At 40.2% G+C, this 57,775-nt stretch overlaps 1 protein-coding gene across 2 annotated transcripts; it reads left to right on the plus strand.

Moving 5' to 3' along the window:
* Positions 1–8,356: 8,356 nt before the first annotated feature.
* On the plus strand, positions 8,357–26,850 carry TUBA8 (tubulin alpha 8). Of its 2 annotated transcripts, XM_035028598.1 has the most exons (5): positions 8,357–8,532; positions 18,631–18,853; positions 20,381–20,529; positions 21,971–22,651; positions 26,042–26,850. In XM_035028598.1, exons 1-5 carry the CDS (start codon positions 8,530–8,532, stop codon positions 26,333–26,335), a joined length of 1,350 nt encoding a protein of 449 aa, XP_034884489.1. In that variant the 5' UTR covers positions 8,357–8,529; the 3' UTR covers positions 26,336–26,850. The 2 variants fall into 2 exon arrangements, with proteins under 2 accessions (XP_034884489.1, XP_034884488.1); XM_035028597.1 differs by lacking the exon at positions 18,631–18,853 and having other exon boundaries at positions 8,379–8,532.
* The last annotated feature ends 30,925 nt before the right edge of the window (positions 26,851–57,775 follow it).

The raw sequence follows: 57,775 nt of genomic DNA on the forward strand, positions 1-57,775 counted from the left end.
TATGTATTTCCATTTTTTTTAATTGAAGTATAGGTGACACACAATGTTATATGAGTTTCAGGTGTACAACATAGTGATTTGACAGCTTATGCTATGGTTATGCTGTGCTCACCACAAATGTAGTTACCATCTGTCACCACACAATGCTATTCAATACCATTGACTATATTCCCTATGCTGTACTTTTTATTCCCATGACTTATTCCATAACTGAAAACCTATATCTCCCACTCCCCTTCATCTATTTTGCCCCTCTCCTCACTCCCCTTCCCTTTGGCAACCATCAGTTTGTCCTCTGTATTTATGGGTCTGTTTCTGCTTTTTGTTTATTCATTTGTTTTGTTTTTTAGATTCCACATATAAATGAAATCACTCTAGGTCTATCCATGTTGTCACAAATGGCAAGATCTCATTCTTTTTTATGGCTGAGTAATATTCCATTGCATTATGTATGTATGTATGTATGTATGTATATATACCACATCTTCTTTTATCATTCACCTATTGTTGGATACTTGGGTTGTTTCCATTATCTTGGCTATTATAAATAATGCTGCAATAAACATAGGGGTATGTACATCTTTTTCAAATTAGTGTTTTCTTTTTTTTTAATTTTTTTTAAAGATTTTATTTATTTATTTGAGAGAGAGAGAATGAGAGACAGAGAGCATGAGAGGGAGGAGGGTCAGAGGGAGAAGCAGACTCCCTGCCGAGCAGGGAGCCCGATGCAGGACTTGATCCAGGGACTCCAGGATCATGACCTGAGCCGAAGGCAGTCGCTTAACCAACTGAGCCACCCAGGCACCCCAAATTAGTATTTTCATTTGTTTGGGTAAATACCCAGTAGTAGAATTACTGGATCACATGGTAATTCTGTTTTTAATTTTTTGAGGAACCTCCATACTATTTTCCATAGTGGCTGCACCAGTTTATGTTCCCACCAACAGTGCACAAGGGTTCCTTTTGTGAGAGAATATTTTGTTTGGCTAAAGACAAAGGCTGGGGCATCTGGACCAAGAGGGGTAAATCTACTTTATCTTTATAAACAAGAGTCCATGACAGGGAAGCAGGTACAGGTGGATAAGGTTTTGGTGGGTACTTGAGTTTTAAAAATGGATTCACGAGGCAATATTGCTGGGGTCAAAAACCAAAAATCAAATTGACTGGAGTGAAAAATAGCCTGGGTCCTAACCTGGCTCTGGTGCTACATGGAATGGACTTAATTTTTAGGTTTGTTTTTTTTTTTAAGATTTTATTTATTTATTTGACAGAGAGGGACATAGTGAAAGAGGGAACACAAGCAGGGGGAGATGCAGATGGAGAGGGAGAAGCAGGCTTCCCAACGAGCAGGGAGCCCAATGCGGGGCTCGATCCCAGGACCCTGGGACCATGACTTGAGCTGAAGGCAGACGCTTAACGACTGAGCCACCCAGGTGCTCCTAACAGTCCGTATTACTTATTATATTTTTAACATATCAAATATTTTCTATTTATTCAAACAACTTTACTAAAAAATACCCATGAAAATTAGTCTAAATCCTCTCTGTGATATACATTCATATTTGTTTATCATAAGCACATACGGACTACTTTGAGTTCTGCAGCTTTTTCATTTAATATTATCATCTACTCAGTTTCCAACATTATCTACTTCCTTTCCATCTGTGTTTGTTCCCTAGGGTGGCTGTCACAGATTACCACAAACTGGGTAGCTTAAAATAACAGAACTTTATTCTCTCATAGCTCTGGAGACCAGGAGTCCAAAATTAAGGCGTCTCTGTCTCTGAAAGCTGTAGGAGAGAATCCTTTCTTGCCTTTTTCAGGTCTGAGTGGCTCCTCACATGGAGAGGGAGGAAGATGGTGGAGGAGTAGGGGACCTTAGTTTTGTCTGGCCTCTGGAATTCGGCTAGATAGCTATCAAATCATTCTGAACACCTGTGAATTTAACCGGAGCTCTAAGATAATTGCTGCAATTCTACAAATAGAAAAGGGACCACTTTCTGTAAGAATGACAAGATTGAAAAACTCGCCCCAAAAAAGAGAACAAGAGGCAGTACTGACTGCCAGGGACCTAATTAGTATGGATATAAGTAAGATGTCGGAACTAGAGTTCAGAATAATGATTATAAAGATACTACCTGGGCTTGAAAAAAGCATAGACAACACTAGAGAATCCCTTTCTGGAGAAATGAGTGGCTCCTCATATTCACTGCTTTGGGGCAGCATAACTCCCATCTCTGCCTCCATTTTCATTTGGCCTTCTGTGTTTCTATCTTCTTTTCTGATGCTTATAAGGGAACTTGTCATTGAATTTAGGACCCACCCTAATCCAGATGATCGCGTCTTGATACATCTTAATTGCATCTAAAAAGACTGGTATCCCAAATAACAGTGTGAGGTTCCAAGTGGACATGTCTTTTGGGGACCACAATTCAATCCACTGCTGTACATTAGTAGCCATATAGTATTCCTTCCTATTTTTTTTTTTAAGATTTTATTTATTTACTTGAGAGAGAGAGAGAGAGAGCAAGCACAGAGGGAGAGGGAGAAGCAGACCCCTGCTGAGCAAGGAGCCCGACACGGGGCTTGATCCCAGGACTCTGGGATCACGACCTGAGCTGAAGGCAGACGCTTCACCGACTGAGCCACCCAGGTGCCCCGTATTCCTTCCTATTAATATGTTGGCCATTTCAGTTCTTTCTGACTTTTTTGCTAATATGAATAGCTCTAAACGGATGCATATGAAAATGCCACGTGACAGTACTATTATTTTCCTTGTCTGTCATTTTCTTGGGATAATTTTCCAAAGTCAATTTATAACGTCAGTGGTGAGAACAGGTTTCCAGCTCTTTTAACATACTGCCAGGGTGTGGTCCAGAGAGATTGGATCACTTTGCAATATTCAGGGCAATATGTGAAATAACTGGACAAAAAAAAAAGAGATAACTAATTGTTTCAGTGTCCAACAGGAGGCAAATATCTAACAAGTAAAGAATTAACTATAGACAGAATAGTCTAGAGTTAAGACTCAAGAAGGTAATGACTCAACTGCCTTATCTTTCCTATGGTGCCACTTTATCCCACACAGATCTGTTGATGCTTTTTTAGGGGCTGGCAGCTGAAGAAAGTGGTTACCTGATCTGTAACAGAACCTTAGCTGCAATGAGGGTAAGGGCTTCCACATTGGCCTCTAATCAGCTTGAACCCACTTGTGAGGGAAATTAGTTTTTCTTAGTTTCCCAACCTCAGTGTTCTTTCCAATTTGCTAGTCTGTCTTTGACCCCCAGGCCTAAGTGCCCACTGCCTCACATTCTCACTGCCTCATCTTTCTGCTGAATTCTATGTGGCTGGCTGATGTTAGCCTAAAAGGCTGCCCACTCCCAGGAGAGCTAAGTTTAACAGGGATTAAAAGCTAAAGTTATGGAGATGATGCACTGAAAGGTGCTATTTCTGGCATCAACCAGTTGGGAGAAGTGTGAGCAGGGGAAGAATCAGGGCCAAGAGGAAAATACTGCCTTCCCCAGCTTAAAACAAAACAACCCAGACTCTAAGGTTGATTTTGAAAGGAGACTTGCCCGGGAGAAGGTAAGCTGGATTGTGTGACTCCAAATTTATCCTGAGACTCACCTTCTTGATGGTCTCTTGATGATTATGGTGGCTGCAACCATGCAGACCTCAAAGGGACCCACTTCATCTGTGATTACTGTGGCCAAAGATTCCCATCCTTCTTTTAGTACCAGGCAGCAGAGGAGAAACGGCTTGGGCTATTAATATGTATGTGCAAGTGTACTTAAGGCTAGAGGATAACCAAAGTTAAGTAAATATGGTGAATACCTAAATTTAGATAATCTGATGATAAAATCTAATCTTCTCTCTGGAATTTGTAATCTCACATCAGTGTAGGTGCCTGGAAATTAACAGATCTTTTTTTATATCTCTTCCTCTGGGTTCCCAGTCTTCCTCCACATGGGAACTCCATCTTTAATACATAACCCCTGGGAGCACCAACCTAGATATGTGGACTCTCAAAGTCTAAGCTAAGAGAATGAGGAGAAGTCCTCTCTACCTGCAGTTTGCCCTTCCAATTCCAGTTTATAGGTATTGATGGAACATTTGAGTTTAGCCTTTAGTACCAGACTCCCTGAGTACAAACCCCAGCTCTACCTCTTAACAGTTGTGATCAGGATTCAGTTAACATTTCTTTTTATTATTATTATTAATTTATTTATTTGAGGGGGGAGGGGCAGAAAGAGAGAGAGAATCTCAAGCAGACTCCCAATGAGCAAAGAGCCCAACGCGGGGCTCAATCCCACGAACCTGAGTTCATGACCTGAGCTGAAATCAAAAGTCCGATGCTTTAGCGACTGAGCCACCCAGGCACCCCACGATTGACATTAACATTTCTAAGTCAGATTCTTCATCTGTAAAATGGGATAATAAAATTTTTAATTTCAGAAGTTTGTGGTAAGGAATAAAAGAGATAAGTCCTTAGCATAGTGTTCGGCACATAGAAAGTGCTCAGTGTTCAGCAAATATTAGATGTAAGCGTAAATAAATATTATATAAATAATAAATATATAAATATCATGAAGACTAACTCTTCTCTTGGGTGACTGATAGAAATTACCTTACCTCCTACTCATATTGATGTGGCTCAACTTTTTAGGCTATCACAATAATGATTATATTTGAGAATGTGACTTCACAGCCCAAAAATTCATACAAGAAATACACTTATATGTAGTAACTGGGATGTGGAGTAATTTCTTTGAGGCCTAAATTACACTGAATAGGAACTTGTTTTCTCATAAATATAAATATAATCACTAGTATTTTTGTTATCATTTTTATCGAGAGGGAGAGAGAGAGAAAAGTATTTACTTAAGGAATTGGCTCACAAGATTATGTGAGCTGACAGGTCCCAAGATCTGCAGTCAGCAAGCTGGAGAGCCAGGAGAGCTGATGGTATAGTTCTAGTCCAAAGGCAAGAGACTAATGTCCTGGCCCAGCAGTCAGGTAGGCAGATGTTCTCTCTTACTTAGCTTTCTGTTCTCTTCAAGTCTTCATTTGATTGGGTGAAACCCACCACATTATCAAGGGCAGTCTGCTTTACTCAGTCTACTGATTCATATGTTAATCTCATCCAGAAATACCCTCACAGACACACCCATAATAATTTTCTGACCAAATATCTGGGAATCCTATGACCCAGTAAAGTTGAGACATAATAATCATCACAGGGACTGAAAAAACATGTCCTTCCTCCTTTCCAAACTTCTACTTAGGGATAAAAGGCATAGAGTGGAAGTGGGATGGGGATTTATCAATAAGATCTGGGTTACCACAAGTGAAATAATTTTAAGACCGAGGACTTAAAAACTAAAAGGAAACAAGCTTTTTTTTTTTTTATTCCAAAGACTCAAGGCCACAGTCTTAGTCTTAGTCTGCTCCAGCTGCCATAATAAAATATCACACACTGGGTAGCTTAAAGAGAAATGAATTTTCTCACAGCTCTGGAGCCTGGACTAACATCTAGCAGGGTCAGTTTCTGGTGAGACCTCTCTTTCTGACTTATATACAGCCTCCTTTTCATGTCCTCACATGGCCTTCCTCTGTGCATGTGCACTCCTGGTGTCACTTCATCTTCCTACAAGGACACCAGACTATTGGATTAGGGCCCCACTCTTAGTGACTTCATTTAACCTTAATTACCTCCCTAATGGCCTTGTCTCCAAATAGTCACAGTGGGGATTAGGGCTTCAACATAGGAATGGGGGGGGCACAATCCAGCATTTATGGGGTAGTCATGGCTCCCTCCAGCCCAAACCCCGTAAAGGGAAGGATGACAAATTTCAAAGGACATCATCATAATCACTAGTATTGTCATAATGAGACATTAAGAACCTGGTTCTTAATTTAGTGGTTCACAAAGAGAACTCAAAAATCATTTTATTCAACAATGTTTATTGAGCATCTTTGATACACTCAACTAGCTACTTTTTTTTTGTCTGATGCATTTATTTCTATATCCCCCACCTAGACAGTATCTGACACATTGTAGATACTCAATAATTATCAGTGAAATTGATTGAAAGGGTAAGTGCTCAGGAGCTTTGAGAGATCCGGATCTCCCAGACAGCTCTCTCCCACCCCCAGCCTCTGCTATGTCCGTGCCTGGCTCATGGACACTGACCCTTGGGCAGCTCATCATGGGCTTGTTGATCTAACAACCACTCAACTTTGCTCCCTGCATTCTGTCTTGGCCTCTGTCCCAGGATTTCCAGGAAATCCAAACCCAGCTGTTCTCAGTCTTGTCTTTGCTATTCCTTACTGATCTCTGTAACTTGTGGGGCTCTTGCTCCTCTGTGTGGCAGATACATGAACGGCCAGTCATATTGGGTCTGTTGTCAATCCTATGGCCACATAGCAAGTCTTTTTTTAATGTAAATTTTAATTAGTGAACATATAGTGCAATATTGATTTCTGGAATAGAATTCAGTGATTCATCACTTACATACAACACCAATGCTCATCACAGCAAGTACCCTCTTTAATACACATCACTTGTCTAGCCCATGCCCCACCCGCCTCCCTCCATCAACCCTCAGTTTGTTCTCTGTTAAGTGTCTCTGGTTTGTTTCCCTCTCTCCCTTTTTTCCTTTCCCCCTTCCCATATGTTCATCTATTTTGTTTCTTAAATTCCACATATGAGTGAGATTATATGATATTTGTCTTTCTCTGACTGACTTATTTCAGCATAATACACTCTAGCTCCATCCATGTCATTGCAAATGGCAAGATTTCATTCTTTAGATGATTGAGTAATTTTCCATTGTATATATACACCACATTTTCTTTATTCTTCAGTTGATGGACATTTGGGCTCTCTCCATAGTTTGGCTATTGTTGATAATGTTGCTATAAACATCAAGGTGCATGTACTCCTTCGAATCTGTAATTTTGTATCCTTTGAGTAAATACCTAGGCTCAACTAGCTACTTTTGATGGGGAGGACAACACAACCCTTACCTTTAAGGTGTTCCAATTTTGTAGGAACGTTTAAGCACATGCACACCCACACATATCTAGAATCCAAAGTGGAAAGTAATAAATGTAATGGAAGAAGTAATGGAATATGCTATAGGATTTGGAAGAGAAAGAAATATATAGTTAGTAATAGTCATCCTTTATTGAGCATTTACCATTATATGCTTGGGAGTTAGCTTAATCATGATTCTCAATTTTCAGGATCTTACATTATAAGACAGACAAAAATTCAACTTGTAATCTAATAAGTACTGTATGTATCAGTGAGTAAAGTGTAGTACTTTTGTCAAAGCAGCTCTGTGTAGTAGTATCATGCAGAAAAGCTATTAATTTGCCTGGAGTGACTCGAAGGTTGGTGGTCAGGTGCCTGATAAAAGTGGGATGTGAGACTGGGTTTCATGTTTTAGCAGGGATTGATTGGCCTCTGCTGGGGAAAGTGGATGGAGGTTTAATAATGTTGCCAACATCTGAAGTGTAAAAAGAGGGGCTCTTACCAAGGCCAGACCCAGTTGCCCCAGCCCTCTCCAACTAGAAAGTAGAGGAAATCCCTTGCCCTTCAACATCATTGTGGCTACCAAGAGGAGGTCCTATTATTGGGCAAAGAGGAAGCCAGAACTCTTGTATCATTTAGTACATTCTGGGCTTAAAAGTAGGAAGAGGGAGTGATGATAAATGGATCAAGAAAGAGATTTGAAAATAATGGTGGAGGAGTGATGTACACTGATAGAGCAGTAGAAACAGAAACAGCTTAAGTATCGAGCACCTGCTGTGTACCAGGAGCTTTATGGCTTTATATATGTTATCTCAGTTAACTCTCCAGTGACCACATAGGCTTTGATGGAAGTAGAAACAGGTTACTAGAGCAGAGGCTCAGCAACTTGCTCAAGCACAGGCAGGTAAGAAACAGAGCTGAGCTTGGAAGCCTGCTCCTAGCAGTGAGGCTTGCGCTCTCCTGGGTTTAGGGTGACTGCAGTCAACTAAACCCCAGTCAGGTGGCTAGTGTTTGGCAGCAGGAAGAGAATGAAAGTTTGGGCAGTGATGAACATTTTGTTTAGCAGCACTTTTACATTTCTTTCCTAAGCAGCTTTCCAGCTAATGGCCGATCACACAGAGTGTACAAGTGCGCTTTGCTAATAAATAGGACTGCCTCCCCCACCGAGCCACGGAAGCGCTAGGAACCCAACCGCGCAATTCCCAGCACAACAGCGCCCAAGATGCCTGAGGGTGGACCCAGAGGCGGGGTGGGGCCACCTCTGCTGCCCCGGGATTTGAGCCGGGGGTGGGCAGGGAGGAGCAATTGTGACCTGCCCCGGTCCCTCCCCTCCCTGGGCACTGTGATGCTGCAGGGCAGCTGCTGGCCCAGCATGTCTGTCCCCGGCCCCCTCCCGCCCGGTGTGTCACAACAGCGGAGGCGGCTGTATCTAGAGCAGTTGGGGTGGGCAGGCCCAGCTGGGAGGCAAGCCGGCGAGGAGAGCAGCCGCGATGGTGAGCCTTTCCAGGGCCCGGGGCTGGGGGCCGGAGATCTGGGGCGCGGGGCTGGCACCCAGAGGAGAGCCATATCTACGCGGGGGCTAATGGATCCATCGCTTTGGATCTGCAGAATTTGAAGTCTCTTGGGGTGTCAGTTCAGGGTCGAGGGGGTCTGTACCCTCGGGCGGAGGACACTCGTGCCAGTACCCTTTATAATATACATGACGTAGAGCCCTGAGGCGAATCGCCCCCCAAAGGGACCTAAGGGAGATTTGCGCACGCAGGTGAGGAGAGGGAGGACTTGGGAAGCCCGCGCTGAAGAGGTGAGATTCTGAGGGATCCCCAGACGGGCAGCTCAGGATCTAGAGTGGGGTAAGTAGGAGACAATCCAGGGATTCCAGATGGGTGAGCTGGCCCCGGCGGCTGGGGGAGTGGGTGCAGTTAGGTCCCCAAATCCAATCAAATGTGAGAGAGCCCCAGAATGTGACAGAGAACTTAGGGCGTCACAGTCTCCCTACGCTTGAGGTTGTTCTCCTTTCTCGGCTCTGAACATTAGCTTGTGTTTGGGGGGGCATTTAAAACTCGAGTGCTCTCAGCCTCCCAGACACCTGGCACCCACTCCAACTCCCCAGTTTTTCCAGCTGTCGAAATGGGAAGGTTTTTGGCACACAGAAGTCTCCCTCCCGAAGGCAAGGGGACCTCAGACTTCTCTTTTTGTTTACTATCATGGTTAAGGCTCAGGGGCGGCTCCTTTCTCCCTCCCCGAAATCTATCTCCTTTTGCAGACGCAGATCTTAACTTGCTGGAGGGGGCCTCTCCAGGCCCTCTAGAATTCCCCCCCCTCCCCCTCCCCCCCGCTCTCCCCCGGGAATGGGTAAAATTGTTCCCGATCCGCTTCCCTGAATGCCTAAAAAACCCAGACTCTCCTTGTTCAGAGCCCTGGTATTTTGGTAGCGGGGAGGTGGGTTGGGAGGGTTCGGTGGAGGAGGGGGACAGAATAAGCAAGTCTTGTAAGCCAAGGTCAGGTTCTCTGGGCACTCTTGCTCTAGGTGTCAGGTGACCGAGCAGGGCAGGAGAGAAGACTCCGCTCCTCCCCCAGCCTCTGCTGTGTTTGGAAAGTGCCCAGGGTCTCTAGCTCTGGCTCCAGCCCTGTTTCTAGCTAGAGGTCTGTCCAGCAGCCTCTCTCTCTGGAGCATGCTGGCAGACCCACCTGGGAGCTTGAAGAACTTGGGGGATATTGGTGATAGTGGCCAAAGGAATCCATTCCTGTCCGAAGTCCCTGATGTGAGGCCATAGAAGAAGCCCAGAGAAGAATTTTGACTCCTGGCTCTGCAGCGAGATTCAAGAAGGTCGATTAACCTCTCTGGACTGGTTTTCTCATCCACAAAATGAAGAGGGGTTATGGTTACAATTTCCAAGGCTCCACCTAGCTTTACTATTTTAAACTTCTTATTGTGGAGAATTTCAAACATATACAAAAGGGGAGAGAATGATATAATGAACCCCAGTATACGCCTTATCCAATTTCAACAACTATCTGCTTAGGACAAGTCTTGCTTCATTTATTCCCCTTTCCCTCACTTCCTATTATTCTGAAGCAAATCCTAGGCAGCATACTCAGAATTTGATATTTAATATTTATAATATCTAGAATGTAGCGCTCTATAATTTTCAAAGTGTTTTCTCTTGCATGTTTTAATTTTGACCTGAATGCCGTAGTGACTCTCAGAGTAGAGCCTAAAGGAGGCTTACAGGGGAGTCAAGGATCGTAATCTAGCCCTCTGAACAAACTTTGATATATATTCAACAGGCAAGTTTCTGAAAATATCTGGTAAATAAAAATTTTTAACAGTAAAACCTTACTTTAAATGTGGCTGTTTAACTGAAAACCTGTGGTTGAATATTTTGAAAAGAGAATATCTTTTATTTATTTTGAAACTGAATTTTGTAAAACAGGTTGTGTTTAAAATATTTAGTTACATGGGCAGCATTGTCTTAATGGGAAAACATTTTTTATTGGCCATTTCCTACTCATAGAACCTCTTTTTAAAAATCTCTTGACCCATTCCTGAAAGGCTAGGATGACACATCTAATAAACGAAGACCCAAAGAATCCTACCCTTGCAGAAAGAACTTTACTTTAACAGATTGTTTCAGGCAGCCACCCTCCAGGATTCCCTTCCCTTGTGGGGGTTGGAGGGAGAAGGCTGCTTCTGTGTGAAGAAGAATTAGATTCAGCATTTCTGTAGGTTCTGAGTAAGAAATGTATAACTAATCCTATAACTGAGCATTCCCATCTGCTCCCAGTGTCCTTCCAGTAAGCAGTTCTTCTGGGAACTGAGACTAGGACACCTTTGGAGAAAGTGGGATGGAGACTCCTGGCCAGGTGTCCCAAGCCAAGCCCATGTCAAAGATACCAGGGCACAGAGAGAGTGTCTGGGTTTATGGGGAGGTGAGAACATCTGCAGCACAGCCTCCTTAACTGCATTCCTTCTGAACCAGGGAGCACTGGTTCAGATGGGGATAGGCATGAAGTGGTAACAAAGAGCCTGTTTCCTCAAAAAAATAGAGGGGAGGGGAGAGTGTCGGGGGAGGGGGCGAGAGGGACACTGCTTCCGTGTCTGCAGTCCTCTGCAAACTGCACCCATGTAGGCAGGTGTGGCTGAGCTCTGCAGGGTCCATACTTATTTTCTGACCTCAGACCACTTCTGGAGTCACTGCTGCATCTGCCCTTCCCATTACTAAGGACAGATTCCCCCAGAGGTTGTGGGGGTACATGCCTCTGAACAGCAGAGGAGCCCTGATGACCAGAACTTCCCTCGGCAGTGGCTAGGGCACAGGTGCTGGCTAAATGAGGAGGAGTTTTCATAGGAAGCTTCCAGGCTCAGGTCAGGCCATGCAGAGCTAGAGGGCCACTGCTGTTGCTGAGTTTCCTTTCTGAGGGACCTTGAGAGGAAGATGAAAAGTTAAAAATAACTTCTGAGGGGGAAATAACTGGTGAATTCAGGACCCATGATGGGGGTGGGTGGACCCAACTGCTCCTTCCTTGGGAGCGGAAGTGGACCAACTGCTCCTTTTCCCTTTGGCCACCAAGGGACCAGTAACGCTATCTGTGGCCATTGTTGACATTTCCCCTGTCTGTGTCTTCCTGTTAGAATTTCTCCCATATAATGAACTGTGGAAGAATGGGAAAATGGAGTAGGTGGTTATGCACCAGATTAAAACTCCTTAACTGTCTCCCACACTTGCCCCTGAGGTCAGCTAAAGCCTAAGGGCCTTCGGACACCAGTGGGTCTCTTAGGCTGGGAGTCTACTTACCACACACCCCTGCCATTCCTAAAGGTGGTCTTATGTCATCCCTATTGCTGCCCTAAATGCAGTGCCTATAATCTGAGCCCCCTCTCTTGAGCTACTTTCACTCACTGATGTTAATTTAGGTCAAGTTTTTGTTCTTGCTGTTTCTGGCTTGCTATCTTTTCTTTGTTCTGAGTGATTACAAATATGCTGTAATTGAAGGGTTTTGAGCAGAGATAATTCAAGCAATCTTTTATGAATCACATTTCTTCTTACTTTAGTTATTCCTCCGTAACACTGTGGATCTACTTTTTATTTGCCATCTTTGACCTAGATCCTAAAATATAGGTAATTTGTTAGCCCAACCTGACAACTAGACATAATTTGGTAATAATATGCTTCCTGAAAGCAACTGTGTGGCATTTGACCACAGGGGATGTGGACTGGTCTCAGGTTTTCACATGGCATATACCACTGGTCTGTGTCAGTTCCTTTCCTAGATAATATGCCAGTTTTATGATACTTCAGAATGATTTTTGAAGCTACAAAGCCTCCTTCTACAGAGGGTCCTAATTAGCTGATCTTAGTCCTCTGAGAGCAAAACAAAAGGGAATGACTAATATTAAGTAGAAATATAAGATTGATATAAGAAAAGGTTTCTTATAGTGGAATTATAAAAGGACTGTAAGGTTCTAGAATTTCTTTTTGATATTCTGCAAAACATAGGGTCCCCTCCCCATGGAAGATGAAGGTCGGTGGCACAGATGTCTCATCTGCTCTGCTTTTCATGAGCCTACACGTCAGGCAAACTGTGCTGTTTGTGGGACTTGCCCTAAATTTTCCTGCCTCTTGTTCACATTGCTCCTAAGCTCAACTAAAATGATCATTTTGGCATGTCTAAATTCGTCAAGGTCACTGCAAATATTCTGTTCCAGGAAACCAAGCCAGAGTTGTTTTTTTCTCCTTTGAACTCCCATTGTGTCTTTGGCACTGGCTATTCTCTTGTTAAATAGATTATAAGACCCCTCAGTGCAGAGTTTTCATTCTAATCATCCCTACATTTATTGAGCACTCACTACATTCAAGCATTGTGCTTGATGCTGGGGATGCACTGAGTAAGCAAGAGTTCCTTGCCCTCATAGAACTTATTCTCTCTGCTAGGAAAGTCAGAAAATTGAACAAGCAGCCATAATATGGTATGATAAATGCAATGATAGGGAAGAAGAGGATTGTGGGAGCACATAATAGGGGCCCTGTGCTGGTTTGTGGTTTTCCAGACTTCCTGTAAGAAGTGACATTTAATGAATAGGATGAGTAGGAGTTAGCCTAGTACCTTTTGATACCTTCTTACACATAATAATACAATAAATATTTGTTGTAGGAATGAACAGAGTGGGTAACTCTTGTAGTTATACCAGCATTAGGTCTGTAAAGATATGTCATACTTTTCTTGAGGAAAGGAAACTCCTTTATTAGGTCTCTCCATCTCCCTCATCTTCACCTTCTGGATTGCTGGGCAGAGAGGTTCAGCAGCACACAGAGGACCCCCTTCACCTCCCAGCATCCCTGGAGCACAGAAGTGGTCTGAGGTCTACAAGCCCAGATTCAAAGTGGAACTGAGAGAGAGAAATAGTGTGAAAGAGAAAACATGAGCTCTGATTGGCTAGAGAGGGGAATCTGAAATCTGAGTTTGGAGCAAATTTAGGACTTAAATATCCCCTGCTGGGTCAGCTGCTTCTATACTTCGGCCCCCTCCCTCTCCTTGTACACACCAGCCCTGAGAAACAGATTCCTGGTTCTATCAGAGAAGGATGACCCATTTTCAAAGAGGCTACCACCATAAGCCATTCTCAGTTTCTCTCTGCGCTGGAGCTTTTTTCTGTTTGGAGTTTTGCTATACAAGCTTGGCCTTGCTATATACACTCTCAGGCTCGCACTGATGTAGATGTGGGCATACCCCAGGGCTCTGGAAGTTCAGAGTGCAAGTGAGGCTGGTGGTTGTGTTGTATAAAGGAAAGAACTCAGGCTGAGGTCAGAAGACCTGGATTCCAGTCTGGGCTCTTGCTGCAGAGCTGTGAAATCTTGAATCTGTCCCTTTACCTTTCTGAGACTCAGATTTTTCATCTGTAAAATGGGGAGGGAATCATATTTGGTGATCCATGAGGCCAGTCTGGTTCTAGTGTCCTAAACATTTACAGTTGACATAACATCCCTGGTTATACCAGATGGATGACCTCTCTTTGGCATGAGGGGTGACCTCACAAGGCCATCAGCACTGGGTCTGCTCTGTGTTTATCTATGTAGAACTTCTAGGGAGGAAGAGGGGGATGGTGATCAGGCAGTGACTGGAGAAGGCTAGCTCAGTGCCCTGACAAATTAGTTCTTAATTTTGTTAGTTGAATAAATGACTAAGTGAAATGGGACAGGAAGAGCCTGGGCCCTGCAGGATAAGGTAATTATGGTGAGTGGAATCTTTACTCCCATTCTTCCTCTAGTTCCTTTCTTTAATTTTTTTCTTTTTAGTATGAAAAATTTTAAATATCTGGAATAGTACTATAATGCCACCCATACATATATGATCTAGATTTAATAATAATAATAATTTTTCTGCCATTTTTACTATACCTGCTGTGTTTATTGAAGTATTTTAAAGTAAAAAACAGACGTCATGGCATTTTGCCCCAAGTGCTTTAGAAGTGACCCTCAAAAACTAATGATGTACTATATGTTGGCTAACTGAACATAATAAAAAAAAAAGTGACCCTAAAAAATAAGGGTATTGTCATACCTAACTATACTTTCATTATCATGCTTAACAAAGTTAATCAATTTCTCTATTTGTCCCCCAAATAATTTTGATTTGTTCAAACCAGAATTCAGGCAAAATGCACATACTACATGTGGATTTATGTTTCTGGAATTTCTTTTGATATGGAACAGTCTCTCCTTTTATCTTTATTTTTTATGAACTAAAAAGATTGTATCAGTTGCCCTGTAGAATGTTTCACCTTCTGGATTTATTTTATTGTTTTCTCAATACGTCACTTATCACTCTGATCCTGGTGTTTTCTGTAATGTGGAAACTAAATTTAAAGTGTTTAATAGATTAAGGATGAGTATTTTTTGTTTTGTTTTGTTTTTGTTTTTTTTAGAAAGAGAGTGAGTGCATGCGCAAGACTGAGTGGGGCGGGGAGGGGCAGAAGGAGAGGGAGAGAGAGAATCCTTGGCAGGCTTCAGGCCCAGTGCAGAGCCTGATGCAGGGCTCGATCTCACAACCCTGAGATCATGACTTGAGCCAAAATCAAGAGTTGGACGCTTAACCAACTGAGCCACCCGGGCATCCCAAGGCTAAGTACAAGAATTCCTCATGGGTGGTGTTGTGTATGTCATGTTGCATCACATAAGGAGGTTCTTAATGTCTGGTTTTCTATCAGTACTGTTAAGATTGATCCCAGTGTTTGGCTAGTAACTGTTGTGGTTACTTTTTCTCCTTGTAACCTGTAAGTAACAGTGATTTTTTGGCGCTATTTGAATATCCATTTCTTTTCCCATCAACCTTTCACTTAATGGTGTTGGCATCTTTGTCCAAATCAGTTATGTAATTAAGAACTGTAAGATGGAGGGCGCCTGGGTGGCTCAGATGGTTAAGCGTCTGCCTTCGGCTCAGGTCATGATCCCAGGGTCCTGGGATCGAGTCCCGCATCGGGCTCCCTGCTTAGTGGGAAGCCTGCTTCTCCCTCTGCTTCTCTCTCTCTCTCTGTGTGTGTCTCTCATGAATAAATAATAAAATCTTAAAAAAAAAAAAAGAACCGTAATATGGCAACATTTCTTAATATATCATTCCTTGTACATTTATTAGCTGACATTCTTCAGTTTAAAAAAAGAGCTTTCCCTCATCAACAGTGCTGTTTGTGGACAAATGAATTTTGTTTTCTTTTCTTAATAACACTAAGGAGTTGTGGATTTTTATATACATCCTGTTGCAATCAAGTACCATTCTTCTTCTTTTTGATGCTCATACTGTCTCATCTTTGGCAGTGGGAGCTTCTTCAAGTTGGTTTCTGAGATCTTTCGACATCATCCCAGTCTGTGTTAGCTTCTGTGCTTTCAGGCACCATAAGATGTTCCAGGCTCATCTTGTATATTCCTTGCCCCACACCTAGAACTCTTCATTTCTCCCAGGAGCCCTGGTTCCTGTTAGTGGGGAATGGTATTGACGGAATCTTCCTTTTCTCTTGATTGGTGTAGTGGCTTTTGGGTTTTGGAAGCATCTATGAACGTATCAGTTATTTCTGAGCCTCTTTTATACTTCCAGTTACTCTAAATTAGTTTAACAGGGAAAATAGCTCTTCCTAAGGGGTGTGTATGTATGTGTGTGTGTGAGAGAGAGAGAGTTTGTGAAGATTGGCATATTTATCAGTATGTGTGAGATTAAAGGGGATATCAAAAGAGGCTGATATCATTAATATCACCATATTGGTAGTTTTCTGGTCCCAAAGAGCCTTTACTCTTCCTCCTATGACCTCTGATCTTTCTGATATATCCCTGCATTCTTGCTGAAAAAGAAAGAGTGTTCCAGGGGTGCCTGGGTGGCTCAGTCGTTAAGCGTCTGCCTTCAGCTCAGGTCATGATCCCAGGGTCCTGGGATCGAGCCCCGCATCGGGCTCCCTGCTCAGCGGGAAGCCTGCTTCTCCCTCTCCCACTCCCCCTGCTTGTGTTCCCTCTCTCGCTGTGTCTCTCTGTCAAATAAATAAAGAAAATCTTTAAAAAAGAAAGAAAGAAAGAGTGTTCTAGAAGGAAGGGCTGACTGGAGCGCAAATAGCACCACAGATAGGCCTGGAGGATAGTTGGGGTGTGGTGGTGGTTGGTGCGGGGGTGCAAGGTTCCAAAGACTGAGGGTCAGGGCCACAGAAGATGCTGTCACCTAGAAGGTGATACATAGGATCAGACTTTTTTTTTTTTTTAGGTCTCTCCAAAGTCCCATCAGCTTTACATACCTCTTCAGGAAGCCATGGCTGCCTGGATGTGAAAGATGTGGACTGATTGATAACACGCTGGTTGTGGGGTGGTTCCTGGGTGTAGGACACTTTTTTAAAGTTTGAATTAAGACCTAAGGTGAAGGCAGAAAATAGACCTCACAGTAAAGGTGAGTAGAATGGGGACCTGGAGTCTCTAACTTTCCACCTGTGTTTCTGGGTGGAGAATAAAGCTACAAGATAGTATCATAATGAAAATGATAATGCTAAAGGCAAAAACAACTATAATCATGGCTAACTTATTATTTTCAGATGAGGCGAAGTTAGTTAACTCAGCCAAGATCACACAGCACAGCAAGTAAATGGAGAAGGCGAGATTTAAACCCTGGGGTGTGGACAGCTTTGTGAGTGAAGCCTTTCTTTGGCCACCAGATTCATGGAAATATAGCTGGGTTGTATTCCCAGATAGGGCTACTTTTCATACTGGCTACCGTGAACACCTGTGCCCTATGCTCCCCAAGGCAAGGGCATAGAGACAGGTGTAGGGTAGGTGCCCAGTTCTAAAACTGAATTAGGGAGTAATGGGTCCTGGCACCTCTGGCTCTTTGAGGTGTTATTCAGGGCAGCTGCCCTGTTCCCATGACCAGAGAACCTCCAAGTTCCCTCTGACTCCGTGTGTTTCAGTGCCTAGCCAAATTCTCTGGAGGCCCTTCTTCTGGCTTGGGTTACCTAGCTGGAAAATGCCAGGTCAGGTCATGGATAAGAATAGAACCCATGGACGAAGCACATGCTTCCCAGCTGGGCTCTAGCAGGCATCACAGGCACAGAGCCACGTGTGCTGGCCACTGCTTCCTCACAGGTGGGTATATGGAGATGATGCGGCCATGCTTTCTGGTAAAACCCCAGCTTCTGTTAATACACACACATTCTCTCTCTCTCTCTCTCTCATGCACACACACACACACACCCATTCTCATCCTCAACTATTAGTATTATGACCAATCAGGTAATTGTGGCTTCATACCAGAGTAACAAAGAGGTGAGGACCCTGTAAAGGTCAGCTTTAATATGTGGCCTGACATAGGCAAAGGAGCAGATTATGGTGGCTACAAAGAAATTTTCCAACTTCAGGAAGAGCCTAATTTATACACTCCCAATTCTCCTTTGCTGATGTAACAATCCTTTCTTCTTCCTACATTTGTGACCAGAATACTAAAGACACCCATGATACCTACTTACAAAGTATTTTCCTTCCATGAGTGTTTATCTCTTCTATGATATTCTGAGTGTGTGAGCATGTGTGTGTGTGTGTGGGTGCGTGCATGCATGAGAGAGAGAGAGAAAGGGAGGGAGTGGAGGGAGGGAAAGAGAGAAAGAAAAGGAGAAAGAGAGATTGAGAGGGGCTGTTGTCTAGGAAGGTCAGTGTTTAGGCATGAATATGAAAGCTGCCACTGTGTATGGTAGTGAATTTATGGACAGTTTCTGCTGTTATCATTGATTCATCCTTTGACCTCCTTCATCAGTACAGGAATTTCATGGTTTGGAATTAGCCCCTTGTTTTATCAGTATAGCTGTCCTCTTTTTCCTTTTCTTGGCACAAAGGATTAACCCTGGGAAACAACCTTTACAGCAAGCCTCAGAGCCAAGTCTCAGTCCAGATGCAGTGGTGCCCAGACACCTGACACCTCAGACACCACTTGGTTTTATATGGCATGGTTGTAGGGACGGATATCCTGCGAGTTGAATGACAGGGAGAAACAAGTCCTCAGATGTGCAGGATATAGCATAAGGGCATGACGAAGGCCTAGGACTCTCTGACCTTGATTCTGCACTCTCCTCACAGCGGGAGTGCATATCAGTCCACGTGGGTCAAGCAGGAGTTCAGATTGGCAATGCCTGCTGGGAGCTCTTCTGTCTGGAGCACGGCATCCAGGCGGATGGCACCTTTAGTGTCCAGGCCAGCAAGGTCAACGACGATGACTCATTCACCACCTTTTTCAGTGAGACTGGCAATGGGAAACATGTGCCTCGGGCTGTCATGGTAGATCTGGAGCCTACTGTAGTAGGTGAGTATGGGCTAGGATCCTTTCCACAGAAAACAACATGAAGCTGCAGAGCCTTTGGTCCATAATAGCTAAGGAAGCAGAATCTCTAATTGGAAGGTGGGGGTGGCTCAGCTAGAACCTCCCCACCCCACCCCACACTTATTTCTGCTAGTTTCTTGAAATCTCCACAGTCTGGGGGAGTCTTACAATAGGAATCACAGATCTCTGTTCCCCCATTATAGCTGTAACCTATGCAGAACAAAATACCCTGTACTTAAACCCCTTAAACCTGCTGAGAAAGATCCAAATTGTCAAGATTCTTAACTATATGCTAAGAGTAAAAAATAAAAATAATTTTAGGAATTATGAGAGGTCTCCAAATAGTCAATTTTCCAAAGTATAGGTTTCTGATTCTATAATAATTGCAGTCTTTTCTCATGGGTCTGGCATAACCTTGCATATCTTACAAAAAATGGAATAATAGCAGACACATTCTCTTACAGCCAGAGGTTGCTGTAGTTCTAGAATGAACCTCTTTGGGATCCTAGAAAACAAGACTTCTGATTTGTGTTGGGACAGGGTTCTTGGTTCTGCACCTTTCCCTTGATTCCCCCTCCCCTCCCCACCAACATCACTTCCCTTGGGTCTGACTCCTGGGTCAATCCTCAGCTCAACATCAGGATTTCCTTAGCTTCAAGGCTAGTTCACCAAGCAAGGGATGGGTAAGTTTCACAGAGATATCTGGGCTAATGTCTGTAATGCCTAAACACTAATTTCTAGGGGCAACAGGTACACAACCCTTGGATACTTTGTACAAATACAAAATGTGCAGATTACCCTCCCAGGCACTATGCAAATGGATGATTTCCCTGGGTGGGGGCGTAGAGGAACTCTGAAGAAAAGAGGGCATGTAGTTGGGCCTTGATACATCTTGATCTGCTATATATCTACTTTGTGTGGACCCTTGGAGGTGAGCTGAATAGCCACCCTCTCTAGGGTTCCTGCTCTTCTAGAATCTGGAGCATAGCTCTGCTTTAAAGTCATTCTAAAATATCTCCAGTGCCTGACATATATTAGGTTAGGGGTGGGACAATTCCTGGGAGAGCAGATCACCTAGAATCTTTCTCTGTATCCCTAGAACATTTTAGTGCAAGTGAAATTGGGTTAAAGTTTTGGGTAACCTTGCAGTATGAAAGAAAAAAAAAAAGGAAGACTTGAGGGGCCAAAGTGGAAGGAAAGAAGGGCAATGAACTTTGGTGTTTGGTGAACTTTGTGAACCTGATGCTTTTAAAAGTTCCTGCCAGCAGAGCAGGAAAGCTTCTCTTTGCCTATTTGAGTCTAAGGCTTCTGGTTCTATCAGTGCCTATGTTACCCTGGAATTCTCTTAACCTTTTGCAGATTTATTATAGGGTTGTCTGGTTTTACCTCAGTGGAGTTTTACAGGTAGAGGAAATGGAGACCCAGAGAAGTATTATATGATATTTAATGAGGGACACATCTCCTCTAGAAACAAGGTAGTAAGACCTGATAGTTTCTGTCTCTTGGTAGATGAAGTTCGGGCAGGAACCTACCGTCAGCTCTTCCATCCAGAGCAGTTGATCACAGGGAAGGAGGATGCAGCTAACAACTATGCCCGGGGCCACTACACAGTGGGCAAGGAGAGCATCGACCTGGTGCTGGACCGCATACGGAAGCTGGTAAGTATTAACAAGGGTAGGGAATTGATGAGTCAGGCTAAAATGGACAGGCCTAAGCCTGAACAGAATTAGTGGAGGCACATGACCCCTGGCTACAGAATAGAGCTCCTAAGATTTGGGAATTTTTGCTTGTGTTGTGTAAGAAGCATTCATAGTGATGATGCCCCTTCCTCCACCTGGACATCATGAACTACCCTACAGGCCAATGCCCTACTAATTCTTATTGATACTCCATGGTAGTATCTGGGGGAAATTCCAGGTATAAGGAAGGCTAGCTCTTTGCTTGTTGGAAGCATACGTTAACACAGAATTTAACTTGGAAGAGAAGAGGAAGAGATTATTGATATATTTGAGCACTTACAAATGCCATTACAATTGTCAATTAGATACGTTCTTCACTTAATTCCCTTAATAATCATCCAGAGAAAGAGAAAGTCATTTCCCTGTACTTTACAGATGAAGAAATTGAGGGCCAGGGTGGCTTAATAATTTAGCCTGGGTCACACAACTAGAAAGTGGCAGAGTTAGGATTTGAATCAGGTTGTTTTGGCTAGAAAGCTCTGAGTTGTAGGGTGGGCCACTTTATCTCTTTGAGCTTTCATTTCCTTATCTTTACAATGGAAATGGTTGGACTTGATCAGCGGTTCTTGGGAGCTAAGGATGCCAAATTTTTGTATATGTTCACTTTTTCTGTTTAGTGGGGGGGTCATAGGGGTTATCTGTCTCAAAGCCATGTATGGGCCCCTAAAGTTCAGAACCAGTATCATAGATGATACCCAATGGGAAAATTTGTGACTGTATGAATTCCTTTAGTTATGATAAGAGAGAGGTAACATTGAGTACTTACTATGTATCAAGTCCTTGCTCAGCATATCATGCTATCTCATTTGATAATCACAATAACCTTGAGAGATGATTATATTTTTTATTGCCCTACTTTAGTCAGGAAGAAACAGAAATCTAGAGAGGTTCAATAACTTGCTCAAGTTTTTACAACTGGGAAATGACAAAATTGATACTAAAGCTCAGGTTTTCTGACTCCATTTATATTTCTGAAATTGGTACCCTGAGCCACCTTTCAAGGCTCCTTTCAGCAGCTCCCACAAAACCAATGACAAGGGCAGGGAAAATGGGCAAGGAGTTGGGGTTCTCAAAGGGCAAAGTTATTAATCATTGTGGTTCTGAAACTCTTATTCCTGGTTCAACCAAGCCACTGGGCTGGAAACTTCCATGTACCTAGTGGCATGTACCTGTGCTGTTTGCCACCCTATATATTTTAGCTAGTCCTCTCAAGATCAACTCAACTCCTTTTATCTTACTTCTTCAAGGCTGTTTTGATTTTACCTACATAAAAATGTTGAGGTTTGCTTGCCTTTGTTGACATGAGGGTATTCTCGTAAACTTGTCTTCATCATTTCTTCTCATGCTCTACTCTCCCCAGACAGATGCCTGCTCTGGCTTGCAGGGCTTTCTGATCTTCCACAGTTTTGGTGGGGGCACTGGCTCTGGCTTCACTTCTCTGCTGATGGAACGGCTCTCCCTGGATTATGGCAAGAAGTCCAAGCTAGAGTTTGCTATCTACCCAGCCCCTCAGGTCTCCACTGCAGTGGTGGAGCCCTACAACTCCATTCTGACCACTCACACCACACTGGAACATTCAGATTGTGCTTTTATGGTGGATAATGAAGCCATCTATGACATCTGCCGCAGGAACCTAGACATCGAGCGCCCCACCTATACCAATCTCAACCGCCTCATCAGCCAGATTGTGTCTTCCATCACTGCCTCTCTCCGCTTTGATGGGGCCCTTAATGTGGACCTCACTGAGTTCCAGACCAATCTGGTACCCTACCCCCGCATCCACTTCCCACTGGTCACTTATGCACCCATTATATCTGCTGAGAAAGCCTATCATGAACAACTCTCCGTGGCTGAGATAACCAGCTCCTGCTTTGAGCCCAACAGTCAGATGGTGAAGTGTGACCCAAGACATGGGAAGTACATGGCCTGCTGCATGCTCTACCGGGGGGACGTGGTGCCTAAGGATGTGAATGTCGCTATTGCTGCCATCAAAACCAAGAGGACTATTCAGTTTGTAGATTGGTGTCCCACAGGCTTTAAGGTGAGAGCTGATGACTTAGGGAGAAGAGAGACAAAGAGAGAAGCAGAGGGAGATTACCAGGGATGGGGGAGGAAGATGTGTAAATTCCAGGGTCTTAGACATACAATTTCATGGGAGCTTCAGGCTTCATGGGATGATATGGGAGGAGGGCTTAAGACAAATATAACCGTAATTTCATTAGTTCATTCATTTTAGGTAAGGAGAGACTTTATTTGAAAGGATTATTGAAAGAAGCAGGAGGAGGACAATTGCAATACTCAGAGGGGCAATACTGCAGTAGGGAGAAGGCTCTTACTGCTCCTGAACCCTAACATCTGCAGGCATCTCAAAGGTCAGGAAGAAAAGGGCTTTTCTCTAGTAAGGAGGACTGAACAGGCTGGAAAGAACCCATGCAGGCAAGTGGGATGAACAGGATGAATGAGTGGAGGTAGATGTAATCTGACAATAGATCAGAGAATGGAGTTAACCAAATTAATTCAAGTTACCAGAGAGATATAATTCCCTCCTTTAACAAAAGATGTGTTCCTCTCCCAATTTATTTTGAAAAGTTAAATATTCATCCTGTAAGTCTTAATTAACTTAGAGTGAGGATAAGAAATTTTATGGTTACTATAGGATTGTGAGTCACTTATTTTGTGAAGCCCTGACATTTTCCATTAACCAGGAGTAAGAAGAAGCTGAGGAAGCCTGTTGTAGATCAGGTGTCCGCACTCTGGAAAATGCCAGACTCTGAGGGTTAGTGGGTAGGTACAATAGCCAGGGAAAACCCATGGATCTCAGGACTAGTGAATGTTGAATGTTAGAAGTCACTCCTTTGAGTTGCACTGACAAGGCATGCAGCTGGCTCTGTGCATGTGAACTGTTTGACCACTTTGTCCTGTGTTCCCATGGTCTTTAATCAGATTCCATTATCAACATTAATTAGTAACCCCCAGCCATGCCTTTAATAGTTCAGAGGTTCACTCAGCACCAGGGGTGGTTATACCAGTTGCTAGATATACAGAGATGAGCATGTCTGTTTTTCCCTGATGGTGCTTACAAAAACAAGGCATCATGTGCCAGTCTCTTGACGGACCTATTTGCATATGAGGCTTTGACCTAGCTGATCTCCTTTTGTAGCATTTTCCCTCACTGCTATACTCCTACCTATATACACAATCTTTCCCTCCTAGACTACACCTATTTTTATGGATCAGTTTTGATCATTCATGTGAAAATTATCAAGATCTTCCAAAATATGGAGTTCTTTTTAAATTTTTAAAATGGAAACAACAAAACAAGCTAGTAGGAAAAAAGAAAAAATGAGATGTGAGGGTGGTGGGGAAGTTAACAAAAAGGAGATGCCCCTCATTCTCTCTCTATTTTAAGCTGAATTTTGGGGATTATGTCCAGAACGATAGGTAGGTCTAGCATCTTTAGCTGCTTTTTGGAAAAGCTTATGTTTGTTGAACTTCATCCTCTCACATCCTCCCCAAGGGAGTTTGTCCCTATTTGACTCAGTTGAAGGGATAATTACTATTTGAGAGAGGAGAGTTGGCTCCAGGCACAAAGTTTTTTTGCTGGTCAGGGTCAGATCTAGCAAAATACGTGATACAACAAAGTTTATATTCATTGCCCATCCCCTTCTCATTTTTGGTCCTTTGCCCCTGTCACAGCCTCACCTCTACCACCAAGATACTACTTTTGTCTAAGAGGAATGATAGATGATTGTGAATTCATTTAATGGGCTACACACTTGGCTATCTAGCCTGCTGTAACTCCTCCCTACATCTCAAGAGAACATGCATTTTAAAGCTATGAAATTAAGAGGCTGACAAATAAGGCATGATGACCTGGGTAGGAGAGGTATTTTTTGGATAGTACTGTGGTTCTGTGTCACATAAATATTATCACAGTTTTACCTTTGACTTCTTCCAGTTTTCTGGGATTGGCTTTGGTTTGGGATATGTGTATGGGGAGAAGGGAGATTTCTCAGTGCCCCTAATATCAGATTGGGTTAGCTTAGAGGACCCTGCCATGCTACTGTATCTTGGGAAGTTGGCTTGTCCAGGCAAGAGTTTTAATTAACTTTCTTTGATTGAAGTCCTTGCTTTTCTTCTAACAAGCCTCACTCCCCTGAGACATGGGGCCAGGTTAACACTAACACCATCTCCAGGACCTTTTGGATTTTTAAATTTATTGCTCCGGATTATCTCCATGATCTTTTTTTTTTTTTAATTTAAATTCAATTAGCCAATGTATAGTACATCATTAGTTGTTTGGTTTTTTTTTTAAGATTTTTTATTTATTTATTTGAGACAGAGAGAATGAGAGAGAGAGAGCACATGAGAGGGGGGAGGGTCAGAGGGAGAAGCAGGCTCCCTGCCGAGCAGGGAGCCCGATGCGGGACTTGATCCAGGGACTCCAGGATCATGACCTGAGCCGAAAGCAGTCGCTTAACCAACTGAGCCACCCAGGCGCCCTAGTTTTTGATATAATGTTCAATGATTCATTAGCTGAATATAACACCCAGTGCTCATCATATCATGTGCCCTCTTTAATTCCCATCATCTAGTTACCCCATCCCCCCACCCACCTCCCTGATCTTTAAACAGCCCTTTGCCCTTGGCAGAGAAATTTCCCTAAATTTGTTGACAGTATAACTAAGAAACTTTAGATGACCATGTGGAAAAGAGTAAACTTCAAGTCTAGAAATTAATTTGCCTATAAAGGGGATCTATTTCCCTTTTCAAGATAAACATATAGTATACACCCCCCCTTAATAATAATCTCATTCATTACCCTCATTTATCTACTTGAATCTCACCCACTAACATTTCTACCTATTACCAGCCCTGTTCTCCTCCTTTTCTTTTCTTAAAAGATTTTATTTATTTGTTGGGGTGGGGGAGAGAGAGAGAGTGTGAGAGCTCATAAGCAGGGGAGTGGCAGGCAGAGGGAGAAGTAGGCTCCCCATTGAGCAAGGAGCCTGCTGTGGGACTCGATCCCAGGACCCCGGGGTCATGACCTGAGCCAAAGGCAGACACTTAACTGAGCCACCCAGGCATCCCTGTTCTCCTCCTTTTCTTTTGCAGTTTTTATTTTTTTCTTCCAAGTTTTTATTTAAATTCCAGCTAGCCTTTTGCAGTCTTTAGATTTTATAACCCTTCCCTTGAATTTGCCTTCACCCAGTTCTACTCACTTTTAATTTCTCTTCAACACTCACTTCTCTCTACCTGTCTGTTTCTCAAACCTTTTGGTTCCTTCTTTTCACATCTAGGCCTGCTCCCATTCCCACTCCATGACTGTGTCTTGACACCATACCATGTTACCAAGATAACCCCATCCTGAGTTATCCTTTGGCTGCTCTGCATTTTCTTTTCTTGCTCCTCTTCTTTCTCTGTTCCTCAGGTGGGCATCAACTATCAGCCACCCACCGTGGTGCCAGGAGGGGACCTGGCCAAAGTCCAGCGGGCTGTTTGCATGCTGAGCAACACTACTGCAATTGCGGAGGCCTGGGCCCGCCTGGACCACAAGTTTGACCTCATGTATGCCAAGCGGGCCTTTGTGCATTGGTATGTTGGAGAGGGAATGGAAGAAGGAGAATTTTCTGAGGCCAGGGAGGACCTGGCTGCTCTGGAGAAGGATTATGAAGAAGTGGGGACTGATTCATTTGAAGAAGAAAATGAAGGGGAGGAGTTTTAAATATAACACTTTCCCCTTGGCTGTGTCTCTTTATTTATGCTTCTCCACTCAAAGCACGTTTAACTATTCCAAGAGTAACAGACTATACTCCTAAGCCCAGACTAATTTCTGTTTTCCATTAGAAGAGGTATCTAACACCAGTGCCTGTGGGTGATTGGGCCAAAAATGAATGCTGAGCTGTTCAGACCCTCCCTTGGGTAAAAGCAGCTTTGTGTCACACACACACACACAAAATGAGAGTCACTGTCTCTAGTTAGGGTGAAGCCAGGTTACATGTTGTGAAGAGACCTAATCAGGATTTTAAATTCTGGATTAGTCTGGGCCCACCCTAAAATGTAGCCTGTTGGCTATGGAAAAATCTGGGCATTGGGAAGATTGAAGTAAGGAAGGGAGTGACACTGTTAGAGAGTGAGAAACAAGACAGACACATTTCCTGCCCTTGTAAAAACACAAATAAAAGAACGAGATAATTCAGGTAGTGTTAACTGATATGAAGTAAAAAAAAAAAAAAAAACCATGATGAGGGAAAGTGTCTGGGGGAATGCTCCTTTAGACTGGGTAGTCAGAAAAAGCCTCATGGAGACCTGAGTGACAGGAGAGAGCCATCATGTGAAGTTCTGGAATTAGAGAATGCTGGACATAGAACAAAACACAGATGTGGGAACAAGCTTATGTCCGAAGAACATAAAGGAGGTCAATGTGCCTAGAGGATGGTGTGAGATGGAGATGAGATCCCAGAGCCAAGCTGGGGCCAGAGCATACAGACCATGGTAAGGAGTTTAGATTTTTCTCTAAGTGAAACAAACTATTTGGAAGGTTTTAAGCAGGATATACCATACTTTATATATGTACATACCTTATCTCTAACCCTCCCAAAAATCTCAAATGGATATTCTGCTCATTTTATAGATGAAGAAACTGGGGTTTACAGAGTTGATATGTTGCATATAGTAAGAAAGCTCAGATAACAGGGACTACCAATTCTATTCTTTTGTCTACCTGCACTGTTTCTATGCCTTGGTATCTGTGCCCAGGTTTCAACTGCTGCTTCATAGAATGATGGATGGAGGAGAAACAAAAGTATATAACATTTACAAAAGAGAGGATGAGTTAATGCATCTCTTCTCTGAAGTTGGCAGCTCTGGTAGGATTTTAGGAAAATCAAAAAGCCGTTCTTATGCAACTACTATTAGTAAGATACCCAGGGTTGGGACCACAGTAGGTCCCTGTGTATTAAATGTACCTTGTTAATTGTTGATTTTCCCTAATTTTTATTGTATATTCCTTGGTAGCCCTGAGAAAAATAGAATAAAATGTTCCAAGAAAAGGAAGGTTAGGTAAGAAGTAATGCTAATCACTTCTAGAGGATTGTCTTCAGAGAAACCATACTTCCTTGCTCTTCTATGAAGGAGATCATGGTAAAAAAAAAAAAAAAAAGGAGGTCCAGTCTGCTGTCCATTGTGAGCTCCCTTATCTGAGGATCATTCCTGCACCAAGTCCCATAGGTATCTGCATAGACAAATTTATTAGAGAATTGTATTAGAGAATTAGGGTCAGGAACTCAGGAAGGGGCATATTCTCTCTTGATGCAAGTTGAGAGACCTACCCATGGGATTTCAGATAAGCCTCAAAACTTCCCAGGTGTGTAACTATGACCTAATTAGGGAGAAAATAACACATCCTCAAGGCCAAGGTTTAGGGCTGTGGTAAATCACTCATGGTGTGTTCCTTTCCTTTAGACTTATGTGAATTATGTGAATTATTAGAATTATGTGAAAGCTAATGCATTCAGATAAGGGAAAATAGAAGAATAATAGTTGGAAATGAAGAAGTAAAACTATTTCTATTTGTAAATGATATGATGGTACATTTGGAAAATCCTATTCTATAAGACTAACTTAAACAAAATATGTCAGTATGGTAGCAGGGTATTAGTAGCTTTGATTTCACAAATACAATAATTGGTTAGTGGAGGAAGAAACTTCTGTTAAGAACAGAAACAAAAAGAGAAATACTTAGAAATAACAATTTAACTAGAAAGGTTTAGAAGCCTTTATGAGAAAACTTTAAACTCAAAGACACAAAAATAGCCTTGAACAAATTTAAAGACATTCCTTATTATTGGATAGTAACTGTCAACAAAATAAATATATTATTCTCCCTAAGGTAATTTATAAATTTGATGTAATCCAATAAAAATGCCCATTTTATTTTTTTTGCCCATTACTTTTTCTTAAAAAACCTTTATTGTGAGATAATTAGGGATTCACAGGAAGTTGCAAAAATGATACAGAGAGGTTTACCCAGTTTCCTCCAACAATTATATTTTACATAACATCAAACTCAGGAAATTGACATTGACACCATTTGTGGGCATATCTCTATGCCATTTTATCACTTGTGTATATTTGTGTAATTACCACTCCAGTCAAGACAAGAAACTGTTCTATCACTACAAAGATCTCTCTCCTGCTACCCCCTTTATTCCTACTCATCCTCTTCCCCCAACCCTTAAACATTGGCCATCACTAATTTTTTTCCCATCTCCATAGTTTTGTTACCTTGAAAATGTTGTACAGGTGGAGTTACATAGTATATAAGTTTACCTGTATTTCTAGTTCTTTAAGAGTTTTAAATCATAAGTAGGAGTTGAATTTTGTTAAATGCCATTTTTGCATCAGTTAATTTTGATCACGTGATTTTCTTCTTTAGCCTGCTGATATGGTGGATTACATTGATTTTTGAATATTGAACTGTCTTTGTATCCTTGGAATAAAACCTTACCTGATCAAGGTGTATAATTCTTTTTATATATTGCTGAATTCTATTTGCTAACATTTTGTGAAGAATTTTCACATCAGTATCCATAAAGAATATTGGTCTGCAGTTTTCTTTCCTTTTTGCACTTTGTCTGATTTTGGTATCAGGGTACTATTACAGGGAAACCAACTGGGCCTGGAGATTTCTTTTTTGAATTGTAAAAATTAAAAGTTCAATTTCTTTAAAACTTATGGAGTTATTCAAACTATCTCATGTTGGTGAGGTATGGTAGTTTGTGCTTTTCAAAGAATTGTTCAGTTCAAATAAGTTGTCAAATTTATGTGTGTATACTTGTTTATAGTATTCTCTTATGCTTTTATATCTGCAGGGTTTATAATAGCATCTCCTTTTAAATTCCTGATATTGGTAATTTGTATTGTCTCTCTTTTTTCTTTTTTTAAATTTAATTTTATTTAAATTCAACTAAATAACATACAGTGTATTATTAGTTTCAGAGGTAGAAGTCAATGATTCTCTCTTTTTTTTCTTTGTCAGTCTTGCTAGAGGTTTGTCAATTTTACTCATCTTTCAAAGATTACATTTTCTATTTCTCTGATTTTTCTACATTTGTTTTCAATTTCATTGATTTATCCTATATTTCTTCCTTCTTTTTGTTTTCGGTTTCTATTGCTCTTTTTTACTAGTTTCTTACAGTGAGAACTTACCTTACTAATTAGCGACTTCTCTTCTCTAACAAAAACATTTAGTGCTATAAATTTCTTTCTTCCTTTTTTTTAAAGATTTTATTCATTTCTTTGACAGAGAGTGGGAGAGAGAGCAAGAGAAAGCACAAGCTGGGGGAGCACTAGAAGGAGAGGGAGAAGCAAGCTCCCCACCGAGCAGGGAGCCCAATGCCAGGCCTGATCCCAGGATCCTGGGATCATGACCCGAGCAGAAAGCAGACGCTTAACCGACTAAGCCACCCAGGAGCCTATATAATTCTTTCTTAGTACTGTTTTAGTTATGACCCATAATTTTAAAAAAAAAATTTATTTAAATTAATTAATTTTTTTAATGGATTAAGAATTAATTTGTTTATTATGTTCAGTTAGCCAACATAGAGTACATTATTAGTGTCTGATGTAGTGTTCAATGATTCATTGGTTGCGTATTATACCCAGTGCTCATCACAACATGTGCCCTTCTTAATACCATCACTCGGTTACCCCTTCCCCCTCCCCCCTTCCCTCTGTAACCTTCAGTTTGGTTCCTGGAGTCCAGAGTCTCTCATGGTTCCTCTCCCTCTCTGATTTCTTCCCATTCAGCTTTCCCTCCCTTGTCCTGTTGTCCTCTGTGCTATTCCTTATGTTCCATATATGAGTGAAAGCATATGATAATTGCTTTTCTCTACTTGACTTATTTCACTTAGCATAATCCCCTCCAGTTCCATCCATGTCGATGCAAATGGTAGGTATTCATCTTGATGGCTGAATAATATTCCATTGTATATATGAACCACATCTTTATCCATTCATTTGTTGAAGGACATCATGGCTCCTTCCACAGTTTAGCATGAACATTGGGGTGCATGTGCCCCTTCTTTTCACTACATCTGTATCTCTGGGGTAAATACCCAGGAGTGCAATTGCTGGGTTGTAGGGTAGCTCTATTTTGAACATCTTGAGGAACCCCCATACTGTTTTCCAGAGTGGCTGTACCAGCTTGTATTCCCACCAACAGCGTAGGAGGGTTCCCCCTTCTCCGCATCCTCACCAACATTTGTTGTTTCCTGTCTTGTTAATTTTGGCCATTCTAAATGGTGTAAGGTGGTATCTCATTATGGTTTTGATTTGTATTTCCCTGATGGCTAGTGATGCTGAACATTTTTTCATGTGTCTATTGGCCATTTGTATGTCTTCTTTGGAGAAGGGTTTGTTCAGGTCTTCTGCCCATTTTTTGACTGAATTATTTGTTTTTTGGATGTTGAGTTTGAGAATTTCTTTATAGATCTTGGATACCAGCCCTTTACCTGATAAGACATGTGCAAATATCTTCTCCCATTCTGTGGGTTGCCTCTTAGCTTTGTTGACTGTTTCCTTTGCTGTGCAGAAGCTTTTTATCTTGATGAAGTCCCAAAAGTTCATTTTTGCCTTTGTTTCCCTTGCCTTTGAAGACGTGTCTAGCAAGAAGTTGCTGTGGTTGAGGTCAAAGAGGTTACTGCCTATGTTCTCCTCTAAGACTTTGATGAATTCCTGTCTCACATTTAGGTCTTTCATCCATTTTGAATTTATTTTTGTGTATGGTGTAAGAAAGTGGTCCAGTTTCATTCTTCTGCATGTGGCTATCCAATTTTCCCACCACCATTTGTTGGAGAGACTGTCTTCTTGAGGTTGGATATTCTTTCCTGCTTTGTCATTCTGGTTCCATACAAAATTTAGGATTGTTTGGTCCAGCTCTATGAAAAATGTCGATGGTATTTTGATAGGGATTGCACTGAATGTGTAGATTGCTCTGGGCAGCATGGACATTTTCACAATGTTTATTCTTCCAATCCATGAACATGGAATGTTTTTCCATCTCTTTGTGCCTTCTTCAATTTCTTTCATAAGTGTTCTGTAGTTTCTAGAGTATAGATCCTTTACCTCTTTGGTTAGGTTTATTCCTAGGTAACTTATGGTTTTGGGGGCTATTGTAAATGGAATCGATTCCTTAATCTCTTCCTTCAGTCACATTGTTAGTGTATAGAAATGCAACTGATTTTTGTGCATTGATTTTATATCCTGCCACTTTACTGAATTCCTGTGTGAGTTCTAGCAATTTTGTGGTGGAGTTTTTTGGGTTTTCTACATAGAGTATCATGTCATCAGCCAAGAGTGAAAATTTGACTTCTTTGACAATTTGGATGCCTTTTATTTCTTTTTGTTGCCTGATTGCTGAGGCTAGGACTACCAGTACTATGTTTAACAACAGTGACAGTGGGCATCCCTGTCATGATCCTGACCTTAGGGGAAAAGCTCTCAGTTTTTCCCTGTTGAGGATGATATTCACTGTCGGTTTTTCTTATATGGCTTTTATGATATTGTGGTATGTTCCCTCTATCCCTGCACTGCAGAGAGTTTTTTATCAAAAACAGATGCTGTAGTTTGTCAAATGCTTGTTCTGCATCTATTCAGAGGATCATATGGTTCTTGTCCTTTCCTTTATTAATATAGTATATCACATTGATTGATTTGTGGATGTTGAACCATCCTTGCATCCCAGGAATAAATCCCACTTGGTCCTGGTGAATGAATAATCCTTTGAATGTACTGTTGGATCCTATTAGCTAGTATCTTGGTGAGAATTTTTGCATCCATGTTCATCAGGGATACTGGTCTGTAATTCTCCTTTTTGATGGGGTCTTTGTCTGGTTTGGGGATAAGGGTAATGCTGGCCTCATAGAATGACTTTGGCAGTTATCCTTCCATTTCTATTTTTTGAACCAGCTTCAGAAAAATAGGTATTAATTCTTTAAATGATTGGTAGAATTCTCCTGGGAAGCCATCCAGCTCTGGATTCTTGTTTTTTGGGAGATTTTTGATTACTGTGTCAATTTCCTTGCTGGTTATGGATCTGTTCAGGTTTTCTATTTCTTCCTTGTTCAGTTTTGGTAGTTTATATGTTTCTAGGAATGCATCCATTTCATCCAGATTGCCTAATTTGTTGGCATATTGTTGCTCATAATATGTTCTTATAATTGTATTTCTTTGGGGTTGGTTGTGATCTCTCCTCTTTCATTCATGATTTTGTTAATTTGGGGCTTTCCTCTTTTCTTTTTGATAAGTCTGGCTAGGGGTTTATCGATCTTAATTCTTTCTAAGAACCAGCTCCTAGTTTCATTGATCTGTTCTACTGATCTGTTCAACTGATCTGTTGTTGTTGTTGTTTTAGTTTCTATGTCATTGATTTCTGCTCTCATCTTTATTAATTCTCTTCTCCTGCTGGATTTAGGCTTTATTTGCTGTTCTTTCTCCAACTCCTTTAGGTGTAAGGTTAGGTTGTGTATTTGAGACTTTTCTTGTTTCTTGAGGAAGGCCTATATTGCTATATACTACCCTGCTAGGACCATCTTTGCTGCATCCCAAAAGTTCTGAACTGTCATGTTTTCATTTTCATTTACTTCCATGTATTTTTTTTTTTAATTCTTCTTCAGTTTCCTGGCTGACCCATTCATTCTTTACTAGGATGCTCTTTAACTTCCATGTATTTGTGGTCTTTCCAAATGTTTTCTTGTAGTTGACTTCAAGTTTTAAAGCATTGTGGTCTGAAAATATGCATGGAATAATCTCGATCTTTTGGTACTGGTTGACACTTGACTTGTGACCCAGTATGTAATCTATTCTGGAGAATATGCACTTGGAGTGTACTTGAGAAGAAAGTGTATTCTGCTGTTTTAGGATGAAATGCTCTGAATATATCTGTGAAATCCATCTGGTCCAGTGTGTCATTCAAAGCCCTTGTTTCCTTGCTGATCTTTTTTGTAGATGATCTGTGTATTGCTGTGAGGTGTTAAAGTCCCCTACTATTATTGTATTATTATCAATGTATTTCTTTAATTTTGTTATTAATTAATTTATATAATTGGCTGCTTCCAAGTTAGGGGCATAAATATTTACAACTGCTAGATCTTCTTGTTGGATAGGCCCTTTTATTATGATAGAGTGTCCTTCTTCATCTCTTATTACAGTCTTTGGTTTAAAATCTAGTTTGATATAAGGATGGCTACTTTAGCTGTCTTTGGATGTCCATTGGCATGATAAATGGTTCCCCACCCCCCTCACTTTCTTTTTTTTTAAAGATTTTATTTATTTATTTGACAGAGAGAGACACAGTGAGAGAGGGACACAAGCAGGGGGAGTGGGAGAGGGTGAAGCAGGCTCCCCACTGAGCAGGCAGCCTGATGCAGGGCTCAATCCCAGGACCCTGGGATCATGACCTGAGCCGAAGGCAGACACTTAATGAGAGAGCCACCCAGGCGCCCCATCCACCCCCTCACTTTCAATCTGGAGGTGTCTTTGGGTCTAAAATAAGTCTCTTATAGACAGCATATCAATGGGTCTTGTGTTTTTATCCTTTCTGATACCCTGTGTCTTTTGATTGGAGCATTTAGTCTATTTACATTCAGAGTGATTATTGAAAGATATGAAGTGAGTGCCATTGTATTACCTGTAAAGTCATTGTTTCTCTAGATTATCTCTGTTCCTTTCTGTTCTTTGTTACTTTGGGACTCTCTCTTTGCTCAAAGGATCCCCTTTAATAATTCTTGCAGGGCTGGTTTAGTATTCAGAAATTCCTTTAGTTTTTGTTTGTCGTGGAAACTCTTTATCTCTCCTTCTATTCTGAATGACAGCCTTGCTGGATAAAGTATTCTTGGCCTCATATTTTTCCCCTTTAGCATGTTGAATATATATAATGCCAGTCCTTTCTGGCCTGCCAGGTCTCTATGGACAGGTCTGCTGCCAGCCTTATGTTTCTACCCTTGTAGGTTAAGGACCTATTGTCCTGAGCTGCTTTTAGGGTTTTCTCTTTATCTTTGAAATTTGCAAGCTTCAGTATTATATGTTGAGGTATTGACCTATTTTTGTTGATTTTGAGGGGGGTTCTCTGGGCCTCCTGCACTTGAATGCCTGTTTCCTTCCACAGATTTGGGAAGTTCTCAGCTATAATTTGTTCAAATAAACCTTCTGCTGCTCTCTCTCCTCCTCCTCCTCCTCTTCTGGAACCCCTATTATTTGAATATTATTTTGCTTTATCGAATCATTGAGTTCTCGAATTCTTCCCTCATGATCCAGTAGTTGTTTTTCTTGCTTTTCCACAGCTTCCTTATTCTCCATCATTTTGTCTTCTATATCACTGACTCTGCCTCATTTATCCTAGCAGTTGGAGCCTCCATTTGGGACTGTATCTCAGTAATAGCATTTTTAATTTTGGCCTGATTAGATTCCTTTATTTCTTTTATTTTTATTTTTTTAAAAGATTTTACTTATTTATTTGACAGAGAGAGACACAGCAAGAGAAGGAACACAAGCAGGGGGAGTGGGAGAGGGAGAAGCAGGCTTCCCACTGAGCAGGAAGACCAATGCGGGACTCTATCCCAGGACCCTGGGATCATGACTTGAGCCGAAGGCAGATGCTTAACGACTGAGCTACCCAGGTGCCCCTAGATTCTTTTATTTCTACAGTGAAGGATTCTTTACTCTTTTCTATGTTTTCTCAAGCCCAGCTAGTATCTTTATAATCATTGTTTTGAATTCTAGTTCTGACATCTTAGTTATATCCATATTGATTAAATCCCTGGCAGTGAGTACTACTTCTTGTTCTTTCTTTTGGGGTGAGTTTCTCCATCTCATCATTTTGTCCAGAAAAGAATAGAAGAAAGAAAGAGAAAAGACAACAATAACAACCACAACAACAGAAAAAGAACAAAACAAACCAGAAAAAAACACAAAAATAGACTCAAAATGGTTGGAAGACCTAAATGTGAGACAGGAATCCATCAAAATCCTACAAGAGAACATAGACAACAACCTCTTTGACCTTGGCCCCAGCAACTTCTTGCTAGACAAGTCTTCAAAGGCTAGGCAAACAAAGGCAAAAATGAACTTTTGGGACTTCATCAAGATAAAAAGCTTCTGCACAGCAAAGGAAACAGTCGACTAAATTGAAAGACAACATACAGAGTGGGAGAAGATATTTGCACATGTCTTATCAGATAAAGGGCTGGTATCCAAGATCTATAAAGAAATTCTCAAACTCAACATCCAAAAAACAAATAATTCAGTCAAGAAATGGGCAGAAGACCTGAACAAACCCTTCTCCAAAGAAGACATACAAATGGCCAATAGACACATGAAAAAATGCTCCACATCACTCGGCATCAGGGAAATACAGCAAAACCACAATGAGATACCACCTCACAGTTGGTCAGAATGGCAAAAATGAACAACTCAAGAAACAACAGATGTTGGCAAGGATGCAGAGAAAGGGGAACCCTCTTACACTGTTGGTGGGAATGCAAACTGGTACAGCCACTCTGGAAAACAGTGTGGAGGTTCCTTAAAAAGTTAAAAATAGAGCTACCCTATGACCCAGCAATTGCACTACTAAGTATTTATCCAAAGGATACGAACATAGAGATTTGAAGGGGTACCTGCACCCCAATGTTTATAGCAGGAATGTCCACAATGGCCAAACAATGGAAAGACCTGAGATGTCCTTGACATGGGTAAAGAAGTTGTGTACACACACACACACACACACACAGGAATATTACTCAGCCATCAAAAAGAATGAAATCTTGCCATTTGCAAGGACGTGGATAGAACTAGAGGGTGTTATGCTAAGCGAAATAAGTCAGTCAGGGAAAGACAAATACCATATGATTGCATTCATATGTGGAATTTAAGAAACAGAACAGATGAACATAGCGGAAGGGAAGGAAAAATAAAATAAGATAAAAGCAGAGAGGGAGGCAAACTGTAAGAGACTCAACTCTAGGGAACAAACTGAGTGTTGCTGGAGGGGAGGTGGATGGGGGAATGGGATAACTCGGTAATGGGCATTTAGGAGCACACTTAAAGTAATGAGCACTGGGTGTTGTATACAACTGATGAATCACTGAATTCTCCCTCTGAATCCTATAAAAAAACTGGAAATAATCCAGATATTCTTCAACAAATGAATTGTTAAACTGTGGTGCAATGTGATACTACTGAGCAATAAAAAGGAGCAAACTATTGATATATTCAACAATCTGGATAAATCTCAAGAGAATTATACCACATGGAAAAAAAGAAAAAACTTTTCCCAAGGTTTATACACTGTGTGATTACAAATACATAACATTTTTGAAATGACAAATTAGTGAAAAGGAGAACAGATGAGTAATGTCAGATGAGGAGGGAGCAGGGCTGGAAGGAAGTAAGTGTGGGTATAATAGTGCAACATGAAGGATTCTTGTGGTGATGGGAATGTCCTGCATTGACAGTGACTACATCGGTGTCAATATCCTGGTTGTGACGTGTGCTATCGTTTCACAGGTTAGGAAAACTGTGATTTCTCTGTTGTATTTGTTACAACTGCATGTGACCCTACAATTATCTCAAAATAAAATATTTAATAATAAAAAAACCCAAATGAATAATATTACAGCTTGGATTCTGTGTTGGTAAAAAAGAGTTAATATAAAGGACAAGTTGGGATAATTGTCAACATTTAAATATTTACTGTATGTGTTAGAAAATTGTATTTTATCAATATTAAATTTCCTGATTTTGACAATTGCCCTCACTTTATGTAAGAAAATTTCTTTGGTTTTAGGAGATGCATTGGATTATTATGGGTGGTGAATCTTGATATGCAATTTCCTCTCAAGTAGTTCAGCAACAAACAAAAGAACACTGACTTAAAATATATACATACAGGGTTTGTGTGTGTGTGTGTGTGTACACAAGAGAAAAAAGTAATAAAGCAACTGTGCCACAATGTTAACAGTGAGTAAAGAGTATATGGGGTCATTGTAATATTTTTGTAACTTCTCTGTATGTTTAAATTTATTTTCCAAAAATAAAATATTTAATTAAAAAAAGTCCTCCATTAAGGCAACAAATTGCCAGAGGATAGAGAATAATTTAGGAAAGGTAACAGATGCCAATTCATAATCTGTTTTAGTTCTACCCTGAAATCCATGCCAGGAAATTGAAACTTAAGAGTTCTGTTTGCTTCAATTTATCTCCACTCACTCCTTAAAAAATTGTGTTTGCCCAAAGGAGTTCTATGGGAGAGATTCAATCTACACACCTAAAAAGAAAACTTGTAATTTATTTTTGGAACCATACAAAATAAAATAAAGTTTAAAAATAAAAAAAGCATATCTTGATAAAATGCAGAGGAAAATAGACAAGGGAAAGAGTTGTGGAGGAGAACGAGCAAACAAGTCACATGAAACCAGAAGTGTTTGTGGAGAAATGAGCTATGTGAAGAAGTACTAATATATATTTTATTAGTCATTGATTTTTCCCCCTTTTTCTTAAAACACCACTTGCCCTTATCCCATGCAACAAAGCCTGTCCTTTTCCTAGAACAAAAATTAGCATCAGGTTCTATAAATTGTTCCTCAACTTGTACAAAGAACTTTTCTCTAAAAGTAGCTTTCCACAGTAAAGGAGAACTAGATAATCCCATAAAGTCAGCCAAACGTCTTCCTCTATGACTAAATTTTTAAGCAGAATTTTCAAGTGAGGCAGTTAGGTATGGCTTCTCGTCTGGCACTTCAAATTAAAAAGGAAAAAGAGAAGGAAATCCATCTTCAATTTTCAGCGAAACCATGCAAGCTACAGAAAATGCTTCTTAGGGCACAAACTTTTTCTTTCTTTCTTCCTTTCTTTCTTTCTCTTTCTTTTTTTTTCTTTCTTTCTCTTTTTCTTCCTTCCTTCCTCTTTTTTAAGATTTCATTTATTTATTTGAGAGAGAGTGAGAGAGAGCACAAGCTGGGGAGGGGCAGAGTGAGAGGGAGAACCAGGCTCCTCGCTGAGCAGGGAGCCGGCTGCAGGACTTGATCCCAGGACTCCAGGATCATGACTCCAGCCAAAGGCAGACGCTTAAGGGACTTTCTTTTGAAGCAACTATTACGCAGTTTCAATTTAAACTCTTACTTGCCTCGTTTTGAGAAATGTCAACCAATGCTTTCAGAGAGCACCATCTTGTTAGATCTTCCCATCTTAAGTTCTGAGGCATAAACAGTTTACTTTCTTTACCCTTTGTGCACCCCTATTCACCATGTCTGTCCTCTTCTGCTGGCTCCGCAGAACAGCAGCAGAACAAAGGAATAAGGACTTTATACCTGTGTGCCACATTTCATTGAATCTACAAGTCATCGATTTTAAGATACACAATTTCAGAAATTACGAAAGACAAAATGTTATGTATACTATGAAACACCAAACAACTGTAAGCCATATCCTTTTTTTAATATTTAAATTCTCTTAGCCCACTTACAGTACATCATTAGTTTCACGTGTAGTGTTCAATAATTTATCAGTTTCTGTAACACTCAGTGCTCATCACATTACATGCCCTCCTCAATGATGCATGATCATAAAAAGCCAGATAAAAAGACCCATGTATTCTTGGAATCGTAGGCAAAGGGCAAGTACCAGAAGCATAGCATATATCTTTAAAAGCCAAAATCCCCCGCGGCTCGCTGGGTCTCCCGAGCTCCCGGGTGGGGGCGTGCATCGCTCCTCCTCCCCGCGCCGAGGTAGCGGCGCAGCCCGCCTCTCGCTGAGTTTCACTTTCCATTCAGTGGGAAACGAAAGCTGGGCGGCCGCGGTGGGTGGGCGGGGCCTGAGCCAACCGGGGAGGAGCGGCCTGCGATCTAGCGCTAGGCCAGATGACTTGAGGACCCCGCCGCAGCTCCGCGGCCCTTGTGCATTCTCCGCCGAGCTCGGTGCCAGCAAGGTTAGAGAAGCTTTTTCTGAGTTTCCCTAACATCGAACTTCGCAGAGGAGGTTTGACGCTTCCGTGGAAATTGAGGCAAGTTTGGTGTTAATTTTGGAAGCTTTCTTTCCAGGGAAGACATCCAAGGGGGCTTTGCTCAGATGCCACCTGGGCAATCAAGGAATTTATTTGGATTTTGCAAATTATAATAATGGTCTATATTCATTACATACATATATTGGACCCATGATTTTTTTGCAACCTGATATATTTATTTGGACTTCTTGCGTTTTGTTTTTAATTTAAAAAGAAATTCCAAAAGTGTTGCAACCTTGTAAAAAATTTTGAAAAAAATGCAGACAGATGAGTAGAGTAGAAACCGAAATTTCTCTTACTCCTCAATTCAGTATCATTTTTCTGTATACTTTACCAGAAATTTTCATCCATACAAGTCATTAAAATTATTTTGTAATTTGCCTTTTCCCACTTAACAGTATATGATGGACCTCTTTTCATTGCAAAACATATAGATATGTCAACCTCATTTTTAAAAAACTGATGTATAATATGGCAAGTACATCATTCATTTAAATAATTCGTAAGCATTTATGTTGTTTCTAGTTTTTACTGGTATAGATGCAGCACTACACGTTTATGTACACATTCATGTGAATATATTGTGAAAAATTCCTAGAAGTGGAATTGCTGGGTCAGTGAGCATATATATTGAGAAATTTGAAAGATTTTGTCAAATTGTGCAAATCAGAGTGTTTTAGTCTTAATCCCCCTCCAACCTCCTCTCCTTTTTTTTCCTGGAAGAAAGCTAAGTTTAGATGTTTAAACATAAAACTTCATTCTATGACTCTTGAAAATCTGGGTTCAAAGTGTTTGAAAATTAAAACAGTGGCTGTAACTGCATGTTTTATAGCATTGAGGTAGTTATACTTTGAAATTGTTTCAGAAAACAAGGCAAATTATTTGTATTTTATTTATTTTTATTTTATTTTTATAACTTTTATTTATTTATTTATTTATTTATTTATTTATTTATTTATTTATTTATTTATTTAGAGAGGGGAGAAGGCCACCAGAAGAGAGAGAATCTCAAGCAGGCTCCATGCTCAGCGCAGAGCCTGACCTGGGGCTCAATCTCAGGACCCTGCAATCATGACTTGAGCCAAAATCAAGAGTCGGATACTTAACCAACTGAGCCACCCAGGCGCCCCTTAAACAAGGCAAATGTTTTAAAACATTTAAAAACATTTCTTTATAGTGTTATGTAGTGGCAGAGTGAGGTGGGAGGAGGGTGTTTAAATCTAGATATCTAGGCTATCTAACGTGTTCATAGGAACAAAATGGGTAGAATAACATAGGTATATAGTTCCATCTTTATTTATGGAGCACTATCAAAGAACTAAAAAAAAAGTTTTTTGTTTTGTTTTTCCTTTTTCACTATTAAAAATGTGGTTTTGGCACTTCTATTTTGTTTTAATTTTTTAAATTTTTAATTTTTTATTATTATGTTCAGTTAGCCAACATATAGTATGTCATTAGTTTTTGATGTAGTGTTCAAGGATTCATTAGTTGCGTATTATACCCAGTGCTTATCACAACACGTGCTTCTGGCACTTTTACACAATGATGGGCTTGCAAAGGGGAAATACTTAACATGTACACAGCCTCAGAAGGTAAGTCCTAATGCCTTCCACATGGGCTGTTTCTTTTAGAGAGAGTAGTCCCAAGATTCATTCCCTCTTATTTGGGGTTTCGTCTGGTATGTTCTAATCCGTGTACAGAGCACATTACCATTACTCAAGAAACATACAACAAATGATTAAAGATGAAGTCTAAATTTGTTGTTGCCTTGATGGGTTGGATTTGAAAGACTGTGCTGCGAGGTGGTTTGTATCATGTTCTATGCATGTTAATTTTGTTCCTCTTAGGGCATTTAAAGACAGTCAGTTTTCTTTATGGAGAGTCCAGTTGTGGGTAAAGAGCTCAGTTAGCGACCCAGGCCACCCAGGTTTCCTGCATCACATTTTTTGCTCTTTCTTGGAAGACCCTGATTGATTCTGTTGCTACAGTGATGGTGGACTTAGACCTGCTTCTATCATTCACATCTACTTATTTTAAGGTTAAAAATTTGGGGAAGGTTGGGAGCTAGGTTGGTTTAGTTCTTTGGAACCAAAAAGCATTTAAAAAATAATAGACTATTTTTTAGAGCAGTTTTAGGTTTACAGCAAATTTGAGTGGGAAGTACAGAGTTCCCATATACCCTGTCTCTCCCCCCACCTTCATCTCAACCATTATCAATATCTGGCACCAGAGTGGTAGATTTGCTGCAGTTGATGAGCCTATACTGATAAATCATTATCATCAAAAGTTCATACTTTACAATGGGGTTCACTCTTGGTGTTGTACATTATATGAGTTTTGACAAATGTATAATGACGTGTATCCACCATTATAGTATCATACAGAAGAATTTCAGTGCCCTAAAAATCCTCTTTGGGGGCCAGTTTTTTGAGTCAAGGCTTGAGTTTGGAAATTCAGCTTCCTTGGAATAAAACTATCCTTTTTTCTTTGGTGTGTGCCTATCACCACCTGCTTAGCTCAACTGCATGTTCTCTGCCAACTCCGTCTTTCTCCATCCTTAGATCTCTAGGTTTCATTTCTTTTTTTTAATTTTAAAGATTTTATTTATTTATTTGAGAGAGAATGAGAGAGAGCATGAGAAGGTGAGGGTCAGAGGAAGAAGCAGACTCCCCGCTGAGCAGGGAGCCCGATGCGGGACTCCATCCCAGGACTCCAGGATCATGACCTGAGCCGAAGGCAGGGGCCTAACCAACTGAGCCACCCAGGCACCCTAGGTTTCATTTTCCTTCCTTTTGTAGCCACACCTACCTGTTTCCCCTTTGTGATCAGCTCTGAAGATTTTCCGTTTGGAATCTGGCCTGCCAGCCTACCCAAATGATACTCTCCACTGGGTTTTACTGCTGCTATATTTGGCTGACATAAGTAGTTTTGAGTTTTTTTTTTTTAAGATTTTATTTATTTGCCAGAGAGAGCACGAGAGAGAGTGAGAGCACAAGCCGGCAGAACTGCAGGCAGAGGGAGAGGGAGAAGCAGGCTTCCCGCTGAGCAGGGAGCCGGATGCGGGGCTTGATCCCAGGACCGTGGGATCATGGCATAAGCTGAAGGCAGACAGACGCTTAACCAACTGAGCCACCCAGGCATCCCAGTTTTGAGTCTTGATAGAGTACAGAACAATGTATCTGGAAAACACAGGCTGGTCCTTTTCTACTCTGTTTCATCAGATTTCCCTCAGTGTCGTCTTAAAATCCTATTTCTTGCTCATGGAATTACCAACTGCCATCATTTCTCTCTTAGTTTAACCTTTCAGGCTGAGCCTCATAAGACTATGAGATTGTTTTTATTTATTTATTTAATTTATTAAGAGACTATTAAGACTGTTTATGACTACTGAAAATAAATACTAAGTAAAAGAGGTTATTATCTGAGTCATTTAACATGATTTATTAATATATGCCATTTATATACTTAGGTGTTTCCCAACTTCCAATTTTCACCTTTGCTTCATATCTTATAAAAGAATTAAAAAGAAATTTGAACAGTTCTTCTCATCCCTAATTTGTTAATTTTTTGGATCTTGAAATAGGAACACTATTGCCAGCAAAGGTTCCCTTAAGAGATATTAAATCTATCCCCTACATGAATTACTGCTTATTTAAAAATTGCATATTAGTTAATAACAAGAAGTTTGGAAATTAAGAGAAATAATAAAAAAATGAAAAGAGTGATTTATAATCCCACTAATGAGAGTTACTTTTTAATGACATTTTTGGTATATTTCATCCCAGTCTTTCTTCTCTCTCTCTCTCTCTCTGTAGTTATATTTATGTTTTAAAAAATTAGGTTCATACCATATGATTTTTTTATAATTTCTTTTTTTATTCAATGAAATGTTATAGTCATTTCCCCATCTTTCTTAGTCTAAAATGATTGTAATGTCACCGTAGTATTTCATTTTATGAGTGTGTCATAATTTACTTATCTTTTATTGTTGCATTTCCTTTTTTTTTTTTTTTGCCATTGTAAATAGTGCTTCAGCTCTTGAATTTGAAAGCATCCTTTTATTTTTTGGCAGTTGACAACAACAAAAAAATCCCCCTTTGAAAAATCATCTAGTGTTAATTAAGGAGGAACAAAAAGATATTTAAAAGAATAGACAAAATGGTAATGGAATGATTTCACCCCATTTTCCTAAATGCTGCACTTTTCCTCATCAGTATTTCATTTTATTTGTAAAACACTTAAGGAAAAGAGGCCATAAAAGTGCAACTCTTACATAGAGCTTTATATGTATCTCTGATTATTTTTTATTTATTAAGTTTTAATTTTAATTCCAGTATAGTTAACATACAGTGTTTTATATTAATTTTAGGTGTACAGTATAGTGATTCAATCATTCCATACATAATCCAGTGCTCATCATGACGAGTGCACTCCTTAATCCCCATCACCTATTTCACCCATTATTTTCTTAATTTAGTATTAATTGGTACTCTTTCAGCTACAAGTGACAGAAAGCCTTTTCAAACTAATTTTAAAAACAGCAGAGGAGGGGCATCTGGGTGGCTCAGTTGGTTAAGTGTCTCCCTTCAGCTCAGGTCATGGTCTCAGGGTCCTGGGATAGTATCAGAGTATGAAAATGGAGATAGTTTTTTTTTTTAATTATTATATTCAATTAGCCAACATATGGTACATCGTTAGTTTTTGATGGAGTGTTCAACAATTCATTAGTTTTTAAAAGGAAAATGTGATTCTGCTACCAAAAGGAGGGGCAGTGGGCTGGCATAAATGACAGATGTTCACTATGATCATTGTTGAGGTCGTGATAAATGTTGCCAAATTTGTGTCAAGGCTGGCTATAGCAGCTTTTACTCCCAATGCCAGAGTATGGAATGCTTGTGCAGTGGAAGTATGGAAAGCTGGTTGGTGCTGCTAGACCTGGACCAAGAGTGTTCTATCTTCCATATCTCCATAAATAAGCAACATAAGGTTTTCACTAATGACTTCCTTAAATGCAAATAAAGCAACCAGGAAATCGTGCACTTTTAGGGAAACTAATACAGAAGATTCTTCATGAAACTAATTAAAGGTTGTTGTCTTGTGTTGAAACCTGTATGTCACTGGTCAACCCTTGACATCCTAAGCTTCTTTAGTACTTGTTGTCTAGAACATCTTCTCAAACTTTAATGCATATATAGATAGCCAGGAATCTTGTGAAAATGCAGATTTAATTCAGTAGGTCTGCAGTGGGGCCTAATATTCTGTCTTTTTAATAGACTTCCAGGTGATGCTGATGCTGCTGGCCCAGAGACCTGCTTTTCTTTTCTTTTTTTAAAGTTTTTAATTTAAATTTGATTTAGTTAACATATAGTATATTATTAGTTTCAATATATAGTATATTATTATTTTCAGGTAGTTATTCATCAGTTGCATATGACACCCAGTGCTCATTACATCAAGTGCCTTCCTTAATGCTCATCACCCAGTCACTGCATCTTCCCCCGCCACCTCCCCTCCAGCACCCTCAATTTGTGCCCTAGAGTTAAGAGTCTCTTATGGTTTGCCTCCCTCTCTGTTTTTATCTTATTTTATTTTTCCTTCCCTTCCCCTATGTTCATCTGTTCTGTTTCTTAAATTCCGTATATTAGTGAAATCATATGGTATGTCTCTTTTTCTGACTGACTTATTTTGCTTAGTATAACACTAATTCCATCCACGTTGATGGAAGTAAATGGTAAGTATTTTTTTTTTTGATGGTTGAGTAATATTCCATTGTATATATATACTACTTCTTTATCCATTCATCTGTCGATGGACATCTCGGCTCTTGCCATTGTTTGGCTACTGTGGACATTGCTGCTATAAACATTGGGGTGTATGTGCCCTTTCGAATCACTATGTTTGTATCCTTTGGATAAATACCTAGTAGTGTAATTGCTGGGTCATAGGGTATCTCTATTTTTAACTTTTTAAGGAACCTCCACACTGTTTTCCAGAGTGGCTGTATCAGTTTGCATTCCCACCAACAGTGTAAGAGGGTTCCCCTTTCTCCACATCCTCACCAACATCTGTTGTTTCTTGAGTTGTTCATTTTAGCCATTCTGACCACTGTTATGTGGTATCTCATTGTGGTTTTGATCTATATTTTCTTGATGCCGAGTGATGTGGAGCATCTTTTCATGTGTCTGTTGGCCATTTGGGATGTCTTCTTTGGAGAAATGTTCATGTCTTCTGCCCATTACTTGACTGGATTATTTGTTCTTTGGGTGTTGAGCTTGAAAAGTTCTTTATAGATTTTGGATACTAGCCCTTTATCTGATTTGCCATTTGCAAATATCTTCTCCCATTCTCTATGTTGTCTTTCAGTTTAGTGGACTGTTTCCTTCGCTGTGCAAGAGCTTTTTATCTTGATGAAGTCCCAAAAGTTCATTTTTGCTTTTGTTTCCCTTGCCTTTGGAGACTTGTCTAGCAAGAAGTTACTGGGGCCGAGGTAAAAGAATTTGCTGCCTGTGCTCTCCTCTAGGATTTTGATGGACTCCTGCAGAGACCTGCTTTTCTAAGTAGCAAGATTTAAGACCAGTGGTTCCCAATATTTTAACAAAACAAAAAATCAGGACCCACCCCCTCAAAATAATAATTGGTCTTTTAGTATCCATTATTTGAGAAAACACATTGAAAATTACTATACATCCAGAAAAACTTTTACATGAGGTTGTGTTTTTGTAGTCATGACAGCATCTGCCTACATTTTGGCACCTTTTGGCAGAACACTAAAGAGCTGAGTTAAAATCAATATTTGGTTACAGTTGAGCCATCTGCCCCTCATCGTTACTTAAATGTGCACCAATTTCAGTATCTTCATTGGAATAGAAGGACGGGAGGACCTTATAGCAGGTATCAATGAGAAATATTTGTATTCTCAAGAGGACTTTTAGTTTGGTTATTTCAGTAGTTTTCAGTGAACAAACTGAAGGCACTAAGTTCTGTAAACTATAGCATTAGGCTTTTTTTGTGTGATTAGAGTAGCCTTCTAAGCACATAATGTCTACCGTTCCATAGTGTTTGAACATCTCATGTGAGTCCAACAGAACAATTCCAAAATCTCTTTGGTATCAAGTAGTGTGCTCTTGACTGATGAAGAACTGCTGTCTTTCTCCTTTGGTCAGAATTTCTGTTACATTCTTCTGTGCTATAATTACTTTCTGAACACATACTGAAGGATATGAGCAAATCACTGTATGCGGGAGAGACTACATAACTTGCCAGTCCTGTGGTAAAGTAAAAATGTGGGGCTCCTTGTTAAAAATTATTAAGAATTTCAAGTCTATAACAAGGCAAGCATTAAACCAAGCCTGGGCTCTCCTGAGCACAGGTCTCTGCAACTACACAGTTTGCACACTCATGAAGCTGGTCCTGACTGTATGTTTGTGATTCCTAAACCATTCATAGCCTTCACCTTGTTTGTTCCACTGTTTCTGGCATTGACATTTTAAAAACTGTTTTTTCAGTCCATAAATATTTTTTCAATCAGATTTGCAAGGAGAGAATCCTGGCTGAATTCACCATTAATCCATCATGCTCTTAAATTTAAAAAAGACTCTGGTTGTTTCTGCCTGTTCAGATAGATACCTGATGTACATGATATAGAAATGGCACATTTAAAATTGCCAGTTTTTTTGTGTGTGGCCAGCAGAATGTAATTCAGGAAAATTATTTTTAGGGGAATGTTTTCTTTATTTAAATTAACATATAATGTATTATTTATTTCAGGGATACAGGTCTGTGATTCATCAGTCTTATACCATTCACAGCGCTCACCATAGCACATACCCTCCCCAGTGTCCATCACCCAGCCACCCCATCCCTCCCACCCCCCTCCACTCCAGCAACCCTCAGTTTGTTTCCTGAGAGTAAGAGTCTCTTATGGTCAGTGTTTTGTAGTATATTTAGAGTTGTACAACCATCTCCTCATAGTTAGCACATTCTCTTCACCCACAAAAGAAACTTTATACATAGTAGCAGTTATTTCTCATTCTTCTTCTCCTTCCTCTAGACAACCACTAATCTACTTTCTGTCTCTATAGATGTGTCTATTCTGGACATTTCATACAAATGGATTCATATGTGTGTTTTTTTGTGACTGGCTCCTTTCACTTAACATGTGTTCAAGGTCATGTCATACCATGTATCAGTACTTTATTCCTTTTAATTGCTGAATAATATTCCATAGTATGCATATGCCATATTTTGTTTATCCATTCATCTGTTGATGGACATTTGGGTTGTTCCCAATTTTGGTTATTATGAATAATACTACTATATGTATTTACAACTTTTCGTGTGGTCATATGTTTTCACTGCTCTTGGGTATATACCTAAAAATGGAATTGTTGAGTCATGTGGTAACTCTATGTTTAACATTTTGAAGAAATGACAAACTGGTTTTCTAAAGATCTTGCACCATTGTACATAGCCACCAACAAGGTATGAGAGTTTCAATTTCTTCACATCCTTGCCAATACTTGTTATTGTCTGTCTTTTCAATTGTAGCCATACTACTCAATGTGTAGTGGTAGCTTATCGTGGTTTTGATTTGCGTTTTCTTAATGACTAATAATGTTGATTATCTTTCAAAAAAAAAAAAGAGTCTCTTATGGTTTGTCTCCCTCTCTGGTTTCATCTTTTTCATTTTTTCCTCCCTTCCCCTATGATCCTCTGCCTTGTTTGTCAAATTCTACATATCAGTGAGATCATCTAATAATTGTCTTTCTCTGATTGACTTATTTCGCTTAGCATAATACCCTCTAGTTCCATCCATGTCATTGCAAATGGCAAGATTTCATTTTTTTGATGGCTGCATAATACTCCATTGTATATATATACCACATCTTCTTTATCCATTCATCTGTTGATGGACATCTAGGCTCTTTCCATAGTTTGGCTATTGTGGACATTGCTGCTATAAACGTTGGGGTGCACGTAACCCTTCGGATCACTACATTTGTATCTTTGGGGTAAATATCCAGTAGTGTAATTGCTGGGTCATAAGGTAGCTCTATTTTCAAATTTTTGAGGAACCTCCATACTGTTTTCCAGAGTGGCTGCACCAGCTTGCATTCCTACCAACAGTGTAGGAGGGTTCTAGGGGCATATTTTCCAGAGCAGTGTCCCCAAGAGTCATAGTTTGGACAATTCTTAGAAGTTTCATTTCCAACTATCAAATTGAATGACAGTCTAAAGCAATCATTTGGATAACAGTTTTTAGCTTTCATAAATAGACTAAACACTTAAGGGCTATGTGCTTGATCCAGTTTGTGTAGTATGTGATCTTTGAAGTTTGACTAGTGAGAACAAACTGTTAGGGGTACCCCATTAGTCTCTAAACTTTTCTTCTTTTTTTTTAATTTTAAAATATTTTTTATCATACCTGGATTGAGGGATGATTTATTACTGACTTTTTAGTATATGTATTTGGAATTTTTCACCTCATGATAATTTTAGGTTGTAATGTTGACATTCTGCTTTTAATTCATCTTCATAAGATGTAAAGAATTTGCAAATAGGATCTTTTTCTTGAAAGACTAATGGCATTGGGAATAAGTAATTAAAATTTAAATACAATTCTTATAATAATAAGTATAAAAGTGAAACAGTACCATTGGAAAGATGTAGCTGATTCAGATATGAAATGGAAAGGTGTATCAAAAATAAAAATGATTGGGGCACCTGGGTGGGTCAGTCAGTTAACTGAGTCTGACTTCGGCTCAGGTCATGATCCCAGGGTCCTGGGATCGAGCCCTGCCTTGGGCTCTCTGCTCAGTGGGGATTCTGCTTCTCCCTCTGCTGCCCTCTCTCTCTGTCAAATAAATAAATAAATAAAATCTTTAAAAAAGAATAAAAAAATACAATCCTTAAAGATTATTTTATTTAGTATTATGATTGGTGGTATACCAAACAATTTTATAAAGCATAGAAGTGATACATTCTTAACTTTATTAGTTGAAATTACTTTTTAATTTAATAAACTTAATAAACTATTTAGCAAATTTATTCTCTCTTTAATATATGTATTAATTTTCAATTTATTTTCCTTTTTTAAGATCTTAAAATGATAGTTTATACATAAAAGTATGGCCCAGGGGCGTCTGGGTGGCTCAGCCATTAAGCGTCTGCCTTTGGCTCAGGTCATGATCCCAGGGTCCCGGGATCGAGTCCCACATCGGGTTCCCTCCTCGGCGGGAAGCCTGCTCTCCCTCTCCCACTCCCGCTGCTTGTGTTCCTGCTCTCACTATCTCTGTCTCTGTCAAATAAATAAATAAAATCTTAAAAAAAAAAAAAAGTATGGCCCAAACTATCCATTTTTGCAACATTTAACTTTTGCAGTAAAAATTATGCACTTATATCTCAACATATAAAGTATATGAGATTTTCTGCTCTTAATTATGTGTGTAGTATTTGCAACTGCATATTCAGATAATAACAGCTAATCCACGTGACCTCCCTTTTTGTTACACTGATTATATATGCTTGTAACCAAAGTGATCACTTGATCATGCACAAGTCCAAGGACACCAGAAATGCCACTGAAGTGTGTTTTATTAACTGGACTTTCAAAGGCTGAGGCCAGAGTTGAAGCCAAGGAGCAGATCTTGGCTAAATAATGACATTGAAACCACACTTTGGGCTTTTCTACTTCATCTGAAAAATTTAAGTCTTCCTATAATGTTTAGAATTCTTCTGGATACAGTGCCACTTTCACTGAATGTCCTGGCCATAGGTAGGAGTGACTGATCTTTCCATATGCTTTAGGGTTTTCATATTATGTCTTTTATTTTATGTTGTTTAACGTGTGCTCATTTTTATTTACTTGGTACATGGCTTGGCAGTCTTTCTTCAGCTCATTTCTACCTGGATATTTTTTACATATTCCACTGGGGGACAGTGCCTACATACCCAAACTTAGTTTGGCTTCTTTATTTTTTTCACTAGAAGACACTACAGTAAGAGTTTTGTGACAGCACATCTCCGTGTGTGTGTGTGTGTATAAGATTTATTTATTTATTTGACAGAGGGAGAAAGAGAGAGAGAGCGCACAGCAGGCAGAGCTATAGGCAGAAGGAGAGGGAGAAGCAGGCTCCCTACTGAGCAGGGAGCCTGATGTGGGACTCGACCCCAGGACCCTGGGATCATGACCTGAGCTGAAGGCAGACGCTTAACCGACTGAGTCACACAGGCGCCCCAGCACATCTCCCTTTAAGGACTCCTCATCATAGTCAGTTAAAACTGAGTGTTTTAATAAACAAAGTGACTTGGTATAAGTTCAGATTCATCATTAGTATTAGTTCTGCCTTAACTGCTTGAACTGTGGCATGAACTCTGTGCGGAGAGAATGATTATTTTTGGCCTATGTTAGACCATGTCTTCCTCAGACCATTAGCCTTGACTCCAAGTTCCAATTAATTACTTAATTACTTAATTACAAAACCCTTAGGAAACCCCTTCACCCCCAAACTAGACTTTTCCTAGCAATAACACAGTAACGTGCTCTTCACTTGTTTCATCCCTCTGCCTCCCCATCAGAGGTTAGTCATCACCTGATCTTGTGGTTTTCATTATTTATTTAAAGAGCTTTATTACACACATATATATTGTTGCCTAAACAACATAATATTCCATTTTCCCCGAGTCTGAATATATTTTGACTCAATATTATGTTTCTAAGAGTCACCATATTGTGACATGTGCTATAATTCCTTCAAATGCAACTGATGAATATTATTTCATTGTATAAATTTATTACAGCTTATGCACCCATTCTTCTGTCCATTGGGTTGAGTGCTTGGATTTTTTCCATGTCTTTACTATTATAAATGGTACCACTAAGAACATTCTTATATATGTCTCCAGGGACGTGTAAGAATTTCTGTTGGAATTTTTGGGTTGAAGTTAAGTGAATGTTTAACTTTTTTTTTTAATTTAAATTCAATTAGCCAAGGTATAGTACATCACTGGTTTTTTATATAATGTTCAGTAATTCATCAGTTCAGTATTACACCCAGTGAATGTTTAACTTCACAAGATGATGCCAAATTGTTTTGCCAAGTGATTGTACCATTTTACACCCCTCTCCTGATAGTATATAAATGATCCTATTTATCTACATCCCCTCCAAAACTTTGTTCAGACAGAATTCTTAATTGTTGCAAACTGAATAGTATAAAATGGTATCTCATTGTGGTCATGATTTGCATTTCCCTGACTACTAGTGACCAGTTACTTTTTATAAAAATTATAATTTTGGAATGTTCACATTTTATTCTAGTCCTAGTTTGGACTCACCTATGCAAATTTGCTTATATAATCCTTTGTACACTTTTCCCCACATTCTCCTCCCCCAACCCCTGATCTTCTTTGCATATCACCTGCCTTGCCTCAAGGTGCCCCTTATTTCAAACCATACCCTTTCTTCTTTAATAAATAATTCCTAAAAAAACACAAAACAAAACCAAATAAACTCAATTCCAGACTCACTTATTTTTTCCATGAAAACCTGTCCTTGTAAACATCAGTGAACTTAGGTTATTTCATTTAACCACTGAGTCCTGATGGGTCGCTCACACCACACTGGTCAGTGTATAAACTAGTGCAAGGCATTTAGCAACATTATTAAGAATAAGCTTTGTACACTTGGACCTTGTAATTACATTTCTTTTTTTTAAATTTAAAACAAAAAGAAATAAAAGGTATTCAGATTGGCAAAGAGGAAGTCAAACTCTCTTTTCGCAGATGACATGATACTTTATGTGGAAAATCCAAAAGACTCCACCCCCAAATTACTAGAACTCATACAGCAATTCAGTAACATGGCAGGATACAAAATCAATGCACAGAAATCAGTTGCTTTCTTATACACTAACAATGCAACTGTAGAAAGAGAAATTAGAGAAACGATTCCATTTACTGTAGCACCAAAAACCATAAGGTACCTCGGAATAAACCTAACCAAAGAGGTAAAGGATCTATATTCTAGGAACTACAAAACACTCATGAAAGAAATTGAAGAAGACACAAAAAGATGGAAAAACATGCCATGCTCATGGATTGGAAGAATAAACATTGTTAAAATGTCTAAGCTACCCAGAGCAATCTATACCTTCAATGCCATCCTGATCAAAATTCCAATGACATTTTTCAAAGTGCTGGAACAAACAATCCTAAAATTTGTATGGAATCAGAAAAGACCCCGAATCACCAAGGAGATGCTGAAAAAGAAGAAGCTGGGGGCATCACATTGCCCAATTTCAAGCTCTATTACAAAGCAGTGATCACCAAGACAGCATGGTACTGGCACAAAAACAGACACATAGACCAATGGAACAGAATCGAGAGCCCAGATATGGACCCTCAGCTCTATGGTCAAATAATCTTCGACAAAGCAAGAAAAAATATGCAATGGAAAAAAGGCATCTCTTCAATAAATGGTGCTGGGAAAATTGGACAGCCACATGCAGAAGAATGAAACCCGACCATTCTCTAACACCATACACAAAATAAACTCAAAATGGATGAAAGACCTCCATGTGAGACAGGAATCCATCAAAATCCTAGAGGAGAACAGGAGCAGTAACCTCTTTGACATCGGCCACAGCAACTTCTTTCAAGATACATCTCCAAAGGCTAGCGAAATAAAAGCAAAAATGAACTTTTGGGACTTCATCAAGATAAAAACATTCTGCACAGCAAAGGAAACAGTCAACAAAACAAAGAGGCAACCCACAGAATGGGAGAAGATATTTGCAAATGACACTATAGATAAAGGGCTAGTACCCAAGATCTATAAAGAATTTCTCAAACTCAACACCCAAAAAACAAATAATCAAGTCAAATAATGGGCAGAAGATATGAACAGACACTTCTCCGAAGAAGACATACAAATGGCTAACAGACACATGAAAAAATGTTCATCATCATTAGCCATCAGGGAAATCCAAATCAAAACCACATTGAGATACCACCTTACAAACCAGTTAGAATGGCAAAAATTGACAAGGCAAGAAACAAATGTTGGAGAGGTCGTGGAGAAAGGGGAACCCTCTTACACTGTTGGTGGGAATGCAAGTTGGTATAGCCACTTTGGAAAACAGTATGAAGGTGCCTCAAAAAATTAAAAATAGAGCTACCCTATGACCCAACAATTGTGCTCCTGGGTATTTACCCTAAAGACACAGATGTAGTGAAAAGAAGGGCCATATGCACCCCAGTGTTCATAGCAGCAATGTCCACGATAGCCAAACTGGAAGGAGCTGAGATGCCCTTCAACAGATGAATGGATAAAGAAGATGCGGTCCATATATACAATGGAATATTACTCAGCCATCAGAAAGGATGAATACCCAACTTTTACATCAACATGGATGGGACTAGAGAAGATTATGCTAAGTGAAATAAGTCAAGCAGAGAAAGTCAATTATCATATGGTTTCACTTATTTGTGGAACATAAGGAATAGCATGGAGGACATTAGGAGAAGGAAGGGGAAAGTGAAGGGGGGAAAATCAGAGGGAGAGATGAACCATGAGAGACTATGGACTCTGAGAAACAAACAGGGTTTTAGAGGGGAGGTGGATGGGGGATGGGTTAGCCTGGTGATGGGTTTTAAGGAGGGCACGTACTGCATGGAGCACTGGGTGTTATATGTAAACAATGGATTGTGGATCACTACATCAAAAACAAATGATGTATGGTGACTAACACAACAAAACAAAATTAAAAAAATTAAATTAGCCAACATATAGTACATCATTAGTTTCAGAGTTAGTGTTCAATAATTTGTCAGTTGTGTATAACACCCAGTGCTCATCATATCACGTGCCCTCTTAATGCCCATCATCCATTGTAATTACATTTCTAAGAATCTATCCTAAAGCTTGATTTAACGTCTGGTTCTTTCTGATGGTCAGATAAACTAGAGGGCTGCAGATTTATTGGCATGGAGACAGGGGAACAACTGAGGAAATCTTTCATATATGCCCCTGAGTGGAGAGAAGGGAGACATAGAGAAGACAATATAATTTATGCTTCCCAGCTTAGACCTGGGCACAGGACTGAGAACCCTGGACAGAGAGCAGCTGCAGGCAGAAGTTGAAGCCCTTTCAGAAGGAATTCAGTGAAATCTAAGGGCACAAGGCAGTGGGAGGAGCTGGGCATGTATCCCACTTCCACATCAAGGCCCTACTTGGAAATAGGAGGGAACCTTAATTCATTGATTGTTTTACCTTGCATTGCCTTGCAGGTACTCAGTGGATATTCTGGAGTGGTGGTAGGGTGCAGTTGTTGTCACCTTGTTCCAAAACACATGAGAGACTCCTCCTGAGATTCCAAAATATGCTTTGGAGCATTTACGGTTGGCTGAAGTCTGTGTTGTCAGGAGAAAGTAAAAGAGTAGGGGGATTTTGTTTTATGTGGTTAATATGACCTCATTTATAGCTAAGTTTTGTTGTGTCCATGGACCTTTAGTTTGCATGAGGGACATCAAATAGGTAGAGAAAAGTTTTATGCCTAAAAATGTTCACTATAGTGTATTTGTTACAACTGTAAAAAATTGAAAAATAACCAGAATAGTCCACAAATTTTTATTGCTACATCAGTCATCAAAAGGTATTTATAAAGAGCTTGGGAAAATTTGTTATAATGTGAAATAAGAAAAACAGTAAAATATCAGCCATGTCAAAAATATTTAGGAAAAAGTACACCTGGGAGGCTCAGTTGGTTAAGCATCCACTTCTTGATTTCAGCTCAGGTCATGATCTCAGGATCGTGGGATCGAGCCCCAAGTGGAACTCTGTGCTGACTGTGGAGCCTGCTTGGGGTTCTCTCTCCATCTCCCACTATTATTCCCCTGCTCTCTCTCTCAAAAAAAAGTATATATATATACATATATATATATAGGAAAAAAGATTGATACATACCAAGTAGTGGTTATCCTTAGGTCCTGGGACAATGAGTGATTAATATTTTCTTCATTTTACATTTCTGCATTTTACAAATATTCTCCATAAGCTAGCATTATTTGAAAAATAACAACCTTAAAAATTATAATAAAAATCTTAAAAAAATACATATATTTCTTTGCTTGGTGGGTATTTGTGTATGTACAAGGGGACTGTTTTCTCTAGGAACAGCAGTGATTTCTCTTTCCAGCTGCCACGGTAATTCTCCAGAATACATAATTCAGTGGGACACATTTGAATGCTTCCACTTGATTAAAATGAATATCTAGAAGGAATCACAGGCTTCATCTTTAGAATGTAAACAAGAGGTCTCACCCTCCAACCACCATTCAATTCCTTTCTATACTCTCTCTTTCAAGGGCTAGCCCAGCTTCTGCTTACAGACAAATTACTGCTGCTGTAGTTGGCTTGCTGGCTGTGAGAAAGTTCTTTATTTTGAAATGAAATCTATTTCTTAGTAGTTTTCACACATTAGGTAGTTTGACCTCCCCTACCCTCATGCCCCAAACACAAGAAATCTAAGTAAATCTAATTATGTCTCTTCCACATGATAGCCTTTTATGTATTTGAAAGCATTAAGTCCTTATTCTTTCGTGTGTTCATTCATTCATTCAATGTTTATTTATTGAATGCCCACAAATGCTCTGTGCAAAGTGTAATGGAAGCAGTTGAAGAAACAAACTCCCTGCCTTCCAGATGCTCACAGTTTAGGGTCTCAGGTCAGATGTTGAAACTCTGAGATGTGTATGCAGGAGGTTAGTGGGGAGTACCCTTGGGAACAAGAGGTGAGCAAAACAGGGACAGGCAGAGGGAAGAGCTGCCAGATAGATGCAACAGAGGCCTCGGCTGATTTTAAGGGGAGTTCTGGGGCTTGCTGACCCTTCAGAGCTATTTCACCTTAAGGCAAGGTGGTAAGATTTTTATACCCGCTATTGTCCAGTCATTGGATAGGGATAAATTTCTTTTCAAGGGTAAATTACTGGACAGGGACTCAGTGGGGAGCTGTCAACCAGTGCTCCCTTGAGCCTGAGAAATCGTGTTGGTCCTGCAGGAAGAGTGTGTGCGGTGCATCACTATCCTGTACAAGTGGAGAGAGAGCTATTTCCCACAACAGAATATAGCAAACCAGTTATTTGACTAGCTCTGAGTACAAGGTGCATGGACACATAGACAACGTGTAGGCTCACCTGAGGAGCCAGGACAGGCTTCCCAGGAAGTCAAGGGTATGGATAGCAAGGAGAGTGCTTGTGAGCAGTTTTTAGGTGGTAGAATTGACAGTCCTCGATGATTGTTTGGGCCTGGGAGTGAGGAGAAAGGAGACACCCAAGTTTCTGGTCTGGACCCCCTTGGTGCCTGTTGTGCTATTTGCCAGAGTAGAGAACCTGCGGGAAAGAGTTTTATGGCAGTCTGCTCTGAAGAAGAAAAAAATGGAAACATGTGGGACAAAGGTAAGGAGTGTCTAGCCTAGTTGTCATTTCTAGCCATAGAGCTTTATAAGCCAAACATTTCTTTCAGACTAAGACTTGTCTGTTTTTGTTTTTGTTTTTAATTTTGTTAGTTAACATACAGTGCAGTAGGGGCACCTGGGTGGCTCAGGCGGTTAAGTGTCTACTTTCAGCTCAGGTCATGATCCCAGAGTCCTGGGATCGAGCCCCACATCAGGCTCCCTGCTCAGCAGGGGGCCTGCTTCTCCCTCTATTCCTCACCCCACTCTTGTGCTCTCTCTCACTCTCTCTCTTTAAAAAAAACATACAGTGCAGTATTGGTTTCTGGAATAGAATTCAGTGATTTATCACTTACATATAACCCGGTGCTCATCACAAGTCCTCCCTCCTTCCCTCCCTCCCTCCCTCCCTCCCTCCCTCCTTTCCTTCCTTCCTTCCTTAATTTTTAATTTAAATTCTATTTAGTTAACATATAGTATATTATTAGTTTGAGGGTAGAATGTAGTGATTCATCAGTTGCATATAATACTCAGTGCTCATTACATCAAGTGCCCTCCTTAATGTCCATTATCCAGTTACCCCATCTCCCCACCCACCTCCCCTCCAGCAACCCTGTTTGTTTACTATAGTTAAGAGTCTCTTATGGTTTGCCTCTCT

The sequence above is a fragment of the Mirounga leonina genome, unplaced genomic scaffold, assembly GCF_011800145.1.
Source record: "Mirounga leonina isolate KUSES-001 unplaced genomic scaffold, KU_Mleo_1.0 Mir_201, whole genome shotgun sequence".
In the NCBI taxonomy this organism is placed as follows: Eukaryota; Metazoa; Chordata; class Mammalia; order Carnivora; family Phocidae; genus Mirounga; species Mirounga leonina.

What these genes read in the sequence shown, in the direction of transcription:
- TUBA8 (XM_035028598.1), top strand. An exon ending in TCTGGAGCCTACTGTAGTAG is followed by an intron (nt 18,854 to 20,380) that starts GTGAGTATGGGC and finishes GTCTCTTGGTAG; the next exon opens with ATGAAGTTCGGGCAGGAACC. An exon ending in GGTGTCCCACAGGCTTTAAG is followed by an intron (nt 22,652 to 26,041) that starts GTGAGAGCTGAT and finishes TCTGTTCCTCAG; the next exon opens with GTGGGCATCAACTATCAGCC.